The 70,470-nt window shown below is 45.2% G+C and overlaps 5 protein-coding genes across 6 annotated transcripts; 3 read left to right on the top strand and 2 right to left on the bottom strand.

Moving 5' to 3' along the window:
- Positions 1-24,327: 24,327 nt before the first annotated feature.
- LOC123401508 (NADH dehydrogenase [ubiquinone] 1 alpha subcomplex subunit 9, mitochondrial) lies at positions 24,328-28,311 on the bottom strand. The gene is made up of 12 exons (XM_045095332.1): positions 28,094-28,311; positions 27,864-27,969; positions 26,818-26,882; positions 26,611-26,696; positions 26,445-26,529; positions 26,303-26,373; positions 25,713-25,844; positions 25,456-25,571; positions 25,201-25,324; positions 25,044-25,112; positions 24,842-24,962; positions 24,328-24,765 (listed from the first exon to the last, which is right to left on the bottom strand). The coding sequence occupies exons 1-12, from the start codon at positions 28,209-28,211 to the stop codon at positions 24,617-24,619; spliced, it is 1,242 nt and encodes a 413-aa protein (XP_044951267.1). The 5' UTR covers positions 28,212-28,311; the 3' UTR covers positions 24,328-24,616.
- A 149-nt stretch (positions 28,312-28,460) lies between these two features.
- Positions 28,461-30,482, top strand: LOC123401507. Its single transcript, XM_045095331.1, has 4 exons — positions 28,461-28,689; positions 29,143-29,213; positions 29,343-29,472; positions 30,215-30,482. Exons 1-4 carry the CDS (start codon positions 28,551-28,553, stop codon positions 30,304-30,306), a joined length of 432 nt encoding a protein of 143 aa, XP_044951266.1. The 5' UTR covers positions 28,461-28,550; the 3' UTR covers positions 30,307-30,482.
- A 149-nt stretch (positions 30,483-30,631) lies between these two features.
- Positions 30,632-35,250, top strand: LOC123401504 (uncharacterized protein sll0005). 2 transcript variants are annotated; one of them, XM_045095329.1, is made up of 14 exons: positions 30,632-30,794; positions 30,827-31,288; positions 31,375-31,524; positions 31,650-31,817; positions 31,904-32,047; positions 32,174-32,279; positions 32,365-32,513; positions 32,598-32,723; positions 32,895-33,038; positions 33,180-33,267; positions 33,551-33,924; positions 34,162-34,488; positions 34,641-34,856; positions 34,958-35,250. In XM_045095329.1, exons 1-14 carry the CDS (start codon positions 30,759-30,761, stop codon positions 35,090-35,092), a joined length of 2,625 nt encoding a protein of 874 aa, XP_044951264.1. In that variant the 5' UTR covers positions 30,632-30,758; the 3' UTR covers positions 35,093-35,250. The 2 variants fall into 2 exon arrangements, with proteins under 2 accessions (XP_044951264.1, XP_044951263.1); XM_045095328.1 differs by having other exon boundaries at positions 30,632-30,802; positions 30,835-31,288.
- Positions 35,251-35,332: 82 nt separating this feature from the next.
- LOC123401506 (kinesin-like protein KIN-12A) lies at positions 35,333-40,011 on the bottom strand. Its single transcript, XM_045095330.1, has 13 exons — positions 39,610-40,011; positions 39,393-39,536; positions 38,735-38,818; positions 38,524-38,646; positions 38,383-38,442; positions 38,240-38,293; positions 37,983-38,078; positions 37,737-37,832; positions 37,033-37,178; positions 36,623-36,775; positions 36,404-36,533; positions 35,961-36,302; positions 35,333-35,856 (listed from the first exon to the last, which is right to left on the bottom strand). The coding sequence occupies exons 1-13, from the start codon at positions 39,904-39,906 to the stop codon at positions 35,773-35,775; spliced, it is 1,809 nt and encodes a 602-aa protein (XP_044951265.1). The 5' UTR covers positions 39,907-40,011; the 3' UTR covers positions 35,333-35,772.
- Positions 40,012-44,073: 4,062 nt separating this feature from the next.
- LOC123403989 (F-box protein At1g80960-like) lies at positions 44,074-48,095 on the top strand. Its single transcript, XM_045097890.1, has 4 exons — positions 44,074-44,162; positions 45,189-45,244; positions 45,908-47,083; positions 47,172-48,095. The coding sequence occupies exons 1-3, from the start codon at positions 44,105-44,107 to the stop codon at positions 46,412-46,414; spliced, it is 621 nt and encodes a 206-aa protein (XP_044953825.1). The 5' UTR covers positions 44,074-44,104; the 3' UTR covers positions 46,415-47,083; positions 47,172-48,095.
- The last annotated feature ends 22,375 nt before the right edge of the window (positions 48,096-70,470 follow it).

The raw sequence follows: 70,470 nt of genomic DNA, 5'->3' as shown, positions 1-70,470 counted from the left end.
GATATGTCATAACACCGGGACAAGCCATGCCTGAAGAAGAAACTCATACAGACTAAAAAGCAATTTTTAGGGTTACTCATACCTTCAGCAGTGATGCATCTGCGAAATAATGCCGCGTGAGAATAATGATTTTTTAGCAGTGTGATAACAAACAACTGTAATTTTAAACATACTCATATATATCACAGGTACATTGTTTTAGATCTAGAATACAAAAAAAGTGAATTCCAACTTTTACCCCTAGTTAAACACTTTTATCACTAATTACCCTATTTAGCAGGATTTCATCCGTTTTACGCCATTTAACAAAAGTTCTACCACAATTTATCCTGTTTAACGTTCTGATGGAAAGGTCTCAATTGTTAGGTTCAAATGGCATGCCACGTCAATAATTTTTTCTACCTATTTTTCTCCATGTTGAATCGGTCCTCGCAGCTTCTCTCGACATGGTTGGCCCAATATGATCGCACTAGAGCAGGTCGTTCGTGTCACCGACCAATGCATAACTTTGTTTCAGAAGGGTTACATGTATACATGTGATCTTTTAATACGCATCTTAATTTTGTTCAAATCAAACGCCTCATCGGCCAATGCATGAGCCGGAAAAATTTCAGAATATATAGATTGCTATGATAGTGATGGTCAAAGCCATGTGAAATAGGATACGAATGAGGGGTCGTAGACCCGCCGGCCATCAACTCAGCAAGCCTCACGGGGTCCTAGACCCGCCATCATGTGAAATAGAGAGAACAACTGAGCACAGTCTGATGATATCACGTACATGCACACGTCCACGCCCACGTCGGCGAGCTCGACGAAGCCGTCAGATTTCATGGGGCCGTATCTTGCCTCAATGTCATGAACACACAACCCTACTCGAGGAGGTATGTACTCGTGCCGCCAGCGTCGTCGTCGCGGCCTGACAATCCCGAACCCTAGGTTCGAGCGAGCCTGACAGGTGCTTACGGGCGGAAACATGGATCTGTGATGCAATCGATTGGGGGCAAGTGTGGCGTGCAGACGACCTAGGTACTTGTGCATTTCACGCGATGTGAGCGACCTTCATCAGGCCTGGACTGGTCGGTAGAAGCTGCAATGACCTGTTGAGTAGAGAGAAAAATAGGTAGGGAAAAACGGTCGATGCGACGAAACGCTCGCAAAGTTTGAAATAGGGTAAATCATGGCAGAAGTTTTGTTAAATGGGGTAAAATGGATGAAATCTCATTAGATAGGGTAATTAGTGTCAAAAATGTTAAAATAGAGGATAAAAATCGGAATTCACTCATATCAAAATCCTCCGAAGGTAAGATATCATATGACGAGCACGAATCATTGTCACTGTTGTCATCATCTTCGTTAACACTATCAGTTTCAGTGTTAGTCACCTTATCAATATAATTCTCACCCCACATGAATGTGGTTTCTTCGTCCATGTCAACACCTAACTCGCAGAACTGCACAACATTGATATTTTTTTGTTGTGTTAACAATTCATACAGTGGGCATGTCAAAGAATAATTCGCAAGACTAAAACCATTACAACCACATGAATTAAATCACTACCATTCATCGTACTAGGTTTAGATGCCAAACCTTGGGCCGCGGTGTACACATCGTCGGTGTAGGATGACGGGGCCTTCTAAGGAGGGGGGCTCCGGCTTGATTCTAGCCGGCGGCAATGTGGAATACAAGGAAGTCGTGGGTTTTTTGGCCGGATCTGTGTCGGGGGACAGCGCCGGTCGGTCGCGGCGGAGGACGGCGGTCGGTCGCGGCAGGGGACGACGAGGCCGGTCGTGGCGGAGTCGGCGCCGTCCACATCCGCGGCGTCGGACGAGGGCGGTGAGATACGGCGTGGGACGGCGAGATGCGACGATGTTGTTCCACACCTCCGGCAGCGTCGGACGAGGACGGTGATATGCGTTGTGTGATGGTGATATGCGAGAGGACCGTGATCGCCAGACGGACGCGAAGATCCTGCACCTACCTCTTTCTCCATGTACGTGGGCGGGCGCGAAGATCGTGTGGATCTTTTTTTTTCTTCATACGATGGTATACGTACGGCGGACTGCAGTATGTAATACGTACGTGGTGGGTATACATTTCTTTTGTATGATCATTCTGTCAGGGAGGTCTACCGAAGCGCATCTCTACAAAGTTCTTGCTGAAAATAAACTTCTAAAGCACTTTTATTTATTTCCTCCCGGCGTGCTACACCTACTGCTCAAGGTCATGCTCAGGGACATTACCGCTTTGGGCTGCAAAAATAGATATTAAGCAAGGATGAGTACGATGATTCATACCCAGCAAGTAACATTTTATCAAGTGTATGAAAAGAGAAAGTGTTAGGAGTACCACAACGGTGTGATTCAATTTCAAGGAAATGAGGAAGCAACAATGGAGGAACTTATCAACAGGAAATGGTGTAATACAAAGGGGACAGGGTTGAACGGAAATATTGGGATAAATTGTACAGAAGTGTATAGTTAAAAATATTGATATCACATGTGACCAGTAAGCTTTTCAATCCGGGAATCACAGAGATGAAATTTTACACTTTTTCACTCTTAAGAAGGGTACTCTCACATCGACAGCCTCGACCAGAACCACGTCGGTTCCAGAAGAGCAGAGTCCTTTGGTCCCTTAGGACACGACAACTTGACTTACTAGTATGGGTCGTTTTCAAGGATCCATCACCGATACCCTGTTCGGAACAAATGCAGCCCCCCCAACGAAGAATTCAGATAGTCCTCTACCTTAACTGTGACCAGTACAATACATTTGCGGTCGTGACACCAATATAAACAACATGTGATAATGGAAAAGGAGGCTCCCGCGATACCTTGGGTTCCCCCTCCCCCTTCTACCGCCGTCTGCCCTACCGCCGCCGCCGGCCCTCCCGCCGGCCAGGCTCCTCCTCCGCCCCCGTCCCCGTCCTCCTCCCCCCTTCTCCTGGATCCGCCTCGCGCCGCCTCCCCGAGAGGTGGCCAAGGCAGCACCCAAGCTCCTGTCCCGCGGGCGGCCTCCTCCTCCAACTCTCGTCCCCCGCTGTCGCCGACGGGCTCCCCCGGCGCTGTCCTGGGTTGTGTCGGCGGTGGTGGGCCGTCCTTTCCCGCGCGCTCGGTCCCCCTTCCCGGGGCAGGGGACGGTGGCGGTGCAGCTCGGCCGGATGCGGTCCGGCGACCCGGTGGTGGTGTCCGACGGCGGGTGAGGTGGCGGCGCTACTCTTTGGCGGCAGGGCGGCGTGGTGGTGCGGGGTGGCCGGCGGTGCGCCCCCGGTCCAGATCTGGGTCCTGCGGGGCCCATCCGAGTCCTAGTGAGCCGGCTACCGTCGTGGTTGCGATGTCTTCTGCATGGTGGTGAGGAGGAGCAGCTTGGACGGGGGTGGTGTCGCCGATGGTGCGCCTGTTGCAACGTGATGGCGGAAGCTTCACAGGGGGGGTCCCGGCCGGGCATGTGGGCCACGGGCCTGGTATGCTCCTGCTATTGCGTCTAGTCGGAAGGTGTTGCTGCTCCTAGTCCCGGCTCCTCTTCATCGCTGTGCAGGTCTCTCCTTACGGCGATGTGGTGAAACGGCGCAGGGGTCTCAAAGACCGTGTTGGTGCAGGGTGTACGTCGGCTTGGTGGCAGGCTCCAGAGCGCCCGAGGTGCAGGTTGGGATCGGGGGAAACCCCTGTCGGCCTGGCCAACACTGACGTGGTGACGCCGTTGGATGTCGTCGAACCTTCCTGGAGGGCGTCGGGGCTACCCTTCCTCGCGCATCATCGCGTACCGAGGGAAACCCTTGGCAGCAGCGTCGTCATCGTCGCATTCCTTCTTGAAGGTGTTGATGGGTACCGGCGCTTTGGAGTCCTGGAGCTTGGTGGAAGACTCTTGATGGGCACAGCGATCGCAAGTCTTTTGTGTTTTCTGTCGATCCGCCGGTGTAGGCATTTATTTCTTTTGTATTTTATTTTTCATTTCTTTTGGGTGTGACTGTGTTGTTTCCGTCGCAGCACCTATCTTCGGTTGTACTGTTCGGTAGCTTTGTCATACAAAGCGAAGAAAACTCTTTTTCGTCATAATGGAAAATAATGATATCAATGATATGATGAAGCTCCTGTAGCAATTCACACGTCTCCGCGTGAGCCCACGTAATCATGGCGGTTACTTGCTTACTAGAACATATTTCTTCTTAACAGTACCGTGGCCAACAAACAGTAAATATTTACACAAGAACACATCTAACACGGTACAGTGACTACCAAGGATATACTAGTAACGGTATATCTATAGATCAATGAAACAGAGTGCAAGTCGCAGGACTAAGCAGATCAACGGAGTATGGACAAAGGAACTGCTACTTGCCTGACCAGCAGTGGCCTGTGGCCGTCTACCACGCGGTCGCTGTTAAAAGTTAATTAACATAGGAATCTTCCCTTGTCTAACCGCACGCAGAGGCCTGCTTGGCCACAGTTGCGCCGGTCGTCTCCATCCCGAACAGACACCTCTCATGATCAATCACGTCTATTTTATCTGTATAAATACCTTGACCATCTAATGAAAGAGGGATCAGATTAATTACGGTTCGTTGCTTGTTTCTTATTTTATTCTAACACGTTATCAGCATGCTCTCGACGGAGCGATCCTGTCAGCCTGAGGGCGCGACACGGAATGAGCAGCAACGGCGAGAGGTTGATGACCGCATGCACCCTCAGGGTTGCTCCGTGGTGGTCGATGCAGCCCTCGTTTTGCGTACGTGTAGATCGGCGGCACTTGAGGCCATGCCCCTGTCTAGCCGTTCACGGCACAGTCTCCGTATCGGACGACCTGTTCATGGCAAGACAGAGTACGAAGAAGAGAACCAGAGACTCGCGTACCAATTTCATCTAATGGCTACAAAGAAACAAGGTGCTACTTTTTCAATTTTCATCATGGCTACAGAAAACTGTTTTATCAGGAACATAATCTTGCCTTGACGCTGGACGGCGGACGAAGGCATCCATGGCAAGTGGCATCGCATGGCTACAGTCCCTGCTGGACCAATTCGCAGGCTCTAACGGGTTCGTCCCTGCCGCCGCGCCGGTGCCTGCGCCAGGCAATGGCCGTGCCCCGGCCCGCTCGAGGTCGTGGCTGCAGCCGCCCGCACTGCACCGCCTGGCCGCCCCCGTGCCAGGGCATGGCCGCGCCCGGCCCTCTCAAGGTCGTGGCCGCAGTCGCCTGTGCCGTGGCTGCCCGCTCCCGTCTCCCGGCCCGCTCCAGGCCGTGGCCGCTGAGGCGACAGTTACGGGACACAGGAGGAAGAAAGGGCATCTTATCCTTTCAGCCGTTTCTCGATTTAGCCTTTGATTTTATCTTAATGCTAAATCGGTCCAAGTAAATTCTGATTCGATCCTCATGCTTACGAATCTGTACACTTTAGCTCTATGCTTTACTGCATTTTGCAATTTAGCAATCTGGCTCCTTGGATTTTTCATTTCAGTTTTTTTCTGTTGAGTTTTAACATTTTAGAAGATATTTGGTTGTTATATGTGGCATGTTCAATGTGGTTGCTTTTATAGCAATACCTATAACATGTCTTATCAGTACAACGACATTGTTTTTGTGATTGGGATTAAGTTTTTCTCGCACAACAATATTGATTTGCGATTAAGAAATATATATTTTCTCGCAAAACAATCTCATTGCGATGGAGATCAATTTTCTCTCGCAAAATATTAATTCACTTTGCTGAATTATCTTGCAACTTGATACAAGATCATCTCATTTAATTTGAGGTTTATACAATTCAAGTTTTTTTTACTTGAGCATCAAGTTTGTAACATCATTACTATCCATTGTAATAGTAGTGTATTTCTGTTGAGTACCGACTTGTATTTCAGATCTTAAGTTGATGTAATATATTTCCACGTTTATCACGTGTTGAGATTAATTGCGTCCATTTGCAATAGAGATTTTTAATCTCTTGCAAAGATAAATTCAGTACCTATCCCGTTGAGTACGATGTATTTCGGAATATTTTCTATGATGAATCTACTTCCATGTTAAACACATGTCGAGATTAATACGTCTATTTGCAATTGAGATTTTCAATTTCTTGCAAATACACTTGCAAAATTTAAAGTGATTTTCTTCAAATTGATGCTTGGGATCACAAGGTAGTCATTTGGATCTACTGCCTATGCAGATTATCGATGACTAGTGATAAAGCCTACATTTTTTTGATATTATGGTTGCTTTATAAAGTGTTCTCCCACACATTTTTCTAAGTCATGACATAAGACATTACGAGTGAGGATCGACTGATTTCATGAGATTATACTCCCTAGTGCTGCGAGATCTACTCCATTTTGTAGATTGTCTTCAAGGTGTCATACTTAATAATTTGAGTTTCACATTAAGGGTTTCAAGATAATTTCTTGAAATACCCATAAATTTTGCTAAGTTCACTACAAGACCAACCATGATGGTCTTTAATTTACTGAATGTAAATTAATTATCTCTGGTTTAACCATAGAGGTAACATATGGATGTAGAATTTGAGGCATTGGCCCTCAATGGCCACCACAACCCTTCCTGGGCTAAGGACAACATGACCACTCTTGTGTCTCGTGAGATAATGTGTGAAATCCAAGACCATAAGATTCCTCTCTGGTGAGGATCACACCGTTAACAGAAAAATGATGTCTTATACATCATAAGGCGTATATTGATTCATATCTCAGCATCTGGTATTTTGTATCAGCAGTTCTTAAGACATAATGAACCTCAAGGGCAAAGGTTTGAAACTCACTTCAACCTTCAACCTGACATCACCAATGATGATGGGACCCTATGGGCACGGAGAACGTGATAGTTGAATATGCCTCAACCGACATGCTTGGAGTCTATGAATAGTCTCTCAATCTCTTGAGTGGTCAATATTTATTTACGCCCATTTAAGATGTTGTATTAACAACATAAGTATTGTTGTCATCATATATTGTATATCACAACATATTGTATCAGCACTTTGGTACAAATACATTTGTATGTATTCTATATATCTGACAATGATTTTCATATTGATAATCTTCATGTCTATATATAGATTTCTATGGACGTCAATCTGATGAAAGATGAATTGTGCCTTGTGTACATATGTGTCACGAACTCTATACTCAAGGAAGTGAAATGTTTCCACCCTCGATGAGAGAAAGGAGATATTTTAAAATCGCTAGATGAGATGAGGTATTTGTTGGCTCAACTTGAGCCATATTTACTATCCCTGTGGGTACTCGAGTAACGTCAGGATGCTTTATTGCTCCTGGTTTAACTCGTACCCTACTAAACTATAGAGGTGTCCGTCAAAATAGTTTCCATAGCGAAACTTATGATGACAACAGAGAGGACTAACTTCTCTTTATCTTATGCAATGGATATGGCAAGCACATTCTCTATGTATCATCTGGATTGAACTACATATACTACAAAGACGTAGCACATGTTGCGTCCAAGATAGTTTTCCAAAACGTCTTGTACATGACAAACTTGGCATACTCGCTTTGGTCATCGAGACATTGGGTTGAAACCGAAACTATCAGCAATTCCAATAGTTTATGATTATTATGATGCTAAATTCTAACAATTTTTGGATTTTATGTGCACTACATGTGACACAGGGAAGCTAATTTTAAGGCTCGCGCACCTTAAAGTATACGCTGAACCACTCATACTCCTTGAATGCATCAAGCTGAGGCAAGTGGCTCTTTCCATTCATTGACTAGACTATTCAGGTGTTCCATGGTTGTAAAAGACACATCTACATGATGGTCTTAAGTGTGTGCTTTATTCACACAAAAACCATTGGCTCATTATCCTCACATCGATTTCAAGAAAATCGAATGGACAAGTTGCAGATTCTCCTTGTGTGCCTTCTCTTTGGCCCTAGGATTGAAGTTTAGCACTTTGTACTGTTTGTCTAGACTAAAAATGGCTTGGTAGAATCCTATCCAAAGAATTAAGCTCATTGCATGATCTTTACTTTGAAATTGCAATTTATCACCTTTACGTTGGAGTCATGCAGTTTTACACGCTCATGACCAAACTGCATAATATTATTCCCCTATATCTTTGATACGTGGAAATCTACCAAGTATTTCCCATCTGCGGTAATTCGGTTGCATACCATATCACCACCTTGTTGGGGAACGTCGCATGGGAAACAAAAAAATTCCTACGCGCACGAAGACCTATCATGGTGATGTCCATCTACGAGGGGGATTTCAGATCTACGTACCCTTGTAGATCGCACGGCAAAAGCGTTAATAAACGCGGTTGATGTAGTGGAATGTCCTCCATCCCTCGATCCGCCCCGCGAACCGTCTCGCGATCCGTCCCACGATCCGCTCCGATCTAGTGCCGAACGGACAGCACCTCCGCGTTCAGCACACGTACAGCTCGACGATGATCTCAGCCTTCTTGATCCAGCAAGAGAGATGGAGAGGTAGATGAGTTCTCCGGCAGCGTGACGGCGCTCCGGAGGTTGGTGGTGATCTAATCTCAGTAGGGCTCCGCCCGAGCTCTGCAGAAACGCGATCTAGAGGAAAAACCGTGGAGGTATGTGGTCGGGCTGCCGTGGAAAAGTTGTCTCAAATCAGCCCTAAAACCTCCGTATATATAGGTGGGAGGGGAGGGGCCTTGCCTTGGGGCTCAAGGAGCCCCAAGGGGTTCGGCCTAAGGGGGGGAGGAGGAGTCCTCCTCCAATCCTAGTCCAGCTAGGATTGGAAGATGGAGTCCTTCCCTTCCTTCCCACTTCCCCCTTTTTTTCTTTCTCTTTGATTTTCTTATCTCCCTGCGCAGGGCCCTCTCTGGGCTTGCCCACCAGCCCACTAAGGTCTGGTGCGGCACCCCTAAGGCCTATGGGCTTCCCCGGGGTGGGCTGCCCCCCCCCCCCGGTGAACATCCGGAACCCATTCGTCATTCCCGGTACATTCCCGGTAATTCCGAAAACCTTCCGGTAATCAAATGAGGTCATCCTATATATCAATCTTCGTCTCCGGGCCATTCCGGAAACCCTCGTGATGTCTGTGATCTCATCCGGGACTCCGAACAACATTCGGTAACCAACCATATAACTCAAATACGTATAAAACAACGTCGAACCTTAAGTGTGAGACCCTGCGGGTTTGAGAACTATGCAGACATGACCCGAGGGACTCCTCGGTCAATATCCAACTGCGGGACCTGGATGCCCATATTGGATCCTACATATTCTACGAAGATCTTATCGTTTGAACCTCAGTGCCAAGGATTCATATAATCTCATATGTCATTCCCTTTGTCCTTCGGTATGTTACTTGCCCGAGATTCGATCGTCAGTATCCGCATACCTATTTCAATCTCGTTTACCGGCAAGTCTCTTTACTCGTTCCGTAATACAAGATCCCGCAACTTACACTAAGTCACATTGCTTGCAAGGCTTGTGTGTGATGTTGTATTACCGAGTGGGCCCCGAGATACATCTCTGTCATACGGAGTGACAAATCCCAGTCTTGATCCATACTAACTCAATTGACACCTTCGGAGATACCCTGTAGAGCATCTTTATAGCCACCCAGTTACGTGTGACGTTTGATACACACAAAGTATTCCTTCGGTGTCAGTGAGTTATATGATCTCATGGTCATAGGAATAAATAATTGACACGCAGAAAACAGTAGCAACAAAATGACACGATCAACATGATATGTCTATTAGTTTGGGTCTAGTCCATCACGTGATTCTCCCAATGATGTGATCCAGTTATCAAGCAACAACACCTTGTATATAGTCAGAAGACCCTGACTATCCTTGATCAACTGGCTAGCCAACTAGAGGCATCATTTGTATTTACAGCTTGAATGAGAGAGAGATAGAGGCAGGTGCACCTGGGAAGAGGCGGACACGAAGAGATGTTACCAACACAGCCAACAGGTTGTTTGAAGTCCTCCGGTGATGGATTCGGCAGCAGCAGACGGGTTGAAGGCCTCTGGCGACAACAGGTGACACATTGGCTAAACATATGATGGGTGTTGAAGGGGGTTTCCACGTATTTGGTGGGCACGGGGCTGAGATTTAGGTAATTTATTTGCTGAAGGACACATGTTTCGAAACAACCCAAAGAATGTCTCAACTATTGATGATTCCATTTGACTTACATTTTCGTGTAACAGTAGACGTGTATAGTTTGTTGTCAATATTGTTGGAAGACCATGTTTTAAAATTTATGTCCAACATTGAATTTTTTATTTTTCTCCTGAAAAATGTACCTTTGTATTTGGTAGTTTTGCATACCACTAAAGGTGCCCTTTTTTGTATATATGAGACCCTGCACTATCTTTATAACATGGAGGCGTTCGGTTGTGCTGCCAACCCTCACTGTATTCTGCAAGCATCACCGACTTCACCATCCATGAATGGCAAGTCATGTTTTATGTATTCTGGTATTATAAGTAAAAAAAATAACTGCAGCATCAAATTAATAGTATGCATTTGTTCTTATTTGTTAATGGTGTTACTGGAAAGAACAGGGTTTTGTTGATGAAACACATCCCTTTTGTTAAAAATAGGCTTGTTTGAATGTTCATCGGTAGCAGCAGGCTGCTATGAGGTAGACACCATATGAATTGCTGAAACTTGTGAGGTGTTGACAGTTTCTGCCAATTGAACCAGCCTGTTCTCTTGCCCCTTTATTCTAAAGATCTATCACACTCAGCATCCCTGTTTCTACCGTAGACTTTACATGCCTTTTTTCACTGAAAAAACTTTGTATGTATCCTAATTATCGCAATTGACACTGGAAAAATGATGCCTCCATAGACCATAGTTATTGTTTAGTGGAAGACATCCCAGTTTCAGGCTTATTCTTAGTGTACATTCACAATTTTTTTATTCCAGGGTTAATCTCATTTGTTTCTTGTGACAAGCATACTGAAACGAGTAAAGTTTTCCCCATTTTACATTCTCCGCCATGCTTCCTTTTTTTACTATAATCAGTTCATATGAACTAAGCGCATATTTTGTTCGTTACTACGAATAAGGAACACATACTCTAATCAGAAGGTGGTATGCTAGCGCTACAGCTACCATTTAAATTATTACTACCCTGTTGTATAATCTTGTGATTTATCCTTTACTTTATTGTGATTTAAAGAGAGTATTTTCTTGGATTACCCAACTACAAAGTAGAATCTGAACTGGACGACACATCCACACCTCATCGTGTGGCACCAGGAAATTACTGTAACTGTCATGAAACTAATACTCAATGTGACTGCATGTTGAGCTTGGCCCACCTAATTTTGGGATGGTTGCCCAACTCTTTCACACTTAGTTAAAAAAACAAGAAAGGGGTAAATGTAGCTCCCTGAGGTTGATGTATTTCCGTTCTTTTGTAATGGAAAGGGGTAAAGCCCGGTTTGAAAAAAAAGTTACAAAAACAAGAAAACATTTGACCAAGAAAAATAACTAAACAAGTGTGGTTAAGGGGAAACTTCGGAATGGGTAAAAATAGTCTCAAGCACCAATAGGACGTCAAAATAGCAATCCTCATCCAGAGTCCAGACTCATCTCTTTGGTTCTAACAGTTGCGTAACTCTAGGGCTCCCTAACGAATCTGAACATCCGAGTCATAGTGAAATTACCGGTTTTTAGTTCACACATCATTTCAGAGAAGTAACTGTTGGAAATATGCCCTAGAGGCAATAATAAAATGGTTATTATCATATTTCCTTGTTCATGATAATCGTCTATCGTTCATGCTATAATTGTATTAACAGGAAACAGTAATACATGTGTGAATGAATAGATCACAATGTGTCCCTAGCAAGCCTCTAGTTGGCTAGCTCGTTGGTCAATAGATGATCATGGTTTCCTGATCATGGGCATTAGATGTCATTGATAACGGGATCACATCATTGGGAGAATGATGTGATGGACAAGACCCAATCCTAAGCCTAGCACTAGATCGTATTGTTCGTATGCTAATGCTTTTCTAATGTCAAGTATCTTTTCCTTCGACCGTGAGATTGTGCAACTCCCGGATACCGTAGGAGTGCTTTGGGTGTATCAAACGTCACAACGTAACTGGGTGACTATAAAGGTGCACTACGGGTACCTCCGAAAGTGTCTGTTGGGTTGGCACGAATCGAGATCGGGATTTGTCACTCCGTGTGACGGAGAGGTATCTCTGGGCCCACTCGGTAAAACATCATCATGAGCTCAATGTGACTAAGGAATTAGTCACACGATGACGTGCTACGGAACGAGTAAAGAGACTTATGTTGGAAATATGCCCTAGAGGCAATAATAAATTAGTTATTATTATATTTCTTAGTTCATGATAATCGTTTATTATCCATGCTATAATTGTATTGATTGGAAACACAATACTTGTGTGGATACATAGAAAAAACACTGTCCCTAGTAAGCCTCTAGTTGACTAGCTCGTTGATCAAAGATGGTCAAGGTTTCCTGGCCATAGGCAAGTGTTGTCACTTGATATCGGGATCACATCATTAGGAGAATCATGTGATGGACTAGACCCAAACTAATAGACGTAGCATGTTGATCGTGTCATTTTGTTGCTACTGTTTTCTGCGTGTCAAGTATTTGTTCCTATGATCATGAGATCATATAACTCACGGACACCGGAGGAATGCTTTATGTGTATCAAACGTCGCAACGTAACTGGGTGACTATAAAGATGCTCTACAGGTATCTCCGAAGGTGTTAGTTGAGTTAGTATGGATCAAGACTGGGATTTGTCACTCCGTGTGACGGAGAGGTATCTCGGGGCCCACTCGGTAATACAACATCACACACAAGCCTTGCAAGCAATGTAACTTAGTGTAAGTTGCGGGATCTTGTATTACGGAACGAGTAAAGAGACTTGCCGGTAAACGAGGTTGAAATAGGTATACGGATACTGACGATCGAATCTCGGGCAAGTAACATACCGAAGGACAAAGGGAATGACATACGGGATTATACGAATCCTTGGCACTGAGGTTCAAACGATAAGATCTTCGTAGAATATGTAGGATCCAATATGGGCATCCAGGTCCCGCTGTTGGATATTGACCGAGGAGTCTCTCGGGTCATGTCTACATAGTTCTCGAACCCGCAGGGTCTGCACACTTAAGGTTCGACGTTGTTTTATGCGTATTTGAGTTATATGGTTGGTTACCGAATGTTGTTCGGAGTCCCGGATGAGATCACGGACGTCACGAGGGTTTCCGGAATAGTCCGGAAACGAAGATTGATATATAGGATGACCTCATTTGATTACCGGAAGGTTTTCGGAGTTACCGGGAATGTACCGGGAATGACGAATGGGTTCCGGGAGTTCACCGGAGGGGGGCAACCCACTCCGGGGAAGCCCATAGGCATTTGGGGGGGTCACACCAGCCCTTAGTGGGCTGGTGGTACAGCCCACCAATCCCCTATGTGCCAAGAGAGAAAAAATCAAAGGAAAGAAAAAAAAGGAAGAAGTGGGAAGGGGGAAGGACTCCCTCCCACCAAACCAAGTAGGACTCGGTTTGGGGGGGGGGGGAGAGTCCTCCCCCCTGGCTCGGCCGACCCCTTGGGGATCCCTTGGACCCCAAGGCAAGGTCCCCCTCCCTCCTCCTATATATATGAGGCTTTTAGGACAGATTTGAGACGACTTTCTCACGGTTGCCTGACCACATACCTCCATAGTTTTTCCTCTAGATCGTGTTTTTGCGGAGCTCGGGCGGAGCCCTGCTGAGACAAGATCATCACCAACCTCCGGAGCGCCGTCACGCTGCCGGAGAACTCTTCTACCTCTCCGTCTCTCTTGCTGGATCAAGAAGGCCGAGATCATCGTCGAGTTGTACGTGTGCTGAACGCGGAGGTGCCGTCCGTTTGGTACTAGATCGTGGGACTGATCGCGGGATTGTTCGCGGGGCGGATCGAGGGACGTGAGGACGTTCCACTACATCAACCGCGTTCTCTAACGCTTCTGCTGTGCGATCTACAAGGGTACGTAGATCACTCATCTCCTCTCGTAGATGGACATCACCATGATAGGTCTTCGTGCGCGTAGGAAATTTTTTGTTTCCCATGCGACGTTCCCCAACAACTTACCGGTAACGAGATTGAACAAGGTATAGGTATATCGACGATCGAATCTCGGGCAAGTTCTATACCGACAGACAAAGGGAATCGTATACGGGATTGATTGAATCCTTGACATCGTGGTTCATCCGATGAGATCATCGTGGAGCAAGTGGGAGCCACCATGGGTATCCAGACCCCGCTGATGGTTATTGGCCAGAGAGGTGTCTCGGTCATGTCTGCCTGTGTCCCGAACCCGTAGGGTCTACACACTTAAGGTTCGATGACGCTAGGGTTATAGGGAATTGTTGTACGAGGTTACCGAAAGTTGTTCGGAGTCCCGGATGAGATCCCGGACGTCACGAGAAGCTCCGGAATGGTCCGGAGGTAAAGATTGATATATAGGACAGATGGTTTTGGACACCGGAAGTGTTTCGGACGTCACCGGTAATGTACCGGGACCACCGGGACCACCGGAGGTGGCCCCGGGGGACCACCGAAGGGGGGGCAACGACCCCGGGAGGCTAGATGGGCTAAGTGGGGAAGGGAACCAGCCCCTAGGTGGGCTGGTGCGCCCCCCACCCAGCCCATGCGCACCAGAGAAGGGGGGGAGGGGGAAACCCTAGGCGCAGATGAGGCCCAAGGCCCACCTAGGGCGCGCCCCCCTCTTTCCCTGCCCTGGCCGCCGCCCCCTCCCATCTGGTGGCTGCCGCACCCCCTAGGGGGGAACCCTAGGGGTGGCGCACCCCCTTCCCCTCCTCCTATAAATATAGAGTGGTTTTGGCCTTTGGAGAACACACTTTTCCCTCTCCCTCGGCGCAGCCCTGCTCTTCTTCCTCCTCCTCTCCGCCGGTGCTTGGCGAAGCCCTGCCGGGAGACCTCGTCTCTCCATCGACACCACGCCGTCGTGTTGCTAGAGTTCTTCCCCAACCTCTCCCTCCTCCTTGCTGGATCAAGGTGCGGGAGACGTCACCGGGCTGCACGTGTGTTGAACGCGGAGGTGCCGTTGTTCGGCACTAGATCGGAATCGCCGCGAGTACGACTCCATCAACCGCGTTCTAGCAACGCTTCCGCTTAGCGATCTTCAAAGGTACGAAGATGCTCTTACCCCTCTCTCGTTGCTGGTCTCTCCATAGGAAGATCTGAACATGCGTAGGAAAATTTTGAATTTATGCTACGTTACCCAACAGTGGCATCCGAGCCAGGTTTTCTATGCGTAGATTCTATGCACGAGTAGAACACAAAAGTTGTGGGCGATGGTTTGTCAATTTGCTTGCCATTACTAGTCTTATTCTTTTTCGGCGGTATTGTGGGATGAAGCGGCCCGGACCGACCTTACACGTACGCTTACGTGAGACTGGTTCGACCGACAGACATGCACATCGTGCATAAAGGTGGCTAGCGGGTGTCTGTCTCTCCTACTCTAGTCGGATTGGATTTGATGAAAAGGGTCCTTATGAAGGGTAAATAGCTTTGGCATATCATCGTTGTGGCTGTCACGTAGGTAAGAAGGCGTTCTTGCTAGAAACCCAAATCAGCCACGTAAAACTTGCAACAACAATTAGAGGACGTCTAACTTGTTTTTGCAGGGTTTGACATGTGATGTGATATGGCCAAAGTTGTGATGTTGCATGTATGATGTATGAGATGATCATGTTATTGTAATAGGTTTCACGACTTGCATGTCGATGAGTATGACAACCGGCAGGAGCCATAGGAGTTGTCTTAATTTATTGTATGAGATGCAACGCCATGTGCTTACTACTTTTACTTCATTGCTAACGGTTAGTCATAGTAGTAGTGATAGTAGTAGTTGGCGTGACGACTTCACGGAGACACGATGATGGAGATCATGATGATGGAGATCATGGTGTCACGCCGGTGACAATGATGATCATGCGATGCCTGAAGATGGAGATCGAAAGAGCAAAGATGATAATGGCCATATCATGTCACTATATGATTGCATTGTGATGTTTATCATGTTTTACATCTTATTGCTTAAAACGACGGTAGCATAATAAGATGATCCCTCTTAAAATTTCGAGAACATATTCCCCTAAGTGTGCACCGTTGCGAAGGTTCGTTGTCTCGAAGCACCACGTGATGATCGGGTGTGATAGATTCTAACGTTCGCATACAACGGGTGTAAGCCAGATTTACACACGCGAAACACCTAGGTTGACTCGACGAGCTTAGCATGTACAGACATGACCTCGAATACAAGAGACTGAAAGGTCGAACATGAGTCGTATGGTTGAATACAATCAGCATGAAGTTGCTCACCATGGTGACTAGTCCGTCTCACGTGATGATCGGACACGGGTTAGTCAACATGGATCATGTATCACTTAGATGACTAGAGGGATGTCGATTTAAGTGGGAGTTCATACTTAATTTGATTAAATGAACTTAATTGTCATGAACTTAGTCTAAAAGTTGTCTTTACAAATATTGTAGATGTCCAACGTCAACCTCAACTTCAACGCATTCCTAGAGAAAAACAAGCTGAAAGATGATGGTAGCAACTATGCGGACTGGGTTCGCAACCTGAAGCTCATCCTTGAAGCAGCTAAAAAGGCTTATGTCCTTAATGCGCCGCTAGGTGACCCTCCCGCTCCCGCATCAGCCCAGGACATTCTAAACGTCTGGCAAGCGCGGAGTGATGACTACTCTCTGGTCAGGTGTGGCATGTTATACAGTTTAGAAACGGGGCTCCAAAGACGTTTTGAGCAACACGGGGCATATGAGATGTTCCAAGAGCTGAAGCTAGTTTTTCAAGCTCATGCCCGTGTCGAGAGATATGAAGTCTCCGACAAGTTCTTCATCTGTAAGATGGAGGAGAACAGTTCTGTCAGTGAGCACATACTCAAAATGTCTGGGTTACACGGTCGTCTGACTTCACTTGGAGTCGAACTTCCGGATGATGCTATCATTGAAAGAATCCTCCAGTCTCTCCCACCAAGCTACAAAGGCTTTGTGCTTAACTACAACATGCAAGGGATGGAGAAAACCATTCCTGAGTTGTACTCGATGCTCAAGTCTGCAGAAGTAGAAATCAAGAAGGAGCATCAAGTGTTGATGGTCAACAAGACCACTAGTTTCAAGAAAGGCAGGGGCAAGAAGAACTTCAAGAAAGACGGCAAGGCTATTGCCGCGCCCGGTAAGCCAGATGCCGGGAAGAAGAAAAAGAACGGACCCAAGCCTGAGACTGAGTGCTTCTATTGCAAGGGAAAGGGTCACTGGAAGCGGAACTGCCCCAAATACTTAGCGGACAAGAAGGCCGGCAACGTTAAAGGTATATGTGATATACATGTTATTGATGTGTACCTTACCAGCGCTCGTAGTAGCTCCTGGGTATTTTATACCGGTGCTGTTGCTCACATTTGCAACTCAAAGCAGGAACTGCGGAATAAGCAGAGACTGGCCAAGGACGAGGTGACGATGCGTGTCGGGAATGGTTCAAAGGTCGATGTGATCACCGTCGGCACGCTACCTCTACATCTACCATCAGGATTAGTTTTAAACCTTAATAATTGTTATTTAGTACCATCTTTAAGCATGAACATTGTATCAGGGTCTTGCTTAATGCGAGACGGCTACTCATTTAAGTCAGAGAATAATGGTTGTTCTATTTATATGAGTGATATGTTTTATGGTCATGCTCCGCTGGTGAATGGTTTATTCTTGATGAATCTCGATCGTGATGTTACACATATTCATAGTGTGAGTACGAAAAGATGCAAAGTTGATGATGATAGTCCCACATACTTGTGGCACTGCCGCCTTGGTCATATCGGCGTTAAGCGCATGAAGAAGCTCCATACTGATGGACTATTAGAGTCTCTTGACTTTGAATCATTTGACACATGCGAACCGTGCCTCATGGGCAAGATGACTAAGACTCCATTCTCAGGAATAATGGAGAGAGCAACCGACTTATTGGAAATAATACATACTGATGTGTGTGGTCCAATGAACGTTGAAGCTCGCGGTGGTTATTGTTATGTTCTCACTCTCACCGATGATTTGAGTAGGTATGGGTATATCTACTTGATGAAGCACAAATCTGAGACGTTTGAAAAGTTCAAGGAATTTCAGAGTGAGGTTGAGAATCAACCTGACAGAAAAATTAAATGTCTACGATCTGATCGTGGAGAAGAATATTTGAGTCACGAGTTTGGCACACACCTAAGGAAGTATGGAATCGTTTCACAGCTGACGCTGCCTGGCACATCACATCGCAACGGAGTGTCTGAACGTCGTAATCACACTTTATTAGATATGGTACGATCTATGATGTCTCTCACCGACTTACCGCTATCATTTTGGGGATACGCATTAGAAACTGCAGCATTCACTTTAAATAGGGCACCGTCTAAATCCGTTGAGACGACACCATATGAACTATGGTTTGGCAAGAAACCTAAGCTGTCGTTTCTTAAAGTTTGGGGCTGCGATGCTTATGTGAAGAAACTTCAACCAGAAAAGCTCGAACCCAAAGCGGAGAAATGCGTATTCATAGGATACCGTAAGGAAACTATTGGGTATACCTTCTATCTTAGATCCGAAGGTAAAACCTTTGTTGCCAAGAACGGATACTTTCTAGAGAAAGAGTTTCTCTCGAAAGAAGTAAGTGGGAGGAAGGTAGAACTTGATGAGGTGATTACACCCCCTCTCGAACAGGAAAGTAGCGCAGCGCAGGAAGTTGTTCCTGTGGCGCCTACACCGACTTAAGAGGAAGTTAATGATGATGATCATGAAGCTTCGGATCAAGTTGCTACTGAACCGCGAAGGTCCACAAGGGTACGCTCCGCACCAGAGTGGTACGGCAACCCTGTGATGGAAATCATGTTGTTAGACTACGGTGAACCTTCGAACTATGAAGAAGCGATGGCGGGCCCAGATTCCAACAAATGGCTTGAGGCCATGAAATCCGAGATAGGATCCATGTATGAGAACAAAGTATGGACTTTGGTGGACTTGCCCGATGATCGGCAAGCCATAGAAAATAAATGGATCTTCAAGAAGAAGACTGATGCAAACAGTAATGTAACCGTTTACAAAGCTCGACTTGTCGCAAAGGGTTTTCGACAAATTCAAGGAGTTGACTACGAAGAGACTTTCTCTCCCGTAGCGAAGCTGAAATCAGTCCGAATCATGTTAGCAATTGCCGCCTTTTATGATTATGAAATTTGGCAAATGGACGTCAAAACAGCATTCCTTAACGGGAACCTTAAGAAGAGTTGTATATGATGCAACCAGAAGGTTTTGTCGACTCTAAGGGTGCTAACAAAGTGTGCAAGCTCCAGCGCTCCATCTATGGGCTAGTGCAAGCATCTCGGAGTTGGAACATTCGCTTTAATGAGGTGATTAAAGCGTTTGGGTTCATACAGGTTTACAGAGAAGCCTGTCTGTACAAGAAAGTGAGTGGGAGCTCTGTAGCTTTCCTCGTACTGTATGTGGATGACATATTATTGATGGGGAATAATATAGAGATGTTGGAGAGCATAAAGGCCTATTTGAACAAGAGTTTTTCAATGAAGGACCTTGGAGAAGCTGCATACATATTAGGCATCAAGATCTATAGAGATAGATCGAGACGCCTCATAGGTCTTTCGCAAAGTACATACCTTGACAAGATATTGAAGAAGTTCAATATGGAAAACTCAAAGAAAGGGCTCTTGCCAGTTTTGCAAGGTATGAGATTGAGTAAGACTCAGTCGCCGACCACGGCAGCAGATAGAGAGAAGATGAGTTATGTCCCCTACGCTTCAGCCGTGGGCTCTCTAATGTATGCCATGCTGTGTACCAGACCTGATATAAACCTTGCCATAAGTTTGGTAGGGAGGTACCAAAGTGATCCCGGTACGGAACACTGGACAGCGGTCAAGAATATCCTTAAGTACCTGAAAAGGACTAAGGAAATGTTTCTCGTTTATGGAGGTGACGAAGAGCTCGTCGTAAAGGGTTACGTCGACGCTAGCTTCGACACAGATCCGGATGACTCTAAGTCACAGACCGGATACGTATATGTGTTGAATGGTGGGGCAGTGAGCTGGTGCAGCAGCAAGCAAGAAGTCGTGGCAGCATCTACATGTGAAGCGGAGTACATAGCTGCTTCAGAAGCGGCTCATGAAGGAATTTGGATGAAGGAGCTCATCACCGACCTTGGAGTGGTTCCAAGCGCGTCGGGTCCTATGACACTCTTCTGTGATAACACTGGAGCCATTGCCATAGCCAAGGAGCCCAGGTTTCACCGGAAGACGAAGCACATCAAGTGCCGCTACAACTCCATCCAGGACCATGTCGAGAGTGGAGTGATAGATATTTGTAAAGTACACACGGATCTGAATATTGCAGACCCGTTGACTAAACCTCTTCCACGAGCAAAACATGATCAGCACCATAATGCTATGGGTGTTCGATACATCACAATGTAACTAGATTATTGACTCTAGTGCAAGTGGGAGACTGTTGGAAATATGCCCTAGAGGCAATAATAAAATGGTTATTATCATATTTCCTTGTTCATGATAATCGTCTATCTTTCATGCTATAATTGTATTAACAGGAAAGAGTAATACATGTGTGAATGAATAGATCACAATGTGTCCCTAGCAAGCCTCTAGTTGGCTAGCTCGTTGGTCAATAGATGATCATGGTTTCCTGATCATGGGCATTAGATGTCATTGATAACGGGATCACATCATTGGGAGAATGATGTGATGGACAAGACCCAATCCTAAGCCTAGCACTAGATCGTATTGTTCGTATGCTAATGCTTTTCTAATGTCAAGTATCTTTTCCTTCGACCGTGAGATTGTGCAACTCCCGGATACCGTAGGAGTGCTTTGGGTGTATCAAACGTCACAACGTAACTGGGTGACTATAAAGGTGCACTACGGGTACCTCCGAAAGTGTCTGTTGGGTTGGCACGAATCGAGATCGGGATTTGTCACTCCGTGTGACGGAGAGGTATCTCTGGGCCCACTCGGTAGAACATCATCATGAGCTCAATGTGACTAAGGAGTTAGTCACACGATGACGTGCTACGGAACGAGTAAAGAGACTTACCGGTAACGAGATTGAACAAGGTATAGGTATACCGACGATCGAATCTCGGGCAAGTTCTATACCGACAGACAAAGGGAATCGTATACGTGATTGATTGAATCCTTGACATCGTGGTTCATCCGATGAGATCATCGTGGAGCAAGTGGGAGCCACCATGGGTATCCAGACCCCGCTGATGGTTATTGGCCAGAGAGGTGTCTCGGTCATGTCTGCCTGTCTCCCGAACCCGTAGGGTCTACACACTTAAGGTTCGATGACGCTAGGGTTATAGGGAATTGTTGTACGAGGTTACCGAAAGTTGTTCGGAGTCCCGGATGAGATCCCGGACGTCACGAGAAGCTCCGGAATGGTCCGGAGGTAAAGATTGATATATAGGACGGATGGTTTTGGACACCGGAAGTGTTTCGGGTGTCACCGGTAATGTACCGGGACCACTGGGACCACCGGAGGTGGCCCCGGGGGACCACCGAAGGGGGGGCAACGACCCCGGGAGGCTAGATGGGCTAAGTGGGGAAGGGAACCAGCCCCTAGGTGGGCTGGTGCGCCCCCCACCCAGCCCATGCGCACCAGAGAAGGGGGGGAGGGGGAAACCCTAGGCGCAGATGAGGCCCAAGGCCCACCTAGGGCGCGCCCCCCTCTTTCCCTGCCCTGGCCGCCGCCCCCTCCCATCTGGTGGCTGCCGCACCCCCTAGGGGGGAACCCTAGGGGTGGTGCACCCCCTTCCCCTCCTCCTATAAATATAGAGGGGTTTTGGCCTTTGGAGAACACACTTTTCCCTCTCCCTCGGCGCAGCCCTGCTCTTCTTCCTCCTCCTCTCCGCCGGTGCTTGGCGAAGCCCTGCCGGGAGACCTCGTCTCTCCATCGACACCACGCCGTCGTGTTGCTGGAGTTCTTCCCCAACCTCTCCCTCCTCCTTGCTGGATCAAGGTGCGGGAGACGTCACCGGGCTGCACGTGTGTTGAACGCGGAGGTGCCGTTGTTCGGCACTAGATCGGAATCGCCGCGAGTACGACTCCATCAACCGCGTTCTAGCAACGCTTCCGCTTAGCGATCTTCAAAGGTACGAAGATGCTCTTACCCCTCTCTCATTGCTGGTCTCTCCATAGGAAGATCTGAACATGCGTAGGAAAATTTTGAATTTATGCTACGTTACCCAACAGTAACATTGCCACACATGGTCACTGCTAATTTGAAAATGAATCTCGGGATTGTTCAAGGTTTCACCAAATAGGCAAATATGCAAACGACACCTGAACGGGTGCGAAAGGGCACGGGTCAGTACGGTCAGTGTGGGGTTCAGGGATTACCGTTTTTTGCGAGTTCCGCAAGGATGCCCGTGGCGCGGTCGGCGTGGCCCCACGAGAAGGAGTGGTGAATGGCGTCGACCTGCGTGCGGACGGCGGACCTCGCGGGCGACCGCCTTCTGGGAGTGACAGCGGGAGATCTCGGGGCCGACGGAGCCCTCGTTGTCCTCGTTGTCGCCATGGGCATTGTCGCTTCCGAGCGGAGAAGATATGGCGACGACGGCGGCCAAGAAAGCATGCCCTTCTGTGCCTTGCGCTGCGAGCGCTGCGGCTTCTGCTGCTCCGCCTTCATTAGAGCTGGTCGAGGACGATGGGGGGAGGGGGGGAGGGGGGGTGGACTTGTCGGATGCAGAGAAGGGTGGGAGTGTAGAAGCAAAGAGTGGATCCGTGGTGGGAAGAGGAGGGGTCGGACGACGCTGTCGATGGGAGGGGAGGGGTGCCATGGATGGGAGTAGCTGTGAGTGGATAAGGTGAGACCGTGAGAGGAACGACTGTGAGTGAAGAAAGTAAGGAGTGGTTGTACGGTGAGGATAAGTTCTTTTTTTTTAAGTTTGTGTAGGTGGGAAAAAGATGGTTTGTCTCGTACCTGACCAAACGGGTCAAAGTTTTTGGAGTATATAGCAAAAAACTACCACATTACAAACGTTGATCATGAAAAACTATCACTTTTTAATCATTCAAAAAACTACCACAAAAGTGGTACGCTGTTTCAAAAAAACCAAATGACGATGTAATTTAAAATTAATGCGGTTTATAACAATTTGGGACCGCTCCTAAACAAACCGTTTGTTGACCATTTGTTTGACCATAAACTTACATGTGAGGTCCCACATGTAATTGTGCTCTCTCTCCCTTTTCTTCCATGACCGCTCTCCTCCCCCGAGCTAGCACCACGCGATGGCCGCCGCCGGCACCACTAGGCCATGGTTGCACCACAGACCAGGGTCGGCCACCACCAAGCCATGGGGAGCGCCGCCTCCAGGCCATGGGGAGCTGGCCGGGCATGGCGCCACCCGCCATGGCTGCGGCGGCCCTCCAACAGCAGCTCCGAAATGGGTCGGGCACCCTCCAGCATCAGTGGGTGGGAGCAGCTCAAGCATGGGAGGGAGTAGCGATGAGAGGCGGCATGCAGTAGCAGCGGCGGGCAACGACAAGTTGTCGTGACATGCATCAATTAATGCACCGGCGAGTGACTTAGCTTGGGCTGCTGTGTGAGCTAGCTAGCTCCGTTCGGACGCGATCGCATGAGTTGTTTAGCTCCGTCTAGCCATGGTACACATGTGAGCTAGCTAGCTCTGATGGCTATGCCGCGTGCAACAGCCGAAAGGAGCTCCGGGCCGATGGGCCGCAGTGCCCACGAACAGGTATTCAATAAAACGATGGGCCGCCGTGCCCACGAACAGGTATTCAATAAAACGATGGGCCGCCGTGCCCACGAACAGGTATTCAATAAAACGATGGGCCGCCGTGCCCATGAACATGATATTCAATAAAACGACACTCGTCTAAAATATCCAAAGTTCATACTATCAATTTGTCAAGTAATCTTTTTATATAATATTTTGTATGTCGTGGCAACGCACACGCATTTAACTAGTTTTACTAAAAAGGTCAAAACAATGAATTTTGCCACCTGTGGCCGGGACTAGTGGTAAAGATGATATCTACTTCCTCCGTTCCTAATTTTTTTTTTAGATATTTCAATACAGACTATATACAGATGTATATAGACACACTTTAGTCCATAGTGAAATCTCTTTAAAAAGTGGGATCAAGATCAAGGTCTACTAGATATTTGACCTTGATCTAAATTATCCAAAAAATCTAGAACATTCAGCAGCAAACAAAACATTTCAAAAACAATTTGAAACGATTTTACTTGCTCAGCCACATGAGCAACGCAATTTATATTCTGCAATTGTTGACACCCTTGCAACGATCTGATTTACTTTGCATTTCCAACTCAAGAAAGTTCACAATACATCGATCGTGCATTTTCTTATTGATATGGGAAAAAAGGGCGACGGCGGGGGCCAAAGTTTGCATCAAATCTGGTCCTGCCCAGGGGTGAGGCGTCTGGCATCAGCGGCAGATGGCAAGAAAACAGAACACAAGAACAATTTTATCTTCAAAACTAAATGACCATTAATTCTACAGCGTCTTTAGAACCGGGGGGCCACATCCTCGCTCCCCATCTTCTCGCTGACGGTAGAACCAAAAGACGGCCCGCCTTTCCTGTAGCAGACAAGGAACTCGGTAGGGTAGCCCTTCAACTTGTGAGGCTTGATTTCCAGGTCCGCAAAAGTGAGAGCTGCACCAAGTTTCAGGAAACAATGTGAGCCAACAATAACACAAGTGACGACGGACGAGCCCGTTGTATCACTTACCATTTTCAGATACTAGGTTGTCTACGGAGAGTGCCTTGATCTGATCAAGGTTGAAAATGGAGGGGGTTGGCAGAGGAAAAGGCACTTTGTTTAGCAGCATTTCCCTTGGAGAAGCCATAGCCTGCAAATCAAGAAGTCAATATATAGGCCGCCCCATCCTCAGGTTCTCTTAACCTAAGGGCGCTGCTACTTATATACGTACCTTTGCGATAGGAAAAGGAAGATTCACGTATCTTGGATATTCGCGAATTGTTTCATACATCATTTCAGCCTGTGACATCCAACAAAATCATCATCTTTGCGTATAAAATCTTGGTATTTATTGTTGCATTGCATAGCAGTTGTCGTTTGATAATTACCAGATCATGAACAGTGTAAACATCCGGTCCACCAAGCTCATAGGTCTTTCCCATGCTGGTGCCATCATCCTTGAGGGAGTTGACAATGGCAGCCGCAACATCCACAACATAAACAGGCTGAAACCTGCAAAATGTTGCATCAAGTAATTGAGCTGCTGATGAAAGCATCTAAGATATCTACATGAGCATTTCATGCTCTAGGCTAAATTTTAAAGCCAAGGAAATATGGTAGAAGTGAAGATGCTAACTCATTACTTTGTAGACCCACCGCCAAAAAGTGGGAGGAAACCCCAATTTTTGGCATACATTGCCCATCTGTTCAAAATCCGGTCTTCTGTGCCAATCAGGGTTGCAGGCCTCATAATTGTAGCCTGTTGATGGATAAAGACAAAATTTGCATTGCAGTCATTGACTATGTAAATGGAAAATATTGAACTGCCGACTTCTGGTAGTACAGAAACAAGAATTATCATTGCCAACTATAGTTATCAAAGTTGAGAAAAGGTTATTACTTCAGGAAATTCTTTCAACACAGATTCCTCTCCAGCAGCCTTTGCCCTAAGCAATCTAGAAGGTGAAGAGGCTGATGCTCCCAAAGCAGAAACCTGGATAAATCTCACGATACCCCCATGCTCCTTGGATATCTGCGTAAAATTCAGAACCTGTTAGTAGCTGGTCGCTATATAAAATTATTAATGTGAGACCACATGTTACAGAAAGTTTAACATAATATCCTTTGCCAGACCACATGCCAGAGTAGCAATCTAGACTATCTTGTGCTCTGGAGCAACCGCTGGATGAAACCTAGCCAAGATCAATCTGAACATGTACAGTTTGGAATAACAGCTATGATTCATTATGCCAAGCTAAAGGTAGCCCTCACATGCAACAAACCAGCAGAAGGATTGCCTTGTCTAAGAATGAGATCTCAGGCCGACGATATGTGGGCCAGAGTATGGAGGACAAGAACTCAAGTTAGTTCCTTGGTTGGAACTTGGAAGGGATCTACTCCTAATACTCAATGGCCCTTGCAGCAATAGTCTACATAGTTGGATATCAAGCATGCAGCAGGAAGAAAACTGGATGTGTACACAAGACATACCATTGCAAGTTGTTCAGCCATCTGATGGTTTACTTCTTCAAACCCATAGTTTCTTGTTTCATACTCCCGTCCTGTCGAAATCGAGCCGATATAAGCAGAACGAGATATGAATATGAATGTAATGTGTCTCAAGAAAAAATACCAATGAGGTTAATGACCACGTTTGACTTGGCCACGGCAGTCTTAATCGAATTCACATCTCTTGGGTTGTAGTTCATTGGAACAATCTGCCAGAAAGATGGAAATACATAAGAGGGAAAGAGGAAATGGGGTTAATGATGAACACTATTTGTTAACAGTTCTTGTACCTGACCCAAGTCACCCATTAGCTTCAGGTGGCGGTGAGAATCCTCACAACCTCTGAATGGGACAAGAACCTGAGATCCCATCTTCGCTGAATAAAAATAACATTTTTTGAGTAATCCTTCTAAACCACCCTGGCACTCTCTCTACATAATTCGATATAGCACATTTGTGACAACTAATTCGATATAGCACAAGTCTTATCATCTCACCAAGTTGTTGAACGACATAGCGTCCAAGAAATCCAGTAGCTCCAAACACCGTAGCGACGATTCCACTGTCAAGAAAAGCCACAATGGTTTCTCGTGTTAGACCTGAGCAAACACTGCCAGGATAAGTCTATCCTAACAAATTGAGTCATCATCCGATTTCGATCCAAAGATGCAATGAACATGATGGGTCAGAAAACATCGGCACATTGCACACTACACACTCCAATATCAGGTGCCAAATTTCACGTGTTTGGACAAGAAATCGACAAAGACTTAGCCATGGACAGGGGTGCGTGGAAGTTAGCTATCCACGTTCCAGAGCCATGACTTGGCTTCGAGATCTTATGGGTTTCAACTCTAGCCTACCCCAACTTGTTTGGGACTGAAAGGCTTTGTTGTTGTTGTTGTTGTTGTTGTTGGACAAGAAAATGAATGGTGCTGTATTATGGAAGAATAACGAACAACAATTGACACAAATTTGTAAAGGCTCATATATCATATTCTTGTTCAGCACCATGCCTTTCAATGTTAATACCTACACATAATGTGGTAATCAGTACTCGCTAGTTTACCAACTACGATGCAGAAACACTAATTCACATCAACTTAGCTAAAACCGCACTTCAGAGATTTTCAGGTCAAGCTGTGTATAGGTCACAACAGGGTTGGAGCAGTAGAGTCTGGATTAAAAGTTAGGAGGCGCCAATTCATAAAGGTCCGTGACCGTGAGTAAGCAACCTATGAGTGCTATCTGAAACCTTAATCACCAAGTATTTTAAATGTTGAGTACCACAATACAAGCAGTAGGCATGGCATCGATCATATCGATTCGACACAAATGCTGGCAAACGCAATATGCGAGCTACATCATCTGAAGACTAAGCAGTCATGGCATCGTCGCATTATGCACCACCTCTCTGCTATGGCAGTACGAAGAGATCACAACGTCAAACATAACCTAACACGCAGAAATGGAATCGCCGGGAGGGCCACTTAGCATGTCCAATCAGAGTTCAGAAGAGAGACGGTTAATTAAGCTTTCTGACCTCACGGAGGACCTCCCTCCGGTGCCCTTGCGGACGAGATGGCCCGCCCCCTTGACGGCCGGCGCCCTCGCGGACATGTACCTCGCACCATCCGCCCCGCCCAACCCTGCAATCCAAACCCAACCACCGGTGAGATCCACCCTCCCATGCCGCGCGCGGCGAGGATGACGGGTGGCCACGGGGAGATCCCTCCCTGGGGTCAAGTGCATCTCGTCCGATGCGTGCGTTACCTTGGGGCGCGAGCGCCGGCTGGGCGGCGGATCTGAAGGCGGCGATGGCGGCCGAGGAGGCCGGGGAGAGGTGGTGCTGGTCGAGGAGGTGGCGCCGCACCGCCGCCGCCGCCTGCATCTTCGCCGTCGTCGGTGGCGGTCGTCGGAGTCGGAGGGGGAGGGGAGGGGGGAGGAAGCCGAGAGCTGTGGTGTGTGCGGTGAGAGGGACGTAGGCTGGGTTGGGTTGGAATCTAGCTGTTCCTGGCCCAACTGAGCTCGACCCATTTGGGCTAGATGGCCTCCGCAGCGTTGCATTCTGACTGGGCCGCGGCCCATTTGGTGACACGCATCTCTAAAGCGAGCCACCGTGGTCCGGTTGGTGGGTGGGTCTCCTCGTCCGCTTGCTCCTCCTCCTCCTCCGGTCCTTCTCCGGCGAGCTCTGCGCCCCCGCCCCACCGTCGCCGGCGCCGTCGACGGGATGACGGCGGCATCGAGGCTGTCCTACAAGAACGCAACCGTCGCCCTGTGCGCCATCAACGTGCTCGCGGTGGCGCTCCTCCTCCGCAGCCACTTCTCGTCCTGGCCGCGGATCGCCGGCGGCCACCGGTTCGATTCAGGTACGGGTTCGTGACCCCCAGCTGATTTCACACCGTAGGAGAACCTGGTCCGCCGCTGGAATCGCTAGGGTCGAGAAATCTGCTCGATTCGGCATCAAATTTAGCGCGATTCAGTGGCCACCAGGCGCAGTAAATCGCAAGCATTGTTTCTTCAGTCCAAGTAATTGTAGGGTATGAACTTTGGATGACCGCTAAGCAAAACGAAATGTGGGTCTGCTCGTTGCAAACACGAGCACTGGGAAAGATGAGACCCTTTTATAATAGAATTAGCTGGCTTATCCCATTTCTTCCACCACAGATGATAGATTCATATCATGGGTGATAACTTCTTTTATACTCCACCGGGAGTATAAATGGGTCAACTGAGTATTAGTTGTAGAAATTAGTTCATGTAGCTGCAAGGTTCCTTGATAACCCAACTGACTGGGAAAACTGGGTGTTACTCTTTGGCAGATCAGCTACGGTATATATGGGAGTCCGAAGAGCTGCGCCGTGCTATGGAGCCTGTGGATTTGATTAGGAGAGTAAGTAAATTATTCAGTTTGTTCCTTTGTTTCTCATGATACGGAGAAAGAAAGAATATTCACTGCATTCGCTAAACCAAAAAAGAAAAATATCCTCTATTGATGGTGCTCATTGACTATATAACACAGGTGAAGGAAATTGAGCAAGAAGCTTATGGAGAGCCTGGCATGTCAACAGCGCAAGAAGGGACGGCTGCTGTTGACTTATCAAAAAGGTTGAAAGATTTACGGCAAGGGAACGACGGCAGCAGCCAAAGAGGTTATTTGATCCATCCCAGTCTCCTCTCTTTGCTGTCTATTTAGGGGAATGCCATGCAATTGGCAGAAATAACTCTCTGATATATGTTGTTTGAATGATATCGTCTTGCTGTCTCTACCCATCCTTTTGAGTTGATTAGCATGTCAAAGGTTACTATATGTTGGTTCAACAGCTGCCTGCAAGGTTAAATGTTTTAAAAACAGTCTTGTTGGTGTATCAGTGCACTGGATGCACGTCATAACTAATTTTCTCTGCTTGCATTTGCTGGCCAGTATTGTGGCCTGCAGCATAACATTATACTCCCAAGGAACAGAAGACTGGTTGTGCTGTAGGATTGTCAACGGAACTGAATCTGCAGATAATGCACTCGGACAGGGCATAGCTTATGGCGCTTGGCCACAGCACTGAAACATTGAAAGTAGTATTTGCATCTGTCATTAGTCGTAAGCTGGTCTTGTATGCTCCAGCATCCTATTCATGTCTTCCAACGGCAGCAAGGACAAAAGGACAGGAAAACGTGGATGATGCAAACTCTGTTCTCTGCAGGAAGTAACGTTTTGTTTGGTCGAGATGCGCATTCTCACGCACTGGTGCTATGTGATCTTGGAGCCATGGACTGTTTTTCTTTTCTTTTTCTGCATTTTGTTAAGAGGCACAGAGCAGCCGATGCTCTTCTTTGTCTGAGTTGATAGTCCGTAGATCTCTGACGGCGTCTTTCTTGTGTGAAAAAAAACATGTGCAGCTTTGGAGGAGTGGCGCAAGCGGAAGATGGAGCGGGCGAGGCAGCGTGCGATCGGGAAGGACGGGATGATTCCCGGCACGAAGACACGGTGAAGTAATGGTTTTTTTTGTTTGTTTGTTTGCCTGTTGCTCTGCTGCGGCGCGCAAATAACGTCGTTGATCGGTCCGTTGGAGCGACAGTGGCCGCACGATCTTGTGTCCTGCATGTAAAATCACCTGTAACGCCGCTGTGCTGAAGACGATATATGAATGAAATGGAGTTTGAAGAACAGGACGCAGATCGCTGGGTGGCGCTGTGTTGATAGATTTTGGCGGTGGAACAAAAGAGACGGGCCCAGCTTTGCTGTGAGACCACTACTGTAGGAGTACCTGTTATCAGAACGCTATGGTAGTACTGTACTGTTGTGGGCTGGAGTGGAGTTGTGGCTGGGTGCATTTGTGAAACGCTCGAATCAGGTGCGGACACATCGCGCCCGCACCATCATCAGGTTTGGTTTGCCTGTCCGTGCGTGCGTGTGCGCCACGAGTCTTTGCGCCGTCCGTCCATGAGTTCCCCGTGGGAGCGGGACAGCCGCAAGCGCCGGGCGCGCCCACGCCCACCCACTCGCCGTGGCGGGCGCGGGCGCAGCACAAAGAGAAGAGAAAGAGTGGAGGGAGGAGCCACCACGACTGGGATCACTGCCCAGCCCTATTCTTTCTTTCTTTCTTTCTTTCTTCCACCACAGCGACCGGGCCCAAACTTCTTCCCCGGCCGGCCATCCACCTCGGCTACTTACTTACCACTCGCTCCTTACCTCCACCCCAACGTCTCCGAGGTAGTCTCCGTCCATCCTTCATTTCTTTCACCATGGAGGCCGCCGCGTCCGCGTCGGCGCCGCACCTGCTGCAGTGCGGCGGGTTCGGCCGGGGCCGCGTCGTGGCCGGCCTCGTCTCCCCGCTCCCGCGCCGCCGCTCCGGGCAGCAGCAGCAGCAGCAGCGCCGCCTACGCCGCGTGCTCGCCGTCGCCACCGAGCCCCGGCCCCCGGCCCCGCCCCGACCCAGCAGCAGGACCAGGGCCAACACCATCCAGTCCACCGTAAGCCCCCTCCGCCCCGCCTTCTTAATGAATTACCACCTTACCTCTCACGGTGATGATGATGATCGATCTTGCTTACACTGCAGAGGTTCGGCGATGTCTCCAAGGAGATCAAGCGGGTGCGGAAGCAGATGGAGGAGGACGAGCAGCTGGCCTCCCTCATGCGCGGCCTCCGCGGCCAGAACCTCCGCGACGACCAGTTCGCCGACAAAGACGTCACCATGCGACTCGTCGAGGTACAAATCATTTAATTCCATTCCACCACACGCATGGAATGGAATGAACTGCACACTTCAGCGGCTTCTTCTTTTACAGTCGTCTGAATTCTGCTGCCTTTTCTTCTTTGTGCGTGTGGTTCCAGGTGACCAACACGGAGGGGCTGCCTCTGGTGTACAGCCCCGAGATCATTTCGGCATACTGGGGCAAACGCCCGGGGGCCGTCGCCACCCGAGCCGTGCAGCTGTTATCCGTGGCTGGTGGCTTCATCTCCCACATCATATCAGACCTCATCACCGACAAGATCAAGGAGGTAGTCCCCATTCCCCAATCCATTCATGCATAAGCCATACCATGAACCCATCTGCTGACCGACGATGAATCTTCTCTTCTGGACAGAACGAAGTGGCGCGCGCGATCGAGCTGAGGGAGATCGTCACGTCTCTGGGCCCTGCCTACATCAAGCTCGGCCAGGCGCTCAGCATCCGGCCCGACATTCTATCCCCTGCGGCCATGACCGAGCTGCAGAAGCTATGCGACAAGGTGAGCATCTGCTGTTAATTACATAGTTGTTGGCCCTGTTGCCACACAAAGCAGCATAGGCATTTTGTTCATAGTCCAGTGTAGTAGCTCAAGTTTACTGACCGGGTCATGCATCTCTACGGCAAGGTCCCTTCGTTCCCTGACGATATCGCGATGGCTCTCCTGGAAGAAGAGCTTGGACGGCCATGGCAAGACATATACTCGGAACTGTCTCCCTCTCCAATCGCTGCAGGTAACAATACCAGAAACCTTGGTATTACCAGCCCGCTTTCTGCGCTGATCAGTTAAGCCTGAACTAACTGTGTATTGTGCTGCAGCATCTCTGGGACAGGTGTACAAAGGCCGTTTGAAAGAAACTGGAGAACTGGTGGCTGTCAAAGTGCAAAGGCCATTTGTGCTTGAGACTGTCACCATAGATCTATTCATCATTAGAAATTTGGGGTTGGTCCTCAAGAGATTTCCACAGGTTTGAGCGTTTCCCTCTTCTTGATGAAAAATGGCGGAGAAACTGTCTTCATTAGCTCATGCTGAAATTGCTGAATACTGCCAGGTCGCCCTTGATGTTGTTGGCCTGGTAGATGAGTGGGCTGCCCGATTTTTTGAAGAACTCGATTATGTCAACGAAGGGGAAAATGGCACCCGCTTCGCTGAAATGATGAGAGAAGATCTTCCTCAGGTAAATTGCTTTGGTAGCTTGGTAGAAGCAGTGCAATGATATGGTTTTACTGAATGGTACATTTTTGTATTGTTGGAAAGTTGGGATTTTCTGTTCAGTATTTGTTATGGATATGCTCGGTGGCTTCACTTTCAGGCTGTTAACTTCTTAACTTATTCAACAATCTTCCAGGTTGTTGTACCAAAGACGTACCCTGAATATACGTCCAGGAAAGTTCTTACCACAGGGTGGGTAGATGGTGAGAAGCTTTCACAGAGTACTGAGGATGATGTTGGGTCGTTGGTTAATGTTGGTGTTATATGCTATCTAAAACAGGTTTGTTTTTCTTCTTCTTTGATGTGCATTTACTCATGTTATTCTGAATTGGCCGATTGCACACTCACTTGCTGATGGGAAGAAATGTTTATTATTAAACCATTTTCTCAAAGAAGCTCTTGCTCATGTTATTCATTGCAGTTGCTTGATACTGGATTCTTCCATGCTGACCCTCATCCTGGAAATATGATTAGGACACCAGATGGAAAGCTTTGTATTCTTGATTTTGGTAAGTCAAGAGTATGGACAATCTATGCTTCTCATGTACTACAACCATATAGTTTTGCTATGTTTCTCATGAAGTGGTAAACAAAAATTATGAGTATTTACCCATTATGGATATGTTTACAAAAATTATGTTTTGCAAAAGATAGTAAACTAATTCTGCTGACTAAATTTCAGATAATGACAAATTTTATTCCTATTTTTGTCAACCTATTGTTTTGTACATTTTAATTCAATCTCTCATAACACAAGAAAATAGATAATAAATTCGACCTTCTTTGCTGCAGGGCTTGTAACAAAACTGACAGATGATCAGAAGTACGGAATGATTGAAGCAATAGCTCACCTTATTCATCGTGATTATGATGCTATCGTGAAGGACTTTGTGAAGCTTGGTTTCATCCCTGAGGGAGTTAACTTGGACCCAATCTTACCTGTACTGGCTAAAGTTTTTGATCAGGCACTTGAAGGCGGTGGTGCGAAGAATATTAACTTTCAAGAGTTGGCAGCGGATCTAGCACAGATAACATTTGATTACCCATTCAGGATACCTCCGTATTTTGCTTTGATTATTAGAGCAATCGGAGTATTAGAAGGTATAGCTTTGGTCGGAGACCCTGAATTTGCCATTGTGGATGAAGCATATCCATACATTGCACAGGTTAGCACCTCAACCTTTGATTCATTTTCATGCCATCCCTGATGCATATTCTTTGTTTTCCAAGGACCATGTTCTTAGTAAATATATCTAAGGAAAGAATACACAAGGCATGCATATAGCTATTGCATCATTCCTTCTTCAGCTTTCAAAAAGAAAATTCCTTCTTCCATTTGATCTGTTTGTGATTTTGATGTGAGTTTTTATATCACTGATTCATGGCTCGGTTGACTATAACAGAGGCTGCTAACGGATGAATCACCTCGACTGAGGAGTGCCTTGCGTTACACAATATACGGCAAAACAGGTGTTTTCGACGCAGAAAGGTTCATTGACGTTATGCAAGCTTTCGAGAATTTCATTAGTGCAGCAAAGAGTGGTGGAGGGGAGGACATGAAGGGAAACATGGCAGAGCTGGGTGCTATAGGATTCCAACCTAGCACCAGTTTAGTTCCTGCATTCCCAATGGCCATTTCCCAACCTGAAAATCCAATCAAAGCTCGGGCTGCTCTCTCTTTTCTACTCTCTGACAGGGGTGACTTCTTCCGGGAGTTCATTCTTGATGAGGTGAGCTCTCATGTCACAACACCTAACGATGATCTAAGGAGTACCCATTGCTCTTAGTTGAGCGATTTACTGAATGGTGGAAATGTACCTTTAGAACATTCAGTCAGGTGATTATGTTGTATTGATCCCTTCTATTCTTCTGTATGATGCAGATTGTGAAAGCCATCGACGCGGTTTCAAGGGAGCAATTGCTACAAATTGCTTCATCTTTTGGGGTCAGAAATCCCGTCCCGGTTTTCGGCATGGTTCCTGTGAGGTCGGGAGCATTGCTTCCTACAATCACAGAGGAAGACAGGATCATCTTGAACAATGTCGAGAAGGTCGCCAAGTTTCTGACGGCTGGGACGGCAAATCAAACAGTCAACGGGGTATGCTTTCTGAACTCTTATCACTTTCTCTTTTCTATGAAACACAAAAGGCTAACCTGGAATGTTACTGATGTTGATACACGTTCTTTTTTCCATGCCAGGACGTAAATGTCGTGTCTCTGGTGCAAGAGCTTTTACCTGTGCTACCAAGCATCTCATCGAAGATCCTACCAGATGTCTTGAGCCGGTTGTCATCACGGGTATTCGCACGGGTGATCCGGGAAGCATTTTTGTGAAGTGATCTCAGTTTTGTTTTCCTTCTGACAGGAAATTAGAGACTTATTTCTCCTTTTTCCTTTTATACAAACTACACACACATACACGACGATAGAATGATGTACAGCAACATGATGTATATAATCTATGCCCATATATATATATGCAGATTAACCAATGTTTAACCAGCAATTCTGGCTTTTCTTGTGGAGTCTTGTGTGTGGTAGGGACATAGCAAACATATAGCTGGGGGCAGTATCTTAAAATCGGGGGTCATGCGTCGTAAAATGGATACACCAATTCACTCTCTACAAAAATTTACAGTAAGTGTGCCCAATGTATTTTCAACACTTATCTACAGCAGAAGTGAGACTATAGCTAATATTCCTGTACCAAAGCAAAGCCAACAGTAAACTGCTAAGTCAAGGACAAGGGCAAAAGGTAGAAGAGAACTGCAGCCTGTTATCTGCGTACTGCAGTTGCTATTTTCCCTCAAGATCCTTTTAGGAGTCTCCATACAGATACAGAGCGGAGTGGAATCATCAACTTATTTCAAGCTGTAGCCACTGCTCATTCCTTCCTCTTTAAACTGGTATACACTACATGGTGCCGGCATCGATCTTCAGATGTTGCATCTGTCGTGACCGGAGAGCCGCAAGTGGAGGTTTGTGCTCTTCGTCACCTCCAGCGAACTGTGCTTCTACTTCTCTGTCAGCCGTTGATTGAGCGCAACGTTTTCCTCAATCAGCATGTCCATCTTCTGCTCTGCCAACAAGGCACGGCGCTGCATGCAACAGAGACAAGTTATGATTTTACTACCTTTAATGTCTTGCTGGTTTGTCTACCGAAATGGTGTTCGATCCGCTGAGCAATGTAGGATATTCCTACCTCGGCAACTCTTGTCGCTTCCTCAGCAACTCTTGTCGCTTCCTCAGCCTCCTTCAGTCGTACTAGCAATTCACCAGGAGCTTCAGATGTATCCTTCAGCTGGCCCTCAACCCCATCAAGAATATATTTTCCTTCAAGGTCAGCATATCGTACCAAGATTCTAGAATATGCTTGCATTGCTGCTTCCATTGCCTCCTTCGAGCATTTCTTCTCTGACTCCAGTTCCGACCGCAACCTCCCAACAAGAGATTTGCTTGCTTCAAGCTCAGCCCTGAGCTCATCTGTCAGAGTCATCCGTTTACTCTCTGCTTCAGCCCAATCAGCAGCATCCGCAATGTTATCCTGCAACGAAATATTAGCGGTCAAACTTGAGTCAAAGAGTAAAACATTATCATGGAGAAATTATGTTTTCAATATCAAGTTATCAACGCAATAGACAGAACCTGTAAAAGCTTGGTCTGAACATGCAACGCATTGACATCGTCCTCTTTTTCTTCATTGACAACTGTCCTGTGTTTTACAGCCTTCGCACGTTGAGCAAACCTTAGGGTGCTCAAGGTTTCACTCTTACAGCTGTATAGAAACACAGAAAATATAGTGATGAAACAACATCAGAAGAAGATCACAAACAGAAATAACTTTTGGTTCAACTTGGATAATACCTTTCTGACGGAGAAACAGTGCAAATCATTGCAAGCATTGCATTACCACCCAGGGATTCTTGTAATAGAAATGTTAACTTTGAATTGCGATACGGAACATGCTGCCATTGTTTTCCCGATTGTGAAATTTCTGCTAGTATATTAATCAAGTTTCTGCAGTGATGAAAAACATATTGATCAGAACCTTAATTCCACGCCTAGTAGTATATCATGACAAAATGTACATGGTGATTCTTTTGGTACAGTGATTAATGAGATCTATCTACTCTGCTAAAATACACCAAGTGGTCCAAGTCTAGCGAAAAAAGGTCTCACAAATACACCAACATAGCATACGCCTAGACAAAGCAATTAGCGAAGACCTGACATAATTCTTTAAGTTCTCTATTTGAAAATAAATAGAACCATACCCAAGTGCTGAAAGTGACCGGTTTATATTTCCTGCTTCTTTTAGGCGATTCCCAGCTGCATGGGTTAGCTTTTGCCTCTCAGATCCAGCAAGATCTACTAAATTCATCCTGCTCATTCTAATGATGTTTGAGCCATCTCCAAGATTCTATAGAACAATAACAAAACATTGATGAACTAACAGATGTATCTAAACTGAAACCAGCAAAGATTGAAGACAAGAATTATCGGGAATTTAGTTTGTGGATAAACATGTTCAACATTACTAAGTTTAAACATGTTTTTTTTATTTCTGCAAGAGAATAAGTTGGTCTGTCACCACCTCGTTACTCTTATGTTTGTACCAGAAATGAGACCTCCATTTACACAATTTATATAACTTTAGACCAGGACATAGCTGAAGCAGTAAACAAAGGAATCAAAACAAATATCACTTATAGAAGCAACACAAGAGAATATAAGAGCATCACCACCTAATAGACAGGACACTTACTGCAGGTAACATAATTGTACCCCACAGATATGATTAATGGAAGTATAATGTAATAAGCCAAAATTCAACAACTTTTGATTCAGATTTTGACAGATGTAAAAACACAATCAGAACATCGAAAGTCAAGAATATTTAATGCAGATAAAACTATTGTAGGTCATAGGTATGACTAATGAAACATTGATGTAGGACAAGCCCCGCTTTGACAACTACCTTTGATTCAGATTTGACTACACATGTAAAAACACAGTGAGAGCGTGAACTGTCTGCATTGGCACTTGTTGACCCTGTTCTCCGGTTTGCCAACCCCTGCACGAAAGTTCAAAATCAAAAAAAGGCAATGGGGTTCAAAATCATATTTGATAGTGATAAGTAGCAGACACAACTGCTGTTGAAGTTTTGGCCAAATACTGGTCACCACAAATATATGAGATTAAATACATATCAGCAAATCTTCACCTTCACCAACAGCTGATTTACATCCTTCATGGTGAAAACAGACTCCTTTGTCAACGATTCAACATAAACACAAGCAGTTTTAACGTCCTCTCTTATCTACCAACAGATAGGTCATATTAGTAAAACTAAGTGAAAAAATGCTACTCCCTCCAATCCATATTAATTGTCGCTGATTTAGTACAACAGAATTCTTGTACTAAATCAGCGACAATTACTATGGATCAGAGGGAGTACTATCTTTTGCAATTTGTTTTCACCTGGAGATTTTTTTGCATGGGGTCTAGCAAATCAGTTATCTGTTCGTTGTAGATCTGCACATATTAAACAAGATGGATCAGATTTTCTATCGCCAACATAAACAACAACTACAAATACGTTTAGGTAAAAGCATAGAAATTACCTCGAGAAAAGAGCAGGTACAACTGCAAATTAGCTCCTTGTCTTTGTGCTTCCCCTGTTCCTGCCCATGTAAGAGCGAGTATGCTTTAAGTTGGAAGACTTTATGACATTAAAAAAACAGCTAGGAAATCCGGTGACTTACTTGTTTAATCCGGGAGAACAAGTGCTCAAAAACACGGGGTGCCAGTCCCCTCTCACAGGCCATTGAGTCTCCTGAAATTGCAGAGAGAGGGCCCCACATTGTGTATGTCTTTCCACTCCCAGTCTTTTCCATGATCAAATGAAAATGAGAGGTTACTCAGTATGTTCCCAATAGCTAGCTACAAGAAGGTTTAAACTTAGGTAAAAGTCACCTGGCCATAGGTAAAAATCGAGCTGTTCAACCCCGACAAGCAATTCTCAACGAGCGGTGGCCCAACAAGCGTGAAAAAATCTTCCTATCAATTCCAGAAAAAGAAATTTAAAACTTCAGTGCACCAAACAACAACGGGTGTTCAAACCATTAACTAGCAAAACAACAGAATAAAGTTAACCATAGCTAAAGTGGGATTTAGCAAACATTGTAGATGGACCAAATAATTAATAATTATGATCTCCCAAGAAAAAAAGGGGCAGGAAAGTAAGCAAGCTACCACATCAAAAAAATCTTAAACATTTTGATGGAAACTACTTAGTGCAGCATAGCAATTTTCACTAGAACCACACCCATAAATGTGTTGGCTAAAGACATTTTCGGCTCAAATACGAAATTCGGCTCAACGAAATGACCAACCCAATCACATCATTGTGGTATCAAGTATCAACTGTCTCTTCAAATCTCACTTGAATCACTTCCATTCATTCGTAAGCACCCAGATCAGAGCTAATAACCTGTAACAAAACAACCACGATTGTGCTAGACTGAAAACCAGCAAAAAATTGAGCTAACCCCTCATCTAAAAGCGCCCACAAAATCAGTACTCCCCAGGCAGAAGGCTTAAGCCCCAGATTTGAGATTGAGCCCAAGCTCACCTGCGTAGAGGCTGCGTCGGCGACGGCGTCGAAGGTGAAGCTCTGGCCCTGGATGGCGACAGAGTTGGTGGACGTCTTGCAGAGGCACGAGCCAGGAGCCTCCTCCCCCTCCACCGAGCACGGGGGCCGTATCCTCACCACAACCTGTAATGCAATGCAATGTAACCAGAGCAAATCAGCAGACACGCAGATCCCGGCACGAAACCCTAGGCGGTACCTGGACCCCGGAGTCGGACGCGTCCGCTTCCGGCCGCGGCCGCGGGCCCACGGCGGGGGAGACGTCGAGCTTCCGCTTGAGGGGCCGCGGCGGGAGGACACGGTTGAGCGTGGGCGTGACGTCTCCGAGCGGCTTGGCGGCGGAGGAAGGGGAGCGGTAGCGGTCCTCGGACGGCGGCGCAGCCCCCGCGTAGACGTTCTCCTTGGGAATGCGGCGGCGCGGCGGGGTCACGCCGCCGGAGAAGGGGGGAGGTGGGCCGGGGGAGTGGCGCGCGTGCTCGGGGACAAGCGACCTCATGATTGGGGCGGCGGGGCGAGCTCGGCACGGGCGGTGGTGAGGGATTTTTTTTTCCCGGGGAGGCTTGGAAAGGAAGGGGACGACCGAAAGAGACGACGCCTGTCGGGTTCGGACAGTGCTAGCGGGCCGGGCTGGGCTGTGGGCGCGATCCTCTTATTCCCTCTCTTTTTTAAAATTAAAATATTCAACCTAAAAAACATCAAATTTGAAAAGTCACTCATGATTTTACTTACATTATGTTCATAATATAATATTAGGAAATTTCTTCTTTAATCATAACTCCATGGTTGAAGAAATCAAACAATGTTGCTTAACGACTCGAAAAAAAAGTTTGGAGCTACGCATCAAGAAACGGTTGGTTGCTTCCATTCGATTAATGCACTTAGTGTCAAGATTTAAAGAGAAACAACTCCTACCCTCGTTGTGTGGATGTAAGTGGCAAATAAATGGTCCCTCAAGTCATGTTTAGTTAGTTTTTGTTAACTCGATAGTTCATTTTCATCGAAAATCATTTCTGTTGAGCTGTTATAAACCATAAGAGGGCTTAACCGGGTTAGGCGGGGCCCGCTTTGCATCCCTACCTTGCAGGCTTTTCGTTGGCATTCAACATAATGATCAAGCAATAGATAAAACACCACGATACATCAACATAGCATTTTTATAATTGGCTAAAAATAATAACATTTATATGCTAGATAAAAGAATTCGTATCAAAATATCAACATATGTTTCTTATGTATGAGCCAAAAAAATTATCACTCTTTGTGTTTTTCTCCTAACCCCTGGGGCAATGACAGAAATAGATAAAGGACACAACTAATAGCATCTTTGACCGATCTCCTATAATATTTAGAAGAGGATACGACCAAGTATACATTGGAGGAGCATATTTGCTCCACAAAAGACGTGTCATTTCTAAACGAACGTTTAAACTTAAATCCCTAAAAAATACACAAATTCGGTGCAAATTTGATTGAAGCAACTTCATCAACTTGATTCGAACTCGATTCAACCAGTTGCATAAACTATTTTACTTTTTACATAACTTTTAAATTAGATTGCATAGAAGTAAATAAAAACTAATCGTTATCACAGCTATCACTCTCGTTCTTCAACCTCTTCTAGTCAGGTTTGGCCATGTGCTCCTCGGATGCTCCATTCCACCGCCGTCATCGTTGGAGTCGTTGGATCAGTTCATGCTTAGTGTACTGATTTACTAAACAATGAAAATGTATCTTTAGTTCAGTTCAGTCAAGTGCTTATGTGTTGATCCCTCTTATTCTAATGTATGGTGCACATTGTGAAGGCCATTGATGGGTTTCAAGTGAGTAATTGCTACAACTTGCCTCATCTTTTGGGGTCAAAAATGCCACCCCAATTTTCGGCATGGCTCATGTGAGGTCTGAAGCCTTGCTTCCTACAGTCACAGTGCTAGCACTACTAGGGAAAAAACTAGTAGTAGCGCTGGAAATACGCATAGCAGTACCGCTGGGCCAAACGCTACTGCTATCGCGCTACATCTAAACACTAGTAGTAGCGCTGGTATGGGCACAGCTACTGGTAAGTAGTGTTAGCAGTAGCGCTTCCCTGTCCAGCGCTACTACTAACTATAGTAGTAGCGCTTGCTCATAGAAAGTGTTGCTGCTAAGCAGCGCTACTAGTAAGTATTTACCAGCGCTACTGCTATCGCGCTACAACTAAACACTAGTAGTAGCGCTGGTATGGGTAGCGCTACTGGTAAGTAGTGTTAGCAGTAGCGCTTCCCTGTCCAGCGTTACTACTAACTATAGTAGTAGCGCTTGCTCATAGAAAGCGTTGCTGCTAAGCAGCGCTACTGGTAAGTATTTACCAGCGCTACTGCTATCGCGCTACAGCTAAACACTAGTAGTAGCGCTGGTATGGGCAGCGCTACTGGTAAGTAGTGTTAGCAGTAGCGCTTCCCTGTCCAGCGCAACTACTAACTATAGTAGTAGCGCTTGCTCATAGAAAGCGTTGCTGCTAAGCAGCGCTACTGGTAAGTATTTACCAGCGCTACTGCTATCGCGCTACAGCTAAACACTAGTAGTAGCGCTGGTATGGGCAGCGCTACTGGTAAGTAGTGTTAGCAGTAGCGCTTCCCTGTCCAGCGCAACTACTAACTATAGTAGTAGCGCTTGCTCATAGAAAGCGTTGCTGCTAAGCAGCGCTACTGGTAAGTATTTACCAGCGCTACTGCTAACTTTTACTCTTTTCACAGATTTGCACCCTCTACGTATGTGTGATGTATTTATACAGATTCTATACAATAGTTTCATCACATCATATTAAACATACATCATTCTCACATATCATAGACATACAGTAGTCTCGTCATACCATCATCATCATCGTTCTTCAACACAAAATATCATCACATCATCTCGAAAATAGCGATACATAAGTGCGATCATGTCATGTCTCGAATAAGTGCAACTACATGGTCATGGCACACCCACAAGTTTCATCATCTCTATCTACAACATGATGTAGAAGAGAGGAGCGATCAGCATGAGGAAGAGCACGACTATGTAGTACCGGCGGTCCCGTCCCTGCTCATGCTGGAGTGTCCACCTCAAGTAATTAACTACTTTCCGCTTCGGCTCTGGTGTCGAACCCTCTGTGGCTAGCACCTGGGTACCTATGCACCTGAGCCTGAGCAGCTGGCCAGTGGTGACTCCTAGAACCCTTCCAATGTACACGACGTAGTAGTCCTTCGCCATCTTTGATCTAGGTACCTGCATCGTGAGTTGTTGATTTGAACGATAATATGCAACATAATGTACTTAAGAAAACAAAGAGGCATGGTTAGCAAAATAAAAGCAACCAATAGTAAAAATAAATGACGAAGTTCCTCATACCTAAACTAATTAACTAGAGCGATCTACGCTAGTTCAGGACCACGGTTTAGTTACATCACATAGTTTCGCCGTGCATAATTTCAAAGTTTTGCCATAGAAAGACAGTAGTGATAAGGCACACTAGTTCAGGACCACGGTTTAGTTACATCACATTGTCATTGACAATCGGTCGTCCAGGTCGGCGTTCCAATCTTCATAGTCAGGGAGGATGCACCCGAGCTTCGTGAAAGGCTTCAGGTCCAGACGCTGAGCGACTAGCAGTGCTCGGACATCAACACGCGTGATCGGCCCATGGTAGAACATCCCCGTTGGTTCGAGGACTTGCTTCATGACCACTTGGGCTAGTTCACACTGTACGTGATAAAACTCAGCTCAGATTTGATGATCCGGTGTCTTTCCTATGCTTGTAGCCCAGCTGATAATCTCGGCATCTTCGGTAGTAGCTGACATGCGAAGGCGTTGATTATCCCTTCTGTACTCCATCAGGTGATGCATGAGGTAGAATCCATCAGTCGTACTGTTGTGCGGTTGCTGGATGGAGCAGAAGTTGAACAAAATAAAAACTTCATATAATTAAAAAAATCCATGAAATTCAAAAATATTTCACCATAATTTTAAAAATGTTCATCCATTTCTGAAAAATGCTCCTCCAGTTTTGAAAAAATGTTCTTGAATTGAGAATTTGTTCATAAAGTTCTTTTTTTCTTCATCCAATTCAAAATTAGTTCATGTGATATAAAAAGTTCATCAATATTCATATTAATGAAGATTTTTTGAAACCACAAACATTTTACAAATTCATGAACATTAGCCGAATTCAAGGACATTTTTTGGGTGCACAATTTTTTTTCAAAACTTGTATTTTTTTGCATTGTGGAACTTTTTTGTAATCTCAAATTAGTTAAATAAAAAACAGAAGAAAAAGAAAGAACAGACATAATTAGAAAGTAGGGGGTGTCCTGCCAGCGCTCATGGCAGGCCCGAATGGGCGATCGAGGGAAGTGGGAGGGGGTGCCGGCGTCGGCCTCCCGGCCCATACTGCGCCAAATAGGAGCTCCCATTGCGAACGAGAGAAAAAAGGTAAATGGGCGAAGCCATGGTGGAAGGGGTGACATGTAAATGATGTCGCTAAATAGGATTTGGGGCGGTTGCGTGGCTATCTAGAGGTGGCTCATAGGTGGTGAATCTGTGGGCCAGGCCCAATAAGACAGCAATCGGGTCGGTAGAATAGTCGAAGCCACACTACTTAGCAGGGCCCCATAAAACCCTAAATGCCCTCTCCTTGTCTAGTGCGAAAGTCGAGCCAGACTACTGCCTAGGGCATGGATTCCCTCACGCCGCCGGTGCCGCCGGCGCCGCCGCAACCGCGGAACACAGAAGGTGAATGTATCAACCATCTTTCCTTATTATAGTATTACTCCCTCCAACGTTGCCAGTTAGACCACTAGGAGAGGTCCGGTGATCCGGTTGGAGAATGGTAGGGGAGATTTAGGGTTTTTTTCAGGGTAGAGGGGAAGAGATGTTGGGATTCCTCGGGCTTTCATCAAAGCAGGTTCTAGATGGTCATTTGTAGACACTATCCATGTGGATGATTGTATACCAATCTCTTGTGTTTTGTTTGAAGGAATAGATCTGACTACTGAAGGAAATTTTCGTCGATTTAATACTTGCTTAAGGTGGTATTTTAATTTAGTGGTGAATCAATCACATTCTGAAAATTGGCAGAATGGGGCGACACCTTTTTTCAATGATGCATCCCAACTTTTGATTGTTAGAAAGTTTTTATTTGTACTCTACTTTAGAGGAAAATTTTCCGTTCACTAAATCTTCTTGGTAGAATTCTTAATTTTTATCTGCTATGAGACATTCATTGATCCAAATTCATGTAGTTTTAATAAAACTATAAGATTCAAGAGGACATGACACTCTAATCATACATTTTTGTTCCCCTGTAATATGGAAATCTTGTGAACCAAAGACTCTTGGGTGGGTCAAAGTCCTAACTCTTAAGATATGGTTCATTTCTGGGGCCACATATATGAGTTAAGAACAAGCATATTATATTGTATATCTTTTTGGTTTTATATTTGCTTGATTTGTTATCCGCCCTCCTAAATTATTTGGCTACACGTTCAAAAGGTTGTAAATTATAGTTCAAGTTAGATTGCCATACTTTTAATTTTTTGTGGTTATTGGTTCATTTTGATCCGTGGGTAGGGTAAGAATACCAAGTGATGTAAACACGCTAGCACCTCAAGTGCAACTTTTAAACCATTCTTAATGCAAGGGAGAATTTTTAATCCTTCATTCATGTGAGAGGGCTTTTACCTTTGCCTACATGGATTTACACATGAACCTAGAACACAATGGAGTCAAGTAACTCATGATTATTTTTCTTTTCTCTAGATTGTTTCCCACCAAAGGATACATTGTGTAGGCATGATGAAGAGCAGCATGTCCAGGTGTGTATTTTATTAACATCTTATATTGTTGGCTTTCCTTTTTCATATACCACTTCAAAAGTAAACTCATCCATATATGTTTCAGACATTGGTGAGCTGATTTCCTATATGGGTTCAAAAGATTATTTATGCATGCAATTTTGTATGTTCAAGTGCAATGATTAGCAGTGTATTGCTAGTTAAACGATTCGGTTTGCTTCTAAGTTGAAAGTTAATACATATACAGAAGCTTTGAGAAATATACAGATATTTTGGTTCAAGCAGAATGGTTTAGCATATGTATTTACATAAGACCAAATATAAAGTATTATTACCTTTTGTGCCATCAAATAATGAAAAAGGTTGGTTAGTGCTAAATTGCCAATCATACCCAACTTTTAGGTATCGTATTAGTTGCCAGTTATAAATTGGTAGAATAAGTGAAGAGCTTCATGTGGTCTAGAGAATCTAAGTACATGCTACAAATATTTTCCGATTCATTATGAGAAAACATTGATCCTTGATTTGTTGTGTCTACTTTCTATACTAGTTAGAGAGATACTTACAAAATCTATGTGCAAATTGGGAAGTGGTTTACTGCTTTATGTTGTAAAATAAATCGTAAAATATCAATATGCAGAAAAATCTTTCTAATTTTGTCCTATGATATCGTTTGTTCTGCAGAACTATGATTGGATCAGCGCATTGCCAGATGATATTTTAATTGAAATTCTTTCCCTAATGACAATAAGTGAGGCAGCAATGACTGGTTTTCTTTCCACTAGATGGAGGCATCTGTGGAAAAAAATTGACCATCTCATCCTTGATTCCTATGCTTTTGGGATGCAAGAGTTAGAAAAGTCACGTTACCATGAAAATCCTCTTTTGTGGAATGACGTAGCTACAAGATTTGTTCACAAAGTAAATGGGCTTTTGGAAAGTCGTGATGGTAACAGAATCAAGGAATTAACTATAATATTCCCATTATCATCAGCCCATGCTTCTAATCTAGACCACTGGATTGAGTTGGCAATGGCAGCCTCTACACAAAATATCTTACTTGACTTGGATAACAAGTGTTGCAAGGAAGGTTGCACTATTTGTGTGAAAGGCACGAAGGTTGCTTCAGAGCCATATGACTTTTCTTGGGGCCCTTTTTTGATGGTAGAGCCTGCTCGTTGGATGAATTGACTCTTTTTAATTGCAAGATAGGAACAATCCCTGCAAATCTGAGTGGGTTCTCATATGTTAAATCCCTTCTACTTGCCCGTGTGTTAATTAATGATGAAACCATTTCAAATATTATGTCCAACTATCATGCTCTTGAAATTATGGTCCTACAATATTGCCATCAATTGATTCATTTGACGGCTTCTCATGCACGGTTGCAAGTCTTGGTTGTTCAATTTTGCAAAACCTTGGCTAGTATCTGTATTCGTGCTGACAACCTTGAGTCATTCACGTATATGGGCTGCAAGATCAATATTGAGTATGAACGTGCACAATTTCTGGATATGCTCCGTGTTTATTTTGTGAAGAAGGATGACTGCCCTTTAGACTTCATAAGTGCATTTCCTAAGCTTCCCAAGCTAGAAATTTTGGTCATCCAGATTCCTACATGCTTACATGTATGTAATATATTTTGTCCTTTCATTGTTTGGTCTTCTTTAGAAAGTTCATAAATGCTTAATTCGTCCCTTTTTTGTCCCTCTCTAGGTACATCGTGTGTTGCAACACGGTTCAAGATTTGTTGGTTTGAAAACAATTATATTGATTCTCATGAAACCTTGGAAAGTTGAAATTTCCTCGGTGGCTTATCTCCTCAAATCAACTCCTCTATTAGAATATTTTGGTCTACATGTAAGTTGTACACTTGTTATTTCTACATGCTGTTATGCTAAACTTAATTATTTACTGTCTGACATATCAACTACTCCTACTTATGCAGGGTTGTTGCAAGCTTCAACAACATACTCAGTTCAACATCTCATGGCCCGAGGATTTTATACTTGCAAGACTTTACACTATTATAATTGGTGGGTTTAGTGGGGAATTCGAACTGATGGAACTTGTGTACTTTCTGCTAAGGAGCACAATGGCGTTGGATGTATTTGAAATTGATACACGTGCTATGGAGCCATGGTTGGTCAGGTGGAATAGGGATAAGTTGCAAGATGACACAAGACGTTGTTATGCAAGAGAGATGGCTTACACACACTTGGTTCCCAAGGTCCCATCCACCGTGTTGTTCCATATTATATGACTTGTTCACTCCCTATAAAAGCGTGTGATTTGGTGAACAACCCAATGTTGAACTTGATGCATCTGATACTCAGATCTTATTTGGTACTAGTTTAATTGTCATGCTTTGCGACAGATCAATATAATATTTGTTGAACATATGTCGGATTTGGTTATGCGTCTTTACATGCCCAATAAGCTATGTTATGGCTCATGTCTCGCCTTTGGTCACTACATTATTGATGTACACCATATGTCCTTGCCTCCAATCAACTACCTACACCTTATCCACATGCCTTGTAATTCTATCTAATAACTATTATTTTTATTTTGATACATAAAAGATTTGGTATAGAAAAACACACAACAAACCAGTGCTATATACTTTTACTAGCATATGCAAGATACTTGGCCCTTTGTTTGTACGATCATATTTATAAATGTGTTTGTATGTGATATTTTTTTAGAGGCATTAGGAAGGCACCCCTCTTGCCCCACTCAAGGTGGGCATATTTTAATTGGATGGTGTAAACTTGAAATCCCTCCTAGTACACTCATTTCTCTAGGAATGTATCACATAATATTTCTTTGGGAATGTGTCTGATGAAATGAAAATTGAGCGAGTTGCATAGTTGGGGGTTGTGCAAATGTATCCAACTTAGAAATATCAAGTGCTACTAATTAACTATGATGATAGTATTTGAGAAAAAAGACACTCGAGGATAACATGGATAACCAAGGCAATGCTATTTAGAGAGGACTTCTAAATCGCAAAATCCTAGAGCAAGATATTTGGGTGTAGTAAGGAAATATCTAGGAGCTCGATGATGTTGTAGAAAACTCAAGGGATAAGATATATACTACTATATTAAGTCTGCTAAGCTAGGCCGGCTGAGGTGAATTCCCCGTTCTGGCGTAATTCTTTCATTAGCTGACACGTGGATTTGGTTTTTTCTGGTTCACTGCCGGTTTTCCATCTACGGCTGGCGGTCCACCGCATTGACTGTTTCTCCACATCTCACGAGGCTGGACCTCTCTAGATACTACCAATCGTCGTGTTCTCCTTTCTCTCCCACGTCTCCATTCCTTGATGTTCCATCTACCGTCGTCTCCCCTCCCTTCCTTTCTTCTCTCCGACGGGCTACTGATGGTATTCACCGCAGGGGATGTGCAACCATGACTACACATCTCCTCCTTGCCACAAGCCCACCTCCGCCGTCGTGTCGTGCCCTATCTCGATCCATGGGTCATGGCCATCAGCCCCTGCACATTGCTCCTCCAAAAGCAGCGCGAGGTGGCGGCGACCGGCGTGAGCAGCTATGGCGGCCCATAGTCAGCGCCCGGGGAGATGTGCTTCATACCACGCGTCCAGATCCAACCATGTCTGGAGTTCCTCCACCATTCCTGTGACGATGGTGGCGTCCGAGACCCGAGATTTCAGGAGCGGTGCCTCGACGTTTGGCACGACCACCCCCGCACCCTGCTCCATGTGCTCTTCCTCCCGGTCGCCATCGGCACCTGGCTGCACCTTGCTACTTGGTGCCCCCTCCTCCCTAAGATATGCATGGGTCTGCCTCTCGACCTCAGGTACGGTTGTTCCCCTGTCTTCCCTTCTTTATTATTACTTCACAGTTTTTATGAACAACCATGGTTGTAGTATCTAGGGGGTATTCAGTGAAGGGAATACACTGTGGTGCAGGGGCACCATTTTGTCCTATCAAATAATTGAACTACACAAAGCACCCCAGAATCTATATGAAGGAATTGACACAACAATTGTGACGTTACCAGCCCTAAAAGGCTACAACCCAGTGATATTATGGTATTGCATTTTTGTAATCACGGATGCCAATATTTTTGCAATTAGGAATCCATAATCCTTATTAAATTATACATCCATGCCTTTGACCGTATGTGTTACTAAATGGCTTCATTATTTTAGCATGTCAATTTTCTGATTCACTTTTGCTTATGATAGCTTAACCTGCCAAGATTGGGACATTGATGTCTGCCTGTATAAAAATCTATTTCTACTATTGTGCAAAGCGTGGCAGACATTTACACCAATGAACCATCACGTACTCTAAAAGCTTTTCTTTATTATATATTATGTATAATCTGTCCATCTAGGCATGCAAGGTACTCCTTCACTGGCTTTTCTTCGTTATTAGCATATATGTACCATCTAGCAATGCAATGTACCTCCATAAATCAATATTGAACCCCCATTATACTTTCCACTCTGGCATGTGTATTGGGTTATTCTTACTTAGCCTTTTAAGCAGTCAGAACAATCATACAAGTAATATCCAAAATGTTGTTGCCTGTTGTGTGAATATGTATGGGTCTCTTTTGAACTAAGCACTTCCGCCTGTAAACTTTTAAACTAGGTCGTTCCAGTTGGTAATAATATTCATATGCCTATGTCACATGTTACCTTATTCACTGTTTATCTTTTACTCCCTGGGTCAATAAATATAAGGGCGTTTAGATCACTACTTTAGTGATCTAAACGTTCTTATATATTTTTTACAGAGGGAGTACATTCTTTGTTTTCTATTAAACCGTTCCAAAGAATTCTGGTTGTATGTATTTATAGATCGAAATCAAGGGATGTCAGTGTATTAACATAGAAACATGGTTTTAAGTAGATAGACAACAAAATGTAAGTCTGCTAATTGAACATTCTTGGCTACTAACTACTAAGGATATAACAGATGAATGAGCTAATCATTCCGCACTTGCCAAAATTAGGGCATGAACCTATCCGAGTAAAGAACAACTCGACCAGAACTGAAGTTTGCAATGGAATGAACAGTTTTGATCAAAAAACATCCACACTGTCAGCTCTATTCCAAGCAAACTAATTAAATTTTCTTCCATAAAAGAAAATGACAAAGACAATCTTCGGCTTTCCAACGGGCGCGGCGTGCCGCCGCGCCTCCGCCTGCTAGTTTTTAGTATGTTTCTAGAGTTATTTTGTAGGCTTGAATTGCGCCACGTGGCAAGAGTCCAAAAGTGTTCAGAATAGGGGTGACATCCCCTCTCGGACAATTTTCGTGTTTTGACTCTTTTGATGAAGTTTAGCCAGATCTGGCCCTAGGTTATAAACATTTCGGGACTTGTCCCTTTTCCTACCGTCAGGGTACATGGTGATAGGGTATAACAACCTACCGCCAAGGTCCCTGGTGGTAGGGTTGCACGCCTACCGTAAAAAAAAATCTAAGTTACAGACACAGTGCACGTGCGTGCCTATCGCCGGACCCCCTGGCGGTAGGGTTACACATGCTACCGCCAGCGCTGCGGCGGTAGGCCATTTTCCTACTGCCATGGACCTTGGAGTTAGGTTGTCATGCCCTGCTGCCAAAGGATCCGGCGGTAAGAAAAGGGTCAGATCCAAAAAAAATCACGATCGGGTTCAGATCCGACTGAACTTAGGTAAAAGGGTCAAAACTGTGAATTTGTACTCCCCTCTCACCTAAGGAAGATACCTAAGAGAAAAATAAAAGGAGATCTACCAAATGTGGGATATTAGGTACGATGGTCATAACATCCATCATAGTGTCATATTGTAGAGATTGTTAGCCATCAATGATCAGTCCATTTTTGCACCACTTCTTACTTTTTGTTTTGCATGGAGTCACATGATTTTTGGATTTTACTACATTTGCGCACTCTTTTTGTCCAATTTTAGCAGGATCTTAAAGGAGAAGGTTATTTGAAGCATTAATAGGAAATCATCATCATATGGGTAAATATCATGCCACTTGATGTGGGGATAACCTACCTACAAAGTGACAATCAAACAAGAGCAAAACGAGCGTCGATGGGCTATCCAAGAGAGAGGATAGAACATGGTACAAGCGTGACGCTCGTACTAGTGGTCGCTCTAGCCTGCGTCGTGTTGGAATTATGCCCTAGAGGCAATAATAAATATAGTTATTATTATAATTCCTGTATCAAGATAATCGTATTATCCATGCTATAATTGTATTAAATGAAGACTCATTTACATGTGTGGATACATAGACAAAACACCGTCCCTAGCAAGCCTCTAGTTGGCTAGCCAGTTGATCAAAGATAGTCAGTGTCTTCTGATTATGAACAAGGTGTTGTTGCTTGATAACTGGATCACGTCATTAGGAGAATCACGTGATGGACTAGACCAAAACTAATAGACGTAGCATGTTGATCGTGTCATTTTGTTGCTACTGTTTTCTGCGTGTCAAGTATTTATTCCTATGACCATGAGATCATATAACTCACTGACACCGGAGGAATGCTTTGTGTGTATCAAACGTCGCAACGTAACTGGGTGACTATAAAGATGCTCTACAGGTATCTCCGAAGGTGTTAGTTGAGTTAGTATGGATCAAGACTGGGATTTGTCACTCCGTGTGAACGGAGAGGTATCCCGGGGCCCACTCGGTAATACAACATCACACACAAGCCTTGCAAGCAATGTAACTTAGTGTAAGTTGCGGGATCTTGTATTACGGAACGAGTAAAGAGACTTGCCGGTAAACGAGATTGAAATAGGTATACGGATACTCACGATCGAATCTCGGGCAAGTAACATACCGAAGGACAAAGGGAATGACATACGGGATTATATGAATCCTTGGCACTGAGGTTCAAACGATAAGATCTTCGTAGAATATGTAGGATCCAATATGGGCATCCAGGTCCTGCTATTGGATATTGACCGAGGAGTCTCTGGGTCATGTCTACATAGTTCTCGAACCCGCAGGGTCTGCACACTTAAGGTTCGACGTTGTTTTATGCGTATTTGAGTTATATGGTTGGTTACCGAATGTTGTTCGGAGTCCCGGATGAGATCACGGACGTCACGAGGGTTTCCGGAATAGTCCGGAAACGAAGATTGATATATAGGATGACCTCATTTGATTACCGGAAGGTTTTCGGAGTTACCGGGAATGTACCGGGAATGACGAATGGGTTCCGGGAGTTCACCCGGGGGGCAACCCACCCCGGGGAAGCCCATAGGCCTTGAGGGTGGCACACCAGTCCTTAGTGGGCTGGTGGGACAGCCCAAAAGGGCTCTATGCGCCAAGAAGAAAAAAATCAAGAGAAAAAAAAAGGAGGAGGTGGGAAGGAAGGGGGACTCCCTCCCACCAAACCAAGTCGAACTCGGTTTGGGGGGGGGGAGTCCTCCCCCCTTGTACTCGGCCGACCCCCTTGGGGCTCCTTGAGCCCCAAGTCAAGGTCCCCTCCCTCCCACCTATATATACGGAGGTTTTAGGGCTGATTTGAGACGACTTTCCCACGGCAGCCCGACCACATACCTCCATGGTTTTTCCTCTAGATCGCGTTTCTGCGGAGCTCGGGCGGAGCCCTGCTGAGACAAGGTCATCACCAACCTCCGGAGCGCCGTCACGCTGCCGGAGAACTCTTCTACCTCTCCGTCTCTCTTGCTGGATCAAGAAGGCCGAGATCATCGTCGAGCTGTACGTGTGCTGAACGCGGAGGTGCTGTCCGTTCGGTACTAGATCGTGGGACTGATCGCGGGATTGTTCGCGGGGCGGATCGAGGGACGTGAGGACGTTCCACTACATCAACCGCGTTCACTAACGCTTCTGCTGTACGATCTACAAGGGTACGTAGATCACTCATCCCCTCTCGTAGATGGACATCACCATGATAGGTCTTCGTGCGGGTAGGAAATTTTTTGTTTCCCATGCGACGTTCCCCAACAGTGGCATCATGAGCTAGGTTCATGCGTAGATGTCTTCTCGAGTAGAACACAAAAGTTTTTGTGGGCGGTGATGTGCGTTTTGCTGCCCTCCTTAGTCTTTTCTTGATTCCGCGGTATTATTGGATTGAAGCGGCTTGGACCGACATTACTCGTACGCTTACGAGAGACTGGTTTCATCGTTACGAGTAACTCCGTTGCTCAAAGATGACTGGCAAGTGTCGGTTTCTCCAACTTTAGTTGAATCGGATTTGACCGAGGAGGTCCTTGGATGAGGTTAAATAGCAACTCATATATCTCCGTTGTGGTGTTTGCGTAAGTAAGAGGCGATCCTACTAGATACCCATGGTCACCACGTAAAACATGCAACAACAAAATTAGAGGACGTCTAACTTGTTTTTGCAGGGTATGCTTGTGATGTGATATGGCCAACGATGTGATGTGATATATTGGATGTATGAGATGATCATGTTGTAATAGAAAATATCGACTTGCACGTCGATGGTACGGCAACCGGCAGGAGCCATAGGGTTGTCTTTATACTAACGTTTGTGCTTGCAGATGCGTTTACTATTTTGCTAGGATGTAGCTTTAGTAGTAATAGCATGAGTAGCACGACAACCCCGATGGCAACACGTTGATGGAGATCATGGTGTGGCGCCGGTGACAGGAAGATCGTGCCGGTGCTTTGGTGATGGAGATCAAGAAGCACGTGATGATGGCCATAACATGTCACTTATGAATTGCATGTGATGTTAATCCTTTTATGCACCTTATTTTGCTTAGAACGACGGTAGCATTATGAGGTGATCTCTCACTAAAATTTCAAGATGAAATTGTGTTCTCCCCGACTGTGCACCGTTGCTACAGTTCGTCGTTTCGAGACACCACGTGATGATCGGGTGTGATAGACTCAACGTTCACATACAACGGGTGCAAAACAGTTGCGCACGCGGAACACTCGGGTTAAGCTTGACGAGCCTAGCATGTGTAGACATGGCCTCGGAACACATGAGACCGAAAGGTCGATCATGAATCATATAGATGATATGATTAGCATAGGGATGCTTACCACTGAAACTATACTCAACTCACGTGATGATCGGACTTGAGCTAGTGTAAGTGGATCATGAACCACTCAAATGACTAGAGAGATGTACTTTTTGAGTGGGAGTTTAGCGAATAATTTGATTAAGTTAAACTCTAATTATCTTGAACATAGTCTAAGTCCACTTTGAACATATTTGTGTTGTAGATCATGGCTCACACGATAGTCATCCTGAATTTTAATACGTTCCTAGGGAAAGCTAAGTTGAAAGATGATGGAAGCAACTTTGTAGACTGGGCTCGTAATCTTAAGCTAATCTTACAAGCTGGGAAGAAGGATTATGTCCTTAATGCTGCGTTAGGAGATGAACCACCCGCTACGGCTGATCAGGATGTTAAGAACGCTTGGTTAGCACGTAAGGAGGACTACTCAATAGTTCAATGTGCAGTCTTGTATGGCTTAGAACCGGGACTTCAACGTCGCTTTGAGCGTCATGGAGCATTTGAGATGTTCCAGGAGTTGGAGTTTATCTTTCAGAAGAACGTCCGGATCGAGAGGTATGAGACCTCCGATAAATTCTATGCTTGCAAGATGGAGGAAAACTCATCTGTCAGTGAACATGTGCTCAAAATGTCTGGGTACTCAAACCGTCTAGCTGAGCTGGGGATTGAACTCCCGCAAGAAGCTATCACTGACAGAATCCTTCAATCACTGCCGCCAAGCTATAAAGGCTTTGTGTTGAACTACAACATGCAAGGGATGAACAAGTCTCCCGGCGAGTTGTTTGCGATGCTGAAAGTCGCAGAGTCTGAACTCCGTAAAGAGCATCAAGTGTTGATGGTGAATAAGACCACTAGTTTCAAGAGAAACGGTAAAGGCAAGAAGGGCAATTCGAAGAAGAGCGGCAAACCTGTTGCCAATCCGACGAAAAAACCCAAAGCTGGACCTAAGCCGGAAACGGAGTGTTACTATTGCAAGGGTATGGGTCACTGGAAGCGCAATTGCCCCAAGTATCTGGCAGATAAGAAGGCGGGCAAAGAAAAATCAGGTATATTTGATATACATGTTATTGATGTGTACTTAACCGGCTCTCGTAGTAGTGCCTGGGTATTCGATACCGGTTCTGTTGCTCATATTTGCAACTCGAAACAGGAACTGCGGAATAGGCGAAGGCTGGCGAAAGATGAAGTGACGATGCGCGTAGGAAATGGTTCCAAGGTTGATGCAATCGCCGTCGGCACAGTGTCACTTCAATTACCGTCAGGATTAGTGATGAACTTAAGTCATTGTTTTTTGGTGCGTGCGTTGAGCATGAACATTGTATCTGGATCTTATTTATTGCGAGACGGTTACTCTTTTAAGTCAGAGAATAATGGTTGTTCTATTTCTATGAGTAACATCTTTTATGGTCATGCGCCGAATGTGAGAGGATTGTTCATATTGAATCTTGATAACGATACGCATATACATAACATTGAGACCAAAAGAGTTAGAGTTAACAATGATAGCGCCATATTTTTGTGGCACTGCCGCTTAGGTCATATTGGTGTAAAGCGCATGAAGAAACTCCATGTTGATGGACTTTTGGAGTCACTTGACTTTGATTCACTTGACACGTGCGAACCATGCCTCATGGGCAAGATGACTAAGACTCCGTTCTCAGGAACAATGGAGCGTGCAAGTGACTTGTTGGAAATCATACATACCGATGTGTGTGGTCCGATGAGCGTGGAGGCACGCGGCGGATATCGTTATTTTCTCACCTTCACTGACGATTTAAGTAGATATGGTTATGTCTACTTGATGAAGCACAAGTCTGAAACATTTGAAAAGTTCAAGCAATTTCAGAGTGAAGTGGAAAATCATCGTAACAAGAAAATCAAGTTCCAATGGTCTGATCGTGGGGGTGAATATCTGAGTTTCGAGTTTGGTGCACTTAAGACAATGTGGAATTGTTTCACAGTTAACACCGCCTGGAACACCACAGCGTAATGGTGTGTCCGAACGTCGTAATCGTACTCTATTAGAGATGGTGCGATCTATGATGTCTCTTACTGATTTGCCGTTATCATTTTGGGGCTATGCATTAGAAACAGCTGCATTCACTTTAAATAGGGCACCATCAAAATCCGTTGAGACGACACCATACGAACTGTGGTATGGCAAAAGGCCAAAGTTGTCGTTTCTTAAAGTTTGGGGATGTGATGCTTATGTCAAAAAGCTTCAGCCTGAAAAGCTGGAACCCAAAGCGGAAAAGTGCGTCTTCATAGGTTACCCAAAAGAGACAGTTGGGTACACCTTCTATCTCAAATCCGAGGGCAAAGTGTTTGTTGTTAAAAACGGAGCTTTTCTTGAGAAGGAGTTTCTCTCGAGAGAATTGAGTGGGAGGAAGATAGAACTTGACGAGGTTGTCGAACCTCTCATCCCTCTGGATGGTGGCGCAGGGCAAGGGGAAACCTCTGTCATTGCGACGCCGGTTGAGGAGGAAGTTAATGATGATGATCATGAAACTCCAGTTCAAGTTTCTGTCGAACCACGCAGGTCGACGAGACCACGTGCTGCTCCAGAGTGGTACGGTAATCCCGTCTTATCAATCATGTTGTTAGACAACAATGAACCTGCGAATTATGAAGAAGCAATAGTGGGCCCAGATTCCAACAAATGGCTGGAAGCCATGAAGTCCGAGATAGGATCCATGTATGAGAACAAAGTGTGAACTTTGGAGGTACTGCCTGAGGGCCGCAAGGCCATTCAGAACAAATGGATCTTTAAGAGGAAGACGGACGCTGACGGTAATGTGACCGTTTATAAAGCTCGACTTGTGGCAAAGGGTTTTCCACAAGTTCAAGGAGTTGACTACGATGAGACTTTCTCACCCGTAGCGATGCTTAAGTCCGTCAGAATCATGTTAGCAATAGCTGCATTTTTCGATTATGAAATCTGGCAGATGGATGTCAAAACGGCGTTCCTTAACGGTTTCCTTAAGGAAGAGTTGTATATGATGCAACCCGAAGGTTTTGTCGATCCTAAGAATGCTAACAAGGTGTGCAAGCTCCAGCGATCCATTTATGGACTGGTGCAAGCATCTCGGAGTTGGAACAAATGCTTTGATGAGGTGATCAAAGCATTTGGGTTTATACAAGTGGTTGGAGAATCTTGTATTTACAAGAAAGTGAGTGGGAGCTCTGTGGCGTTTCTAATATTGTGGATGACATATTGCTGATTGGAAATAACGTAGAGTTTTTAGAGAGCATAAAGGATTACTTGAATAAAAGTTTCTCTATGAAGGACCTAGGAGAAGCTGCTTACATTCTAGGCATTAAGATCTATAGGGATAGATCAAAACGCCTGATAGGACTTTCACAAAGCACATACCTTGATAAAGTTTTGAAGAGGTTCAAAATGGAACAGTCCAAGAAAGGGTTCTTGCCAGTTCTACAAGGTACGAGATTGAGTAGGACTCAGTGCCCAGCATCTGATGAAGATAGAGAGCATATGCGCTCCGTCCCCTATGCTTCAGCCATAGGTTCTATCATGTATGCGATGCTGTGCACTAGACCGGATGTTAGTCTGGCCATAAGTATGGCAGGTAGGTTCCAGAGTAATCCAGGAGTGGATCACTGGACAGCGGTCAAGAATATCCTGAAGTACCTGAAAAGGACTAAGGAGATGTTTCTCGTGTATGGAGGTGACGAAGAGCTCGCCGTAAAAGGTTACGTCGATGCAAGCTTTGACACAGATCTGGACGACTCTACGTCGCAAACCGGATACGTATTTATTCTTAATGGGGGTGCAGTAAGCTGGTGCGGTTCCAAGCAAAGCGTCGTAGCAGATTCTACATGTGAAGCGGAGTACATGGCTGCCTCGGAGGCGGCTAAGGAGGGTATCTGGATGAAGCAGTTCATGACGGATCTTGGAGTGGTGCCAAGCGCACTGAATACAATAACCTTGTTCTGTGACAACACTGGTGCCATTGCCTTAGCAAAGGAACCACGGTTTCACAAGAAGACCAGACACATCAAACGACGCTTCAACCTCATCCGCGACTACGTCGAGGGAGAGGACGTGAATATATGCAAAGTGCACACGGATCTGAATGTAGCAGACCCGCTGACTAAACCTCTTCCACGGCCAAAACATGATCAACACCAGAACTGTATGGGTGTTAGATTTATTACAATGTAATTCACATGGTGATGTGAGGGCTAGATTATTGACTCTAGTGCAAGTGGGAGACTGTTGGAATTATGCCCTAGAGGCAATAATAAATATAGTTATTATTATAATTCCTGTATCAAGATAATCGTTTATTATCCATGCTATAATTGTATTAAATGAAGACTCATTTACATGTGTGGATACATAGACAAAACACCGTCCCTAGCAAGCCTCTAGTTGGCTAGCCAGTTGATCAAAGATAGTCAGTGTCTTCTGATTATGAACAAGGTGTTGTTGCTTGATAACTGGATCACGTCATTAGGAGAATCACGTGATGGACTAGACCGAAACGAATAGACGTAGCATGTTGATCGTGTCATTTTGTTGCTACTGTTTTCTGCGTGTCAAGTATTTATTCCTATGCCCATGAGATCATATAACTCACTGACACCGGAGGAATGCTTTGTGTGTATCAAACGTCGCAACGTAACTGGGTGACTATAAAGATGCTCTACAGGTATCTCCGAAGGTGTTAGTTGAGTTAGTATGGATCAAGACTGGGATTTGTCACTCCGTGTGAACGGAGAGGTATCCCGGGGCCCACTCGGTAATACAACATCACACACAAGCCTTGCAAGCAATGTAACTTAGTGTAAGTTGCGGGATCTTGTATTACGGAACGAGTAAAGAGACTTGCCGGTAAACGAGATTGAAATAGGTATACGGATACTGACGATCGAATCTCGGGCAAGTAACATACCGAAGGACAAAGGGAATGACATACGGGATTATATGAATCCTTGGCACTGAGGTTCAAACGATAAGATCTTCGTAAAATATGTAGGATCCAATATGGGCATCCAGGTCCCGCTATTGGATATTGACCGAGGAGTCTCTCGGGTCATGTCTACATAGTTCTCGAACCCGCAGGGTCTGCACACTTAAGGTTCGACGTTGTTTTATGCGTATTTGAGTTATATGGTTGGTTACCGAATGTTGTTCGGAGTCCCGGATGAGATCACGGACGTCACGAGGGTTTCCGAAATAGTCTGGAAACGAAGATTGATATATAGGATGACCTCATTTGATTACCGGAAGGTTTTCGGAGTTACCGGGAATGTACCGGGAATGACGAATGGGTTCCGGGAGTTCACCGGGGGGGGGGGGGGGGGGGGGAACCCACCCCGGGGAAGCCCATAGGCCTTGAGGGTGGCACACCAGCCCTTAGTGGGCTGGTGGGACAGCCCAAAAGGGCTCTATGCGCCAAGAAGAAAAAAAATCAAGAGAAAAGAAAAAAAAAGGAGGAGGTGGGAAGGAAGGGGGACTCCCTCCCACCAAACCAAGTCCAACTCGGTTTGGGGGGGAGTCCTCCCCCCTTGGACTCGGCCGACCCCCTTGGGGCTCCTTGAGCCCCAAGGCAAGGTCTCCTCCCTCCCACCTATATATACGGAGGTTTTTGGGCTGATTTGAGACAACTTTCCCACGGCAACCCGACCACATACCTCCACGGTTTTTCCTCTAGATCACGTTTCTGCGGAGCTCGGGTGGAGCCCTGCTGAGACAAGGTCATCACCAACCTCCGGAGCACCGTCACGCTGCCGGAGAACTCTTCTACCTCTCCGTCTCTCTTGCTGGATCAAGAAGGCCGAGATCATCGTCGAACTGTACGTGTGCTGAACGCGGAGGTGCCGTCCGTTCGGTACTAGATCGTGGGACTGATCGCGGGATTGTTCGCGGGGCAGATCGAGGGACGTGAGGACGTTCCACTACATCAACCGCGTTCACTAACGCTTCTGCTGTACGATCTACAAGGGTACGTAGATCACTCATCCCCTCTCGTAGATGGACATCACCATGATAGGTCTTCGTGCACGTAGGAAAATTTTTGTTTCCCATGCGACGTTCCCCAACACGTCGTTCTCCCTAGTCAACTAATTCAAGCCCGTATATATATCCTTGGATGAGGCAACAGACAAACATATAGATCGAAACTCGCAGTAGAACCCATAAAAATCACCTCCAAAAAAGGGATTGATAACACACACGTTTAGGGGATCTATCATAGCCTTTTTGATAAATAGTAGTGTCGAACCCAACAAAAGAAAAAATGAATTGGTTGATGAAAACTATTAAGAAATCATTGTAAAGGTTGCAAAGATCGTTTGCTGGATTTTTTTATCACAAGAGAAATTGCAAGAACGTAGGTGTCTAATTGCAATGGAGTTGTCTCTTGTCTTGTTCTCATTCTAAGGCCCCACAAGTATCCAGGATCCCGTACATCAACCATGAGAAGGTAAAGAATGAGGATGGCGTGGAACGCTATGCCGAACGGCAGTGGGCGAAGGAGTTAGCACGGTAGCGCAAAGCTATTCCTTGGGGACGAGTGAGGTGTAGTCATTAAACGGTCAATGCTTTCATTTGAATGTTTATTCTTAATAAGTGAGATAAATCATGCGATGGTAAGGTTCATCACTTCGACAACTGGCTCTTGATGATTTCACACACTCGTATCATACTTTGGAAACATTCCCCACATCCTCACCTCACAAGCACATTATAGTTGTTGTTTTGTAGAGCACCATTTAATTTCATAAGATCATAAGCACAAATAAATGATTATTAGAGTAAGACCTCGTACACATGCATATTTTTAATACTAGTGGTTACACCCAAAAGGTTGTTAAAGGTCCAATTGATAAACTGAAATTTATTTTGTTGGCGAAAACTTGTCACAACGTCTGTCGTAGTGCACATACCCTTGTGTATTCGGTAACTTAGGGTAACTCCTTGGGGTAAAGGCATGGTAACCTTCCACTATCCAAACTGGATCTCAAAGGGCATCAACACACTCAATCTCTCTCGCAATTAGCACCCATACTAACACTCTTTGTGTACCTCTCCCCTATCTACCCCTAACTCGCTAGACATGCCTCTCTCTCTTTCTCTCTCCCTCCCTCTCTCTCTCTCTCTCTCTCTCTCTCTCTCTCGCACACACACATGGCATTGATCTCTCTCTCTCTCACACACACACACACGCACACAAACACAGAATCTTTCTCTACCGTATCAAATTCACACATCCATTTCTCTCCCCTTATTTATCGAGCTAGGTCTATCTCCACACAGACATATGCCCTCTCTCTCCCTGTCCCTCTCTCACACACAACACGTTTTCTTCGGTAGGTATCTCTCACTCTCACACTCCCGATTTCTCTCTGAAGCACACACACACCACTCTCCTTTCCATGCCCATGTCTCTTGGACACACACACTCCTCTCTTTCTTTCCCTCTCAAGGACACATGCTCTTTCTCACTTACCGTCCATAGGTATCTTTCACACACACCAGAACCATTGTATCATAATAGTAATCTTCTTCGATGAGAAGAAGCATATATCCAAGTTTATAAAAACAAGTATCAATATGTTGATATTTTACATAGTTTTGAGTTTTCATGAAAATATTAGTCACACATACTAGAAAGTTAAGAGATTTGCGTACAAACATACATACATAACTATCCGTGCTTAATGCAGTCCCAAAGCTCAACTTTCAATAATGCTTAGAATATATGCATTCTGCAATCTGCAAAGAACAATAGCACTTCAATTGTAGTGGATAGCATGCATGAAACTATGGCTTAATGTGTGATTCGAGCCCCACTGAACTCACAGCGAGTTGTACTAAAATTTTGTGACATGTTTTGCCTGTGTGTAAAATTATCATCACATTTTTCGAACACATGTGGAGTGTGCAGACTGCCAACACAATTTCGGGTCATCAAACATGATCAAAAGTTTTAGCTTTTTGCAAAATTTGGTCCTCAAATAATATTCGAGGAACCATCACAAAAAAAACAGTGCTCAAAGTTTTGTGTTATAGAAAAACAAAATAATGTATGTATGTATATGCACATGTATATATGCATACGACCTTGTAGCTAGTTGCACCATGGTGGAAGAAGATGTTCGCGAGGAAGACATACAAGAAGAAAGATGAAGGAAGGGAGTAGACGTTTGCATCAGAGGAGACACTGACGGAATACTCCAGGGGCAAGCATTTCTTCGGCGGAGACAATGTCATGTATATTGATGTCGTGTTGGGTGGTATGGTCAGCATGGATGCAACTAACCGAGGAGCTCTATGGTAGGGAGTTCCATGACGCCGCCAAGACCCCTTTTTTGCTGGCATTGACGATGGAGCGCTTTAGCAAGCTAGACCCTGCTAAGATGATTCTTCTAGACATCAATGGGTTGGTCAAGTTTGCCAAGATGAAACAGGCCCAGAAGGCTCTAAATTAAGATGGAATGCACACTTTACTATGAGAATAAGAATAATAAGGATCTATGCTGCATTGCAAGAAATATATGTCTACGATATATAGATCGCCTCTGATCTGATTGGTGTCTCTCTCAAATGCTTGATGTGATAACGAACAACTCAGTATATTAGATCTAAGTTTCATCCTCTTTTTTTACATTCTTCACTTCCTCCCCAATACAAATAGCTCACTAATGTCGACGAGTTAGAGTTCAGGATTTTAGGGTGGAAGGGTAACTGTAGTTAAAAACATGTTCCTAGACGTATAGGGAGATGGTCTAGTGATGATGGTACAACTTTGCATTAACCTTGTGTTTTAGTAGTGGTAAGCCTAGTGTAAACTTCAAAATTTATATAATCTAGTAATGTGCCTCGATGACTAGGAATGCATCACCCGAGGCCGATTCCGGTGGATCATTATAGAATCTTCTAGAAGCAGGCCTGCTTCTCCGGGCACTATGGTAGGGCGTGGACTGATCATGACACAAATGGACTTCTCCGCCGTGTAATGGTTTAGAAGAGTCACGGTCCTGTACCGTGCTGGGCGTTTTTCCTTCTTGACTAGACGAAGGACATATTCATCCCATTCAAGCAGGTGAGGAAGGGCGGGATCCGAAAAGAAACACACTAAGTGGAGGAGTTTTCTAATGCTGTAAATAAATATGAAGTGTGCCAATATACATACCTATACAAACATAAAAAGGCGATTAAAGATAGGAAAACAGTTTACTTATTAATTTTGTAGAAAATTACAAAGTATAATTTCCCAAATGATTACAATATATTGTACTATTGTTTAAACATCTGACTGGAATCAGCTATGTTGTAGTTTCAGGTTTTAGGGGCCTCACAAGACAATTTGGTTAATTATAAGTTATAACCAATGGTTAATCCCGCATAACACATTCATTTTAGCTGTGCTGATAGACGTCGTCTTGAAACTTGAGATTTTCACCAGATGTGGAATATTCAAGCTCTCTGGTCCTGGAATCTTGTGTAAAACCTCGAGGAGAATGTTGGTCAGAAACAATAGATGGACAGTCTCGTAGATCAGGAGTTCAGAACGCGTGATTAGCTCCCAACCTCGTCAATCGTAGAAATGGTAATTGTCTCCTAGCCATGTCGGTCGGCTAAAAGCGATTGAGTATGTGAAATGGATGCTATGACCCATAAAGATTACCGATAAAATGCATCACTTGATAGGCCGAGCAAGTCATGGCGTAAATTACTGAGCTCCTTTGTTTCATTATTTTTCTTGCAAAATCGTCCTCTTCTTGACTATATTTATCTCAAGTAACACTGCATCGGCTCCGCCACTGAGAAGTGTAAGAGCTAATTAAACTCTATGGTCTGCACACAGGTAAAATCTCGAATTTGACAGTTGTGGCCTGCGCCTGCTGCGGCTTATCATATTTTTCGTGAGACATTCCGCTGCTCTGAACAATCCAAACATGCTAACTTTTTTTACAGAATCTGAATTGGAATGTCTACTGTATCCACTGAAATATCAAGTTACAATTCGATCTGATTCATCTGGGACAAATTTCTGAGTCAACCGCTCTCAGCTGCGTAATAATGAGATTGCAACCAAACACCGATAATATGGGTACACCAACTCACATGGAAACATCTCATGGAATGAGTATCCAAGGTACCAACAACGGTTTAAAACATCTCATGCAATCAGTATCTTACAAGTCAGGGGGGCAAGTATTGTACCAAGATGCTTGCTAAAACTTCAATACACCGGCGTTCTTGACTAGTGAGTTGATCCTCGATTGCCTCAAATACAGTTTCAACTTCTGTGATCGTGCTCTCCGCCTCTCCTATCTCGACACCTTGTTCTCCTGACTCCTTCAATTCGGCCTGCAAATAGCTTGGAACAGCTCATGACGAGATCACACATATATAATGTCAAATTTAGGTTATTTAGCCCAAATGTTTCAGAAACGTTACCAGAGTTGCTTTCAGTTCTGCCAGCGTGGTTTCAAGACGATTGTGGCAGTCTGGGATCATCATCCTTGACTCAGCCAAGACATTCTCCTGAATAAGTAAATGGCATTAAGATGCAGTGCAATTCACAACTTCAGATAGTTGCATGAGTACAAAAAGAATTGGCACTTTCTCATCTAAAAAGGCACTGACATAAAAGTTCTTAGACATTGACACTAATGATCTTTTGCAATCTCAATTTTACAAAAAAAGTAAAAAAAAAACATTTCAGAGTTCTCCAAACATATGTGATTGTAATACGCCATAAGCTAAACCTGAAGTAAGTGATAATTAATGGACACATATATATACTAGTCAAAAGGGATGTAAAGAGTGTTGGATACAGGACCGACTCGACGAGTACTTTCCGTCGAGACGATCTCGTACGCCGCAGCCACAAAGAGCAAGCAAGCACTCAAGCTGGTGGATGGATAGCCTAGCTAGCTTGGATCAAGTCGTCGGAATACCAAGCAAGCACTCAAGCTGGTGGATGGATAGTCTAGCTAGTCGGATCGAGTCGCCGTAATACACGAGGCAGAAAACACACTTGACGCGAGTTGATTGCAAACAGGGACGTGTCGTTCCTGTGAATTGGTATTGCTTTGATCTGACTTGTTACGCAATCTCGGGTCCGCTAACACCAGCGTTTCCGACCCACATGCGTCAACCGGAGAGCAACACCGACTTATGACAGGCCTTGGGCCCTCTCCCCCCAAAAGACTAGCCTGTTAGGAGGGGACACCACCATCCTTATAAGTCGTGTTATGTCTCCTCCCACAACCGATGTGGGACTAAACCCAACAATCTCCCCCTCACACATCGGTCACCCATGGGCCCGCTAACACCAGCGTTCCAGCCCACCTACCATGACCGACCACCCATGAGTCCACCGAGATTTATTACGGGCACCTGGGCTCTGATACCACTTGTTGGCACAGGCCCGACCTCGACGCTGCGATCCGTCGTGTACTTTCCGACGGGACACGCGTACAAGACTAGCTCGAGTAATTCCGAGCTTACTGAGCTAACCAGCTATAGAGATGGACGATGAGCTAGCAAGCAGGCTAGGAGGTGGATGGATTTCCACGTACTACCACATGCATGCACAAAAGAACCAGCCGGCGACGTTCGATCGATACACACACGAGAACACGAGATTGATGGCTAATAGGACCGTGTCGGTCCTATGTGTTTGTATTACTTTTTCTTCTTGATGGTTCAAAATACTACAGGGGTATACGAGTATATAAAGGAGCTAGCCTATGAAGCTAACCTAGCCTAATACGACTCGGATGCGATTGTTCCAATCCGAGCCGGACATGGACTTACATCGTGGTTAATTCCAAGTCTTGTTACGCAATCTCGGGTCCGCTAACACCAGCGTTTCCGACCCACATGCGTCAACCGGAGAGCAACACCGACTTATGACAGGCCTTGGGCCCTCTCCCCCCAAAAGACTAGCCTGTTAGGAGGGGACACCACCATCCTTATAAGTCGTGTTATGTCTCCTCCCACAACCGATGTGGGACTAAACCCAACAAAGAGTGCATATACACTAGTGGAAAACGGGCCTTTGGCCTGGACCCTTTAGTCCCGGCCTGCCTCTGGGCCGGGACTAAAGGCCCGGCCACGTCGCCCCAATTCTCAATGCCTCCCTCGAGGCTTTAGTTCCGACCCGTAAGGAGCCTTTAGTCCCGGTTCGTGTCCCAAACCAGGACTAAAGGGCTACGCGGTGGGCAGCCCGCATGTGCGCCACCTTTAGTCCCGGTTTGTGTCTCAAACCGGGACTAAAGTCCTCTGCCTATATATAGCACAACCCCCCTCTCCCCTCTTCCTTGCATTTTTCTTGGATGGAGGATTGTGGGTGGGTGCTTGCTCTCCACTTTTTTTGATGCACTAGAGGTGTTTGTTGAAATGTGTGTTAGAGCGATGCCGCTTCAGTTCACCGAACACAACTACGATATGAGATGCCTGAGCCACGCTTAAACCTCTTCCTCTTTATTTCTACTTATTCTAAAAGGTTAGCAACTATATTTCCTCGTTTAGACCGTGCGGTACTAATTTTTAGGATCGTGATTGTATTTGATATACTGTCGTATAACACAGATGAGCCATCCATGGATGTACGGTGATCGACGCACAGCCGCTTACAGAGAAGGCGTGCATTCTTTTCGAGATGCAGCCGATGCGAACAAGCATGGTGGTGGCTATATGTTTTGTCCATGTGTTGAATGTCGGAATGAGAAGGATTACACTTCCTCAAGAGTCATTCAGAGCCACCTGCTTCGGTCCGGTTTTATGTCGGGCTATAATGTTTGGACCAAGCACGAAGAAAGAGGGGTTATGATGGAAGACGACAATGAAGAAGAAGAGAACGATGATGACAACTACCGATCTATGTTCCCTGAGTATGCTGATACCGCAATGGAAGACAATGAAGAAGAAGATCAGGATGAAGAACGGGAACCAGATGAGCCCGCTGATGATCTTGGCCGGGTCATTTCTGATGCACGACGAGGTTGCGACACAGAAAAGGAGAGGTTGCAGTTCGAGCAGATGTTACAGGACCACAACAAATTGTTGTACCCAACTTGTGAAGATGGCCAGAAGAAGCTGGGTAGCACACTGGAATTGCTGAAGTGGAAGGCAGAGACCGGTGTGACTGACTCGTCATTTGAAAAGTTGCTGGTACTGATGAAGAAGATGCTTCCAAGAAAGAACGAATTGCCCGCCAGCACGTACGAAGCAAAGAAGCTTGTCTGCCCTCTAGGATTAGACGTGCAGAAGATACATGCATGCCCTAATGACTGCATCCTCTACCGCGGTGAGAAGTACGAGAATATGGATAAATGCCCGGTATGCACTGCATTGCGGTATAAGATCAGAAAAGATGACCCTGGTGATATTGAGGGCGAGCCACCCAGGAAGAGGGTTCCTGCCAAGGTGATGTGGTATGCTCCTATAATACCATGGTTGAAACGTCTGTTCAGAAATAAAGATCATGCGAAGTTGTTGCGATGGCACATGGAAGATCGTATGAAAGACGATAAGTTGAGGCACACCGCTGATGGTCGGCAGTGGAGAAAAATCGAGAGAGAGTTCCCGAGATTTGCAGCTCACGCAAGGAACTTATGGTTAGGTCTGAGTACAGATGGCATGAATCCTTTTGGGGAGCAGAGTTGCAGTCACAGCACCTGGCCCGTTACTCTATGTATCTACAACCTTCCTCCTTGGTTGTGCATGAAGCGGAAGTTCATTATGATGCCAGTGCTTATACAAGGTCCAAAGCAACCCGGCAACGATATTGATGTGTACCTAAGGCTATTAGTTGATGAACTTTTACAACTGTGGGCCGAACCAGGTGTACGTGTGTGGGACGAGCACAAATAAGAGGAATTTGACCTTCAAGCGTTGCTTTTCGTAACCATCAATGATTGGCCTGCTCTTAGTAACATTTCAGGACAGTCAAACAAGGGATACAATGCATGCACGCACTGTTTGGATCAGACAGAAAGTATATATCTCGACAACTGTAGGAAGAATGTGTATCCGTACAATCGTTGTTTTCTTCCGTCCAAGCATCCCTTCAAGAAAAAGGCAAGCATTTCAATGGCAAGGCAGAACCCCGGGGGAAGCCTGTCATCCGTACTAGTGCTGAAGTATTTGATATGGTCAAAGATTTAAAAGTAATCTTTGGAAAGGGTCCTGGCAGCCAACCTGTTCCTAACGGCCCTGATAAGCGCGTACCCATGTGGAAGAAGAAATCTATATTTTGGGAGCTACCCTACTGGGAAGTCCATGAGGTCCTCTTGGCAATCGACGTGATGCACCTGACGAAGAATCTCTGCGTGAATATTCTAGGCTTCCTGGGCTTGTATGGGAAGTCAAAAGATACACCGGAAGCACGGGAGGACCAGGAACGTCATAAAGGAAGAGATGGCATGCATCCAGGGCAGTTTCAAGGGCGTGCCAGCTACGCTCTTACTAAGGAAGAGAAGAAAATCTTCTTTGAAGTCCTTTTCAGTATCAAGGTCCCGACTGGCTTCTCGTCGAATATAAAGGGAATCATAAATATGAAAGACAAAAAATTCCAAAATCTAAGTCTCATGACTGCCACGTGCTTATGACGCAATTGCTTCCGATTGCATTGAGGGGAATTGTACCGAAAAATGTTCGCCTGGCAATTGTGAAGGTATGTGCATTCCTCAATGCAATTTCTCAGAAGGTAATCGATCGAGAAAGTCTATCAGGGTTACAGATTGATGTGGTCCAATGTCTGGTCAGCTTTGAGTTGTTGTTCCCGCCATCCTTCTTCAATATAATGACACACCTCCTAGTTCACCTAGTCGAAGACATTAGAATTCTCGGTCCTGTGTTTCTACACAATATGTTCCCCTTCGAGAGGTTCATGGGAGTCTTAAAGAAATATGTTCGTAACCGTGCTAGGCCAGAAGGAAGCATCTCCAAGGGCTATGGAACAGAGGAGGTCATTGAGTTTTGTGTGGACTTTCTTCCTGACCTTAAGCCGATTGGTGTTCCTGAATCTCGGTATAAGGGTAGGCTGACAGGAAAAGGCATACTAGGAAGGAAAGCAAAAGTATGTATGGACGGGCATTCTTTCTCTCAAGCACACTACACGGTTCTACACAATTCCACCGTGGTGGCTCCGTATATCGTGAGACACAAGAATATTCTACGCTCCGAAAACCCGGGGAAGGCTGACTCTTGGATTAAAGGGGAACACGAGAAGACTTTCGGCAGTTGGTTGCAGACACATCTCATGAATGACGACACCGTTGGAGATGAGCTGTATTGTTTGGCCAGGCCACCATCTTCGACTATATGTATTTTCCAAGGGTATGAGATAAATGGAAATACATTTTACATGGTTTCCCAAGATAAAAAGAGCACCAACCAAAATAGTGGTGTCCGCTTTGATGCAACAGACGAGAATGGGCACTGTTTGGAAACATATTACGGGTACATAGAGGAGATATGTGAACTTGACTATGGACCTACTTTTAAGATCCCTTTATTTCGGTGCAAATGGGTGAAGCTCACAGGAGGCGGGGTAGTTGTAGACCAAAAGTACGGCATGACAACAGTGGATCTCAACAATCTTGCGTACATGGACGAACCATTTGTCCTAGCCAATGATGTCGCTCAGGTTTTCTATGTGAAGGACATGTCTACATTAACGAGAAAAAGAAATCAGCAAAGGAAGATATTGTCCGATGAGCTAAAACGCCACATAGTTCTTTCAGGGAAAAGAAACATCGTGGGAGTAGATGACAAGACAGACATGTCAGAAGATTATAATAAGTTTCATGAAATTCCGCCCTTCAAAGTGAAAACTAACCCAAGCATCCTACTGAATGATGAAGATTCTCCATGGCTACGACCCAGAAGAAAACAGAAATAATAGATAGAAATATTGGTGCAATAATGTAATAATGTATTAAACCTTTTATGTAATGCATGTATGGAATATACTAAATTTCAAACACTTTTCATTTTCATAGTATCCATGTAAGAGATGAGTTCTCGTTCGAAACCCTCATACTTCGAGAGAGATTGTCCGTTTTGTACACGAAGTGCATCCAGTTTTTGTCGTAGCCCTCTCAACTTTTTAAAACATGCTATGTGGGTGAAATAATGATAGCATGCCAACTTTCAACATTTTGAGAGTTCATTTGTAGTGCTTTTCAATTTCAGGGTCAACTAGCTCAAAAAAAAAGTAAATGCACGAAATATACCAAGTGAAGTCAGAAATTG

This window comes from Hordeum vulgare, chromosome 6H, assembly GCF_904849725.1.
Source record: "Hordeum vulgare subsp. vulgare chromosome 6H, MorexV3_pseudomolecules_assembly, whole genome shotgun sequence".
Lineage (NCBI taxonomy): Eukaryota > Viridiplantae > Streptophyta > Magnoliopsida > Poales > Poaceae > Hordeum > Hordeum vulgare.
Note: the sequence above shows the minus strand (reverse complement) of the source record. Positions and strands in the feature narration are given on the sequence as shown.

Excerpts from the sequence above, each read along its gene's own strand:
- LOC123401508 (XM_045095332.1), bottom strand. The coding sequence starts at position 28,211 with ATGCAGGCGGCGGCGGCGGTGCGGCGCCACCTCCTCGACCAGCACCAC. Across the intron at positions 26,374-26,444 it reads CGTGGTCATTAACCTCATTG|GACGGGAGTATGAAACAAGA; the intron begins GTATTTTTTCTT and ends CGATTTCGACAG. Across the intron at positions 25,845-26,302 it reads TGGCTGAACAACTTGCAATG|ATATCCAAGGAGCATGGGGG; the intron begins GTATGTCTTGTG and ends AATTTTACGCAG.
- LOC123401507 (XM_045095331.1), top strand. The coding sequence starts at position 28,551 with ATGACGGCGGCATCGAGGCTGTCCTACAAGAACGCAACCGTCGCCCTG. Across the intron at positions 28,690-29,142 it reads CGGCCACCGGTTCGATTCAG|ATCAGCTACGGTATATATGG; the intron begins GTACGGGTTCGT and ends ACTCTTTGGCAG. Across the intron at positions 29,214-29,342 it reads CTGTGGATTTGATTAGGAGA|GTGAAGGAAATTGAGCAAGA; the intron begins GTAAGTAAATTA and ends TATATAACACAG.
- LOC123401504 (XM_045095329.1), top strand. The coding sequence starts at position 30,759 with ATGAGTTCCCCGTGGGAGCGGGACAGCCGCAAGCGC. Across the intron at positions 31,289-31,374 it reads CCAACACCATCCAGTCCACC|AGGTTCGGCGATGTCTCCAA; the intron begins GTAAGCCCCCTC and ends CTTACACTGCAG. Across the intron at positions 32,724-32,894 it reads TGAGAGAAGATCTTCCTCAG|GTTGTTGTACCAAAGACGTA; the intron begins GTAAATTGCTTT and ends ACAATCTTCCAG.
- LOC123401506 (XM_045095330.1), bottom strand. The coding sequence starts at position 39,906 with ATGAGGTCGCTTGTCCCCGAGCACGCGCGCCACTCCCCCGGCCCACCT. Across the intron at positions 39,537-39,609 it reads CGTCCGACTCCGGGGTCCAG|GTTGTGGTGAGGATACGGCC; the intron begins GTACCGCCTAGG and ends ATTGCATTACAG. Across the intron at positions 38,647-38,734 it reads CGATTTTTACCTATGGCCAG|ACTGGGAGTGGAAAGACATA; the intron begins GTGACTTTTACC and ends ATCATGGAAAAG.
- LOC123403989 (XM_045097890.1), top strand. The coding sequence starts at position 44,105 with ATGGATTCCCTCACGCCGCCGGTGCCGCCGGCGCCGCCGCAACCGCGG. Across the intron at positions 44,163-45,188 it reads GCAACCGCGGAACACAGAAG|ATTGTTTCCCACCAAAGGAT; the intron begins GTGAATGTATCA and ends TCTTTTCTCTAG. Across the intron at positions 45,245-45,907 it reads ATGAAGAGCAGCATGTCCAG|AACTATGATTGGATCAGCGC; the intron begins GTGTGTATTTTA and ends TTTGTTCTGCAG.